This window comes from Pimephales promelas, chromosome 3, assembly GCF_988280905.1.
Source record: "Pimephales promelas chromosome 3, fPimPro1.hap1.1, whole genome shotgun sequence".
NCBI lineage: Eukaryota > Metazoa > Chordata > Actinopteri > Cypriniformes > Leuciscidae > Pimephales > Pimephales promelas.
Window position 1 is genome coordinate 39437605 of NC_142771.1, and position 72089 is coordinate 39509693.

At 37.1% G+C, this 72089-nt stretch overlaps 3 protein-coding genes, 3 pseudogenes and 1 gene segment (V, D, J or C); 5 read left to right on the forward strand and 2 right to left on the reverse strand.

The window, feature by feature from the left end:
• Nucleotides 1-297: 297 nt before the first annotated feature.
• prpsap1 (phosphoribosyl pyrophosphate synthetase-associated protein 1) lies at nt 298-27219 on the reverse strand. Of its 2 annotated transcripts, XM_039665506.2 has the most exons (11): nt 26935-27219; nt 26426-26478; nt 23316-23382; nt 18947-19119; nt 18714-18829; nt 18567-18622; nt 17289-17434; nt 15490-15528; nt 6466-6536; nt 6216-6362; nt 298-2130 (listed from the first exon to the last, which is right to left on the reverse strand). In XM_039665506.2, the coding sequence occupies exons 1-11, from the start codon at nt 27015-27017 to the stop codon at nt 1972-1974; spliced, it is 1110 nt and encodes a 369-aa protein (XP_039521440.1). In that variant the 5' UTR covers nt 27018-27219; the 3' UTR covers nt 298-1971. The 2 variants fall into 2 exon arrangements, with proteins under 2 accessions (XP_039521440.1, XP_039521442.1); XM_039665508.2 differs by lacking the exon at nt 15490-15528 and having other exon boundaries at nt 26935-27218.
• A 3259-nt stretch (nt 27220-30478) lies between these two features.
• On the forward strand, nt 30479-32332 carry LOC120485550 (Ig lambda chain C region pseudogene; annotated as a pseudogene). Its single transcript, XR_016151334.1, has 2 exons — nt 30479-30530; nt 31941-32332. The product of XR_016151334.1 is annotated as an Ig lambda chain C region pseudogene (transcript).
• A 6493-nt stretch (nt 32333-38825) lies between these two features.
• On the forward strand, nt 38826-40561 carry LOC120474891 (Ig lambda chain C region pseudogene; annotated as a pseudogene). The gene is made up of 2 exons (XR_016151350.1): nt 38826-38877; nt 40170-40561. The product of XR_016151350.1 is annotated as an Ig lambda chain C region pseudogene (transcript).
• A 6296-nt stretch (nt 40562-46857) lies between these two features.
• Nucleotides 46858-48792, forward strand: LOC120474892 (Ig lambda chain C region-like). The segment is given in 4 exon segments: nt 46858-46862; nt 46979-46997; nt 47054-47105; nt 48401-48792. Coding segments are annotated over 4 exon segments (399 nt in total).
• A 5058-nt stretch (nt 48793-53850) lies between these two features.
• Nucleotides 53851-55923, forward strand: LOC120474901 (Ig lambda chain C region pseudogene; annotated as a pseudogene). The gene is made up of 3 exons (XR_016151381.1): nt 53851-53877; nt 54103-54154; nt 55461-55923. The product of XR_016151381.1 is annotated as an Ig lambda chain C region pseudogene (transcript).
• Nucleotides 55924-57340: 1417 nt separating this feature from the next.
• Nucleotides 57341-57992, reverse strand: LOC120474886 (Ig kappa chain V region 2717). The gene is made up of 2 exons (XM_039665512.2): nt 57915-57992; nt 57341-57836 (listed from the first exon to the last, which is right to left on the reverse strand). The coding sequence occupies exons 1-2, from the start codon at nt 57961-57963 to the stop codon at nt 57520-57522; spliced, it is 366 nt and encodes a 121-aa protein (XP_039521446.2). The 5' UTR covers nt 57964-57992; the 3' UTR covers nt 57341-57519.
• Nucleotides 57993-70221: 12229 nt separating this feature from the next.
• The window catches only part of LOC120474881 (uncharacterized), a 28130-nt gene continuing 26262 nt past the window's right edge, over nt 70222-72089 (forward strand). The window contains exons 1-2 of the mRNA XM_089128873.1: nt 70222-70650; nt 71711-71794. Of these exons, the coding sequence (XP_088984999.1) occupies nt 70274-70650; nt 71711-71794 (461 nt within the window). The 5' untranslated portion in view covers nt 70222-70273. The remainder of the gene's footprint in view (nt 70651-71710; nt 71795-72089) is intronic.

Sequence of the window (72089 nt, forward strand, 5' to 3'; positions counted from 1 at the left end):
ATAATTTTCTGTGCCATTAAATTTTTAAGCGATATTGAGGCAAAAAGTGACCCAGAAATGTTTTTTTGTTTGGGTCGCTTGACTTGGTCTAAGCTCCTCAGTGTCGTGTGTAAAACCTGAGGAGTTTAGAGCAAGTAAAGGGTCCTTCACGAACTCGTCCTCTGAAGACCACCGATGACATCACATCCCGACAGGAGCTTGACGGACACGTTTGACCCGCTAAATCTCATTCTACCCAAGAAAACTGCATGTGCTTCTCTATGTTTCAGTTCAATAAAGATTCAACAGAGAGCGGCATGGAGCGAATCTGTGTTTATTTACAAAAATAAGATTGCAAAGCAACAGCAGATACAGTATATCGTAGCAAAAAAAAAAAATCATGTTCTCTTTCAGGTCGGACAATATTTGCACAACAGCAAAAAATATAACGGCTTCGAATAAGGTTGCCATAGCAACCACTTTCACTCTCACAGAGTGAGGCACTGGGGAAACAGCTAGTTGACGTACGATTGAGGAACACGGAGATGTGGAAGATAAGGTTAAAAGAAAGAAGTGTTGCTGTGCTTCAAACGCAACGAGAGGAAGAATGGGGACGTGCGGGGCAGTGCTGGTGCATGTGTTCTCCATCCCTCAGTTATCCCGCTCATCTAAGATTTAATCAGGAAGCTAAAGCTAAATGGCATGATCAGTTAACTAGCCAAATGTTCACAGTGTACTGCATTAGTATTGCTAATATGACTTCAAATGCCTTCAAGATGATAAAAGTTGTATCATCATCTACGCCAGATCTTGACATTAGCACACAAATGCAACTGAGATGTAAAATACACTGAAATTGAGGAACAGATTAGACAGAGGCGAGTTTTACGTGCCATTTTCACTCCCTTAGTTGTGTCGTGTAGGAGTACATGGAGAAGTATTCACAGTACTTGCTTCGTTCAGAGCTCTTTTGTTTTGTCTAACTAACTTTATCATGGGGTTTCATTTGTTAACAATACGTAACCACCTTAGTTAATAACTACATTATTAAAATCAAAAGTTGTATCTGGTAACATTAGTTAATCCACTGTGAACAAACATGAACAACTGCATTTTTAACTCCCTGGACCGAATTCTTGTCAATGAAATGAATTAACTATATTTTAGTGTGATAATACTTTTTAAGTAATATTTTGTATTTTAATTTAATTTTTTAAATGCTAAATTATATGTGCGCTGAATTTAGCATCCATTTATCCACTTAATGAGCACAGACCTGAAACTGTGGTAAATCTTGAACGCTTTTGCGCACAGTCTCATAAAGACGACACTTGGCAGATTACTGCTTTTATAAATCATGTTTACTCTAAAACTGCAAGAAAACCTGCAAGAAGTTTGAAATCTAAATCTAAATTTAAATCTGAGTTTTAAATATCCAAAAAGTTAGCTTTCAGTCAGATTGTGTTTGGCTGCAGTACCAAAAATAAAATAAAATGATAAAAATTTGACCTTTTAACCTTTCGAATCATGTCCATTATTTTAAAAACGGAAACTTTTTTTGAAGACCAACAGAGGTAACATTAACAAAGCTTAACACATGCTGTAAAAATATGTTCATGTTAGCCAATGAATTAACTAATGTTAACAAATTAGCCCTAATTGTAATTGCTGATCTGGTAAAAACGGACGTACAGGTAAACACTTGCATAATTTATATTCTTTGCATTCATTTGTGTTTATAAAAAACTAGATGTGTGCGTACATTTACATGTTTGAGTAATTGTTCATTTATTTTGGAATTCATGTCATTTGGCAATGGGAGTGTGTTTAGAAAGTATTGAAGAATAAAAGCGGTTCATTTGAGAAATGAAGGTGATTGTAGTCCTCAGTTGAGCTGGGAATGGGGAACAACATTGGCACACCTCAACTGCATAAGATACTTCCCTAAACTCTACACCTCACCTTCATCTCTAACCCAAACGTGTGTGTCGGCTAGTCGTCTACTGTGATATTGCGGAAGAGGTAGGCCATTGACTCCCCGTTGTGAATGCGTCGGATAGCCTCGGCCAGGATCATACTGACATCCACCGTCTTGATCTTAGGACACTGCAGCTTTTGCACCTCGTGAGGAACAGTGTTGGTCACCACCACCTGAAAGACATCCCAAACATTTGGCCATTCAACATTTTGATTAGTGCTGTCAAACGATTCAAATATTTAATTGCGATTAATCGCATTAATGTCATAGCTAACTCGCGATTAATCACATTAATGTCGTAGTTAACTCGCGATCAATCGCATTAATGTTGTAGTTAACTCGCGATCAATCGCATCCATGTCATAGCTAACTCACGATTAATCACATTAATGTCATAGTTAACTCGTGATTAATCACATTAATGTCGTAGTTAACTCGCGATCAATCGCATTAATGTTGTAGTTAACTCGCGATCAATCGCATCCATGTCATAGCTAACTCGCGATTAATCACATTAATGTCATAGTTAACTCGCGATCAATCGCATTAATGTCGTAGTTAACTCGTGATTAATCACATCCATGTCATAGCTAACTCGCGATTAATCGCATTAATGCCATAGTTAACTTGCGATTAATCGCATTAATGTCATAGTTAGCTCGCGATTAATCGCATTAATGTCGTAGTTAGCTCGTGATTAATCGCATCCATGTCATAGCTAACTTGCGATTAATCACATTGTCATAGTTAATTCACGATTAATCGCATTAATGTCATAGCTAGCTCGCGATTATTCGCATTAATGTCATAGCTAACTCGCAATTATTCGCATTAATGTCATAGCTAACTCGCGATTAATCGCATTAATGCCATAGTTAACTTGCGATTAATCGCATTAATGTCATAGTTAGCTCGCGATTAATCGCATTAATGTCGTAGTTAGCTCGTGATTAATCGCATCCATGTCATAGCTAACTTGCGATTAATCACATTGTCATAGTTAATTCACGATTAATCGCATTAATGTCATAGCTAGCTCGCGATTATTCGCATTAATGTCATAGCTAACTCGCGATTAATCGCATTAATGTCGTGGTTAACTTGTGATTAATCCCATCCATGTCATAGCTAACTCGCGATTAATCACATTGTCATAGTTAATTCACGATTAATCGCATTAATGTCATAGCTAGCTCGCGATTATTCGCATTAATGTCATAGCTAACTCGCAATTAATCGCATTAATGTCGTAGTTAACTCGTGATTAATCGCATCCATGTCATAGCTAACTCGCGATTAATCGCATTAATGTCGTGGTTAACTCGTGATTAATCGCATCCATGTCATAGCTAACTCACGATTAATCACATTAATATCATAGTTAACTCGCGATTAATCACATTAATGTCATAGTTAACTCGCGATTAATCACATTAATGTCATAGTTAGCTCGCGATTAATGGCATTAATGTCGTAGTTAACTCGTTATTAATCACATCCATGGCATAGCTAACTCACGATTAATCACATTAATATCATAGTTAACTCGCGATTAATCACATTAATGTCATAGCTAACTCGCGATTAATCGCATTAATGTCATAGTTAACTCGCTATTAATCACATTAATGTCATAGTTAACTCGCGATTAATCACATTGATATCATAGTTAGCTCGCGATTAATCACATTAATGTCATAGCTAACTCACGATTAATCACATTAATATCATAGCTAACTCGCGATTAATCACATTAATGTCATAGCTAACTCGCGATTAATCGCATTAATGTCATAGCTAACTCGCGATTAATCGCATTAATGTCATAGTTAACTCGCGATTAATCGCATTAATGTCATAGTTAACTCGCGATTAATCACATTAATGTCATAGTTAGCTCGCGATTAATCGCATTAATGTCGGAGTTAACTCGTGATTAATCACATCCATGTCATAGCTAACTCACGATTAATCACATTAATATCATAGTTAACTCGCGATTAATCACATTAATGTCATAGCTAACTCGCGATTAATTGCACATTTTTATCTGTTCTAAATGTCTCTTGATTTCTTTTTCTCACATTATTTTTTCTCATTTTAATGCTTTTATCAACATGGATTCAAGTGCATCGGCTTGCTTTGTGCAAATGTTTTTTATTGAAAACAACATTGGCATATACTGTGTTCAATTTCACACTAACGTTCTCACTTGGAGCAAATAATCTCTCAATGTAGCACTGTCCATCAATAAAAGATGTGTGTGCTTGGCAATCAAGTGGTGTTTCAGACTGGATGTGCTGCGATGATTATAGCTCAGTTCACAATGACAAAACACACAGATCACTTTGGTCTTGTCAATTGAACCATTTGGCAACTTTTTAGTGAAGTAAAGTTTCCATTCAGAATCTTATTGGCATCCATTGGGCGTCTCGCACTCGTCATCCACACAAAACGCGATGTTAACCAACTATTTGGCCGGCTCGCAAGCCCAAACGAGAGTGTGCGGCGTGCCTGTTGTTTTCGATCTAGCTAGATCCGCTTGTGCTTTGGTCGACGTAGCAACAAAACGTCCTCGCACGTTGGGTTTCACGTTGGGCGTAATGAATGGGTTTCCTGTTGCAAAAGCATATGAAAAAATACTACAAAGTTTGCTAGGCCAAAAAGACCGTTAATCGCGCAATAAAAAAAATTGACGCCGTTAAAATGGGTTTGCGTTAACGCCGTTAATAACGCGTTTAACTGACAGCCCTAATTTAATATCTGCTAAAATCAATACTTGTTGAACGTATTAAGCAACCACGTAAATGAAGGTAAGTAACTGCTGATTGACATCTAGCTAATTTTCAAGAAATAGTGCCACTCGTGAACTAAAGTGGCTTTCGCACCGGGGGAACCTTTTCATAGTTCCTAGAACTATTGACGGAAGTACCCGGATTGTGGTGTGTTTGCGCCGCAGACTCCCATGTTACCAGACCACTGAAACCGACAGAATATGAAACAGTCCCACCTAAAATATTTTTCACCAGCTGCCACTGGCGAAAACCCAAGCTGCTGTTTGCGCATACTCCAAGAAATTACACGTTGACATTACACTAAACCACGTTGTTGTTGACTGGTAGACTTTGAATAGGCTAGTATAATGAAATTTAAGACCTTCGTTTCAAAAATTAAGACTTGGACAACGGAATTTAAGACTTTAAGGCCTTAATTTAGGAACATGAAATCGAATACCTTTTTAAGACTTTTAAGACCACGCGGCTACCAAGTAATCATTACTGTCTACTTTCTATGTTTAAAAGTTCTATCTAATAAAAGTATATTAGACAGGACTGTAAGACAGATCGTAAACTAAGCACACTAGGGGAGCCATTAGTTCTTGGGGAACCATCCTATTGGCCACTTCCTAGAACTACCCGGTGCGAAAGCCCCAATGAATTTATTTTATTCCATTTGAAAGAGTTACAGCTGAACTTTTTTCGAAGAAATCACCTTCTTTTCCCAATTCACACCCAACGTACCAGGGCCATATTTTCCATAGACACTGAGGGACGACCATAGACATCAAAAGCAATGGTCAATTACATCTTTAAATAGCAGTTTCTTAAGGTTCCTCCAATCATAAATAGTAATTGCTGGTTAGAGCCTTGCAAAATGTTACTAAAATTACATTACTTGGCAACACTTTACTTGAAGGGGTGTGCATAAGACTAACATGACACCTTCATAATCATGACATGACATATGTTATGAATATGAAGGAAGTTTTAAGCATGGTTATGACAACGGTCATTAAGTGTCATTCGCTCAATTATAACATTTTTAATGCAAATATGACATTGTTTGAGATGTCTTTGTTATAAACCGCCTTGACATAAACCAATACATCTTAACCTATCAGTGTCTTTGTCATGACAACTTGACATTAGTACTAAGACAACACAACCCGTCATAAACATGACATAGTAGATTAATTATCAAACTTAAGAAACCATCTAGCTTTATTGGTTAACATAACATTAAACTGTCAGGTGGTTGGTTTTGACATTGGCTGTCATGAAGCCATTATAACTTTTTAATGACAAATTCAATTAGTACCACTGTAGTTGAGGTCACGAAAAACATTCATGACACAGTTATAATGCCTCAAGACAGCCAATGTCAGGCCAACCACATGACAGTTTAACTTAATTTTATGTCAAGTTGTCATGACAAAGACACTGACAGGATGTTGAAGTAAATGAGCTGAACGACTCACTTCGTCTATAGCGGACTCCTCGATGAGGCGCGGGGCGTCCGCAGACAAGAGCCCGTGGGTGGCCATGATGTAGATCTTATAAGCTCCTCTCTCTTTCAGAATCTCAGCTGCTGCAACAAAGTCCTCCACATCATCGATGATGTCATCCTACAGGACGGAAACCACATGCGTTAGGTCAATAAAAATAAAAAATAAAATAAAAAAATAAATGTCATTACTGTTAACTACTCCAAAAATCGGCATTTCTTACGACAATGATGGCGATGCGGCCTCCAACATCTCCGACAACAGTGATGGGTGGTTTCTCCTTAGCCATCATTACTATGAAGAAAAATATAAACGGGTGTTGCACATCACTTCAGGAAATCGTTTTAATAACCCAATCACGTTCCATCATCAAAGTAGATTGGGTAAGATGGGGTGAGAAGTGTATGAAATGGCCCAACCCTCCCATATAATCAAATGGTAAAACTAAAATTTAAAGAGTCCTGGCAGGACCCTAGCGCATAGCATAGCGTAACATTAGCCTATTTGTTGGAGAATGCTTCCCATTTTACCCCACCTACAACTGAATACAATCCAAATAGCACTGAAAAAACTCATCGCGGCACATGCCATGCAGAAATCAAAATGATCATCTCTTGGTCCCCAATGTACCCAATCATAGAGGCAAATGTCTAGAGGTTTACACTAAGAGTCAGTGCAGGAAACTACACAATCAACGAGTCAGCATGACAGACTCCAGGACATTGCTGCAATTTAGGAGAGGTCAAGAAGGGCTAATGTCATTCATCCAGAGGAAAGACACTGGAACACAGCCAAAAACACACCGACCCAAGTAAACACGAGAGAGGAAGACTGGCGGGTCGATTTTTGAATACATAGGGTTAAAGGAGTAGTTCACTTTTAAAAAAACTTTTGCTGGTAATTTACTCACCCCCATGTCATCCAAGATGTCCACGTCTTTCTTTCTTCAGTCGAAAAGAAATTAACGATTCCAGGATTTTTCTCCATATAATGGACTTCAATGGGAACCAAACGGTTCAAGGTCCAAAAGACAGTTTCAGTGCAAACTGTTCAAAGGGCTTTAAACGATTCCAGACGATGAATAAGGGTCTTATCAAGCGAAACTGTGAAAAAAGTGAATCTTTTTTCGTGTCATTTGGTTCATTCAACGAACGAAATGAACGAATTGACTCAGAAAAAGATTTGTTCATTTTGAAGAACGAGTACGAACAGGAGAATCACAAACGTGCATCACAGAACAGAGCGAGGCGACCATTTGAGCTTATAAAACTTAAACTTTGTTATTTATTTACTAAATGAGCGATCGTTTCGCTTGATAAGACCCTTATTCATCGTCTGGTGTCGTTTAAAGCGCTTTGAACAGTTTGCACTGAAACTGTCTTTTGGACCTTGAACCGTTTGGTTCCCATTGAAGTCCATTATATGGAGAAAAATGCTGGAATGTTTTCATCAAAAACCTTAATTTCTTTTCGACTGAAGAAAGAAAGACATGGACATCTTGGATGACATGGGGGTGAGTAAATTATCAGCAAAAGTTATTTTTTTTTAAAGTGAACTACTCCTTTAAAGGAGTTATGCATGCCTTCAACACATGCCTTTCATCAACAGCAAGACCTAAAAAGCTTTTCGATATTTAAACAGAAATATCTTTATCAGATTTACATGGTTTGCAGACCTTACAGGCTTATAGACCCAATACTGCAAGGATCTGCTATGACGTAAAAATCTAAAATGGCACATTTGAAAGGATAAATTCACAGAGGACGAGATCTTGACTTAAAAGAGCTACAGCTCCAGCTTTTTTTTTCTTCAGCTATTGCAGCAAATGGGAAAGCAAAAGTTATGCGTCATAGTTTCCGTTTCCCACTATAGGTTTCCGCTTCTGAGAACACCAGAAATGTTAATTGGGGCCATTTTTTTATTTTTGTGAGCAACATTTTAATTGTAAATATTCATTGTAGATGTTTTCCTTGTCTGCAATCCGTTTAAGACGGATTATTTAAAAAAAAAAATAACGTTGGTTTAACTTAAAAAAATGAAGTAACCTGGTTGCCTTCAAATTTTTAATTCATTGAAATGGAAAAATTGAGTTAATACAATGAAGGAGATTGGTTTAATCTTCAGAAACACGAAATATTATGTTATCTGAACTACATAAATTATTTAAGTTGATTTGACAAAAGAAAAAATGTTGTGATTACAAATCATGAAAATATTTTTTTTACAGTGTGTGCATTCCTGCAGTGTCATTAGCCAATCAGTGTTGAAATTACGTAATTAATTTCCTGCCTGATATAGTTAGACACTGGATTTGAGTACTAGAAACCAGCAGCACACAGACTAGAGGAGAACTCCAGTGTGAACAGGGCTTTACATGAAACAATGAGTGAAAATAGTAATGCACCGAATCTCTGGCAACAAAAGATATTCGGCCAAACCCGCAGAAATTATTATTATTATTATTATTATTTTTGTCACAGTGTTCATTTTTTCAGCTTTTTATTTAGTCTTAGTCCTGTGTCAAACGTACTTTTTAGTTTATCATCGTGTTTAGTCAAGTTTTAGTCAACTTAATAGCTGGGAATTTTATTCTAGTTTCAGTAAATGAAAATTTTTGTCCTGCTGCATAATGGTTAAATTGATAATCATTGCCTTTCATAGTATTAAAAAAAATATTATGGATGTCAATGGGGTTCATCAACTGCTTGGTTTTTGACATTCTTCAAAATATCATCTTCGTGTTAAGCAGAAGAAAGAAATTCATTCAGTTTGGAAAAACTTGGAAAAATTTTCATTTTTGAGTGAACTATCTCTTTAAGGTTTTTCTATTAAATATGGTTGCCAGATTGCAAGATGAAGTAAAACACTGGGCCAAAAAATTGTCCTTTAAACAGAAAAGCTCTAATTGAATACCTGAATCTGATTGGGGGATTTAAACTCCCAACATCTGGCAACCGCAAACATGAAAGCTTATAGTCAATGTTGCCAAGTTTTTGTAATCCGCAGGTTAAAACAACTCGAATGTGATTTTTACCCCTAAAAACACTAGTTTTGGCCACGATCAGGCTAGTTTTTATTAGCAAATGGCCAGGTATAGTTGTCTAGAAACCCTGCTCGAGGTAGAGTTTGTAAATGTTCTGGTCTCTCTTTTTTTTTAAGTTAAGGTAAAGTTTTTATTTTTTTAACTACATATTAGTCTCAACAATATTGCATATTAATATAGTCACAGTAATTGTTTAATAATGACCTTGTTGTCTTGTAATCAGTCATTTGAAAAAAAAATCGTAATTTTCGTTAACAAAATGAGACACTAAATATAGAAATTATATAAACAACGCAGACGGAATACAAGATAACGTCCTGTGTGAACGACCCCAACAAGTGTGGATAGAAAACGGCAATTTTGAAGTCTGGTAGAAGATATTAACAAGTTTTCTATTGCATAAATTATATTGTCAATGGTTTATCAATGTGTATTTCTACAAGCTTATGAGACCACAAAGCATATGCTGACTTCACATATGCTAGCTTGTTTTTTAATTAGCCCTGTATCAAAAACTCTAACCCTTGACAGGAACTTTCAGCGAACACCTTCCTCTACTTATCAAGGTCATGTGTTTCCAAGACGATGCAAGAGCCTTGGTTACAAGCATCTACAAGTCTACCATTTAAAAACTCCAGTCTAGGGGTTTTCATAAGCAGGCATGGTGTGTTGATTGGCTAGATAAGCCTGGATCACAAATAAAGGCATATCTCTCGGACAAACATTCAATGGTTCCATTTCGATGGAACGAATGATGATAATTACATGGAAATTGAAAAAAAGCACTTCATTTGAGGTTTCTTAGTTCTGTTTGAGTGAAGCACTCTGAAGCTTAAACATCCATTTTTACAATTATTTAGTCAAGGCTGGGCGGTATGGCAGTATCTATGGTGGATGTAATTGAGCAGATTTGTACAACGGCTTCTAATGAGCCATTTCAAATAAAAATATAACAAAAGACGAAGTATCTGTTTTGTAAAACAGTTAAAGGGGTCGTATTATGCCCTTTTACGAAGTCTTGTTTTTGGGGTGTACTAGAATATGCTATCACGCTTGAAAAAAACACACACATTATGTTGCACATTTTTTACATTACAGCACCTCTCTCCATTTTCATTTTCGATGAAGCCCCTCCTTCTGAAATACGAACTGTGCTGTGATTGGTTAGCTGGCCCAGTGCGTTGTGATTGGCACCACTTAGCAGACGTTCGGCCCCTTACCATAACCGCAAGCTCCTCTCAAATGCAAATATTAAGATGGTTTTTCTTATACATTTTAGATACGACGTTATACACAATTGAATCGTAATATTTGTCGGAAAACTGTGGTGATACAAAGAGTAATTAATCACAAAACTATAGTTAATTTTCCTAATGCCTGGTTCAGATTAGACGATTTTTTTGTCTGTTACGATAGTCACCGAGTCAGATTACGCGATTTTGGCTCCTAAAATCTTGTCGTGTCGTGGACAAGAAACATGTCAGTCTACATGTTACTTCCTGACCAGTCATCGCATGGCGTGTTTAAAGGCGCGCGTCATGTCATCGAGAAGGCGAAACTCGTAGCGAGTGACTTCCTGGATTGCAAAGAGAAACTCCAAAGAGAACTTCAGATAAAATATAGGTTTCTTATATATTTTTACTTTTAGTTTTAACGTTAGCACCATCGTCTCTCTTTTGTTTTGACTTTTTTGAAAGTTGTATACGGAAAAACTTCTGTGCTCCTATTGGTCAACCTCATACATGTGATGGAACCGTTGTGGACGACCGTTAAAAAATTAAACATGCTAGTTTTTTTTTTCGTGAAGCATCGCAGACGCAACGTAGGTTGTCGCCCACTATGACACACTATACGAGATGATACGATCGAATCTTGCGTCCGGACGCCCGTTGTCGTTTACGAATCCCAACGACACCCTACCATACGTCAAACGGATCGTGCCAAAATCGGGCTAAAATCGTGTAATCTGAACCAGTCATAAGGGGTGGTAGAAAAAGGCGACATCTAGCAAAAGCTACAGTAGACACTATATAAACACGTGTCGTTTATATATAATGTTGGCTAGCAGTCGAGTGACGCCAGTCAGCTTTGTAGCAACAAGATAAAACGCATAATCGGAACTGTTAATTGAAAACGCAGCTACAAGTAATGAGACATACTAAGAATGTGTGATCCACAAACAACTTATTGTCCCGATAAAGTGGGAACTGCTCTGTTTCAGAAGCTTTTGTGCATTGTACTGTTCGTTTCTGGGAGCCGTTAAGTCAAGCACTCTTAGTTCGTCGACCGCAGGAAGGGCAAACAAATACGTTTTGGAAATGGGGTGGAAAAAACAGCATCTCTTTGACCACGACAACACTGTCTTCTGGCTCAAACAGGCCTCGCACAGTTTTTGCGTATTCTGTGGACTGAGATTATATAAATGGCTCAGATCTAGAAAACGTAAGTTTCTACTTCTTGGAAAGCGGATTCTCTTAAATAAAATGTATTCCCTTTTGGACTTCAGGCATAAAAAATACTGCAAGTTTACAAAGCTCAAACAGCAACATTACACACTGACTAAATTAAAAAAGAAAGCATAAGACCCCCTTACTTAAATGGATCATGCAAAAAGAGTCAGTACGACATGCTTATTAAAATAAACACTTTTATAATTATTAGAATTTATATTGAAAATAACTAAAAGATACATATTCGAGATATATATTGTTTGCATATTTGTATTGTGATATTTTAGATATACCGCCCACCCCTACTCTTCGTAATAGTTTACAACTGCTATTGTTACATTTTTATCTGCTCTTGTGCTCATAATAATGAGGAAAATATAAAGGGTTAGATCACCCAAAAATGAAAATTCTGTCATCATTTACTCACCCTGTATGTAATTTCAAACCGCTACGTTTGAGCCTCAGCGGGAACCAATGAGGTTCATTATTGTTACGCAGCAAGAACCAATGAGGTTCATTCTCGTGTTACGCAGAAATTTTGAGCTTCAGCAAGAACCAATGAGGTTCATTCTCGTGTTATGCAACAAATTTTGACCTTCAGCAAGAACCAATGAGGTTCATTCTCGTGTTACGCAACAAGTTTTGAGCTTCAGCGAGAACCAATGAGGTTCATTCTTGTGTTGCGCAACAAATTTTGAGCTTCAGCGAGAACCAATGAGGTTCATTCTTGTGTTACGCAACAAATTTTGAGCTTCAGCGAGAACCAATGAGGTTCATTCTTGTGTTACGCAACAAATTTTGAGCTTCAGCGAGAACCAATGAGGTTCATTCTTGTGTTACGCAACAAATTTTGAGCTTCAGCGAGAACCAATGAGGTTCATTCTTGTGTTACGCAACAAATTTTGAGATTCAGCGAGAACCAATGAGGTTCATTCTTGTGTTACGCAACAAATTTTGAGCTTCAGCGAGAACCAATGAGGTTCATTCTTGTGTTACGCAACTAATTTTGAGATTCAGCGAGAACCAATGAGGTTCATTCTAGTGTTACGCAACAAATTTTGAGCTTCAGCGAGAACCAATGAGGTTCATTCTTGTGTTACGCAACAAATTTTGAGATTCAGCGAGAACCAATGAGGTTCATTCTTGTGTTACGCAACAAATTTTGAGCTTCAGCAAGAACCAATGAGGTTCATTCTTGTGTTACGCAACAAATTTTGAGATTCAGCGAGAACCAATGAGGTTCATTCTTGTGTTACGCAACAAATTTTGAGATTCATCGAGAACCAATGAGGTTCATTCTTGTGTTACGCAACAAATTTTGAGCTTCAGCGAGAACCAATGAGGTTCATTCTTGTGTTACGCAACAAATTTTGAGATTCAGCGAGAACCAATGAGGTTCATTCTTGTGTTACGCAAAAAATTTTGAGATTCAGCGAGAACCAATGAGGTTCATTCTTGTGTTACGCAAAAAATTTTGAGATTCAGCGAGAACCAATGAGGTTCATTCTTGTGTTACGCAACAAATTTTGAGATTCAGCGAGAACCAATGAGGTTCATTCTTGTGTTACGCAGCACGTTTGAGCTTCAGCAAGAACCAATGAGGTTCATTCTCGTGTTACGCTGCACTTTTGAACTTCGACAAGAACCAATGAGGTTCATTCTTGTGTTACGCAGCACGTTTGAGCTTCGACAAGAACCAATGAGGTTCATTCTTGTGTTACGCAGCACGTTTGAGCTTCAGCAAGAACCAATGAGGTTCATTCTCGTGTTACGCAGCACATTTGAGCTTCGACAAGAACCAATGAGGTTCATTCTCGTGTTACGCAGCACATTTGAGCTTCGACAAGAACCAATGAGGTTCATTCTCGTGTTACGCAGCACTTTTGAGCTTCAGCAAGAACCAATGAGGTTCATTCTCGTGTTACGCAACAAATTTTGAGATTCAGCGAGAACCAATGAGGTTCATTCTTGTGTTACGCAACAAATTTTGAGATTCAGCGAGAACCAATGAGGTTCATTCTTGTGTTACGCAGCACGTTTGAGCTTCAGCAAGAACCAATGAGGTTCATTCTTGTGTTACGCAGCACATTTGAGCTTCGACAAGAACCAATGAGGTTCATTCTTGTGTTACGCAGCACGTTTGAGCTTCGACAAGAACCAATGAGGTTCATTCTTGTGTTACGCTGCACGTTTGAGCTTCTGCAAGAACCAATGAGGTTCATTCTTGTGTTACGCAGCACTTTTGAGATTCAGCAAGAACCAATGAGGTTCATTCTCGTGTTACGCAACAAATTTTGAGATTCAGCGAGAACCAATGAGGTTCATTCTTGTGTTACGCAACAAATTTTGAGATTCAGCGAGAACCAATGAGGTTCATTCTTGTGTTACGCAGCACGTTTGAGCTTCAGCAAGAACCAATGAGGTTCATTCTCGTGTTACGCTGCACTTTTGAACTTCGACAAGAACCAATGAGGTTCATTCTTGTGTTACGCAGCACGTTTGAGCTTCGACAAGAACCAATGAGGTTCATTCTTGTGTTACGCAGCACGTTTGAGCTTCGACAAGAACCAATGAGGTTCATTCTTGTGTTACGCAGCACGTTTGAGCTTCGACAAGAACCAATGAGGTTCATTCTTGTGTTACGCTGCACGTTTGAGCTTCTGCAAGAACCAATGAGGTTCATTTTCGTGTTACGCAGCACGTTTGAGCTTCGACAAGACCCAATGAGGTTCATTCTTGTGTTACGCTGCACGTTTGAGCTTCAGCAAGAACCAATGAGGTTCATTCTTGTGTTACGCAGCACTTTTGAGCTTCGACAAGAACCAATGAGGTTCATTCTTGTGTTACGCTGCACATTTGAGCTTCAGCAAGAACCAATGAGGTTCATTCTCGTGTTACGCAGCACGTTTGAGCTTCGACAAGAACCAATGAGGTTCATTCTTGTGTTACGCAGCACGTTTGAGCTTCGACAAGAACCAATGAGGTTCATTCTTGTGTTACGCTGCACGTTTGAGCTTCTGCAAGAACCAATGAGGTTCATTTTCGTGTTACGCAGCACGTTTGAGCTTCAGCAAGAACCAATGAGGTTCATTCTTGTGTTACGCAGCACTTTTGAGCTTCGACAAGAACCAATGAGGTTCATTCTTGTGTTACGCTGCACATTTGAGCTTCAGCAAGAACCAATGAGGTTCATTCTCGTGTTACGCAGCACATTTGAGCTTCGACAAGAACCAATGAGGTTCATTCTCGTGTTACGCAGCACGTTTGAGCTTCGACAAGAACCAATGAGGTTCATTCTCGTGTTAATCTTGTGTTCACTCATCAATGTTTATATGTGATTAAAAGCCTAAATCAAATCTATTCATCACATAAAGTGATCTAAACTGTTTAGAAAATCTTGATAAACTGCTCGATTCATTTGGATTAGGTTTATGATCCCTTTTTAAAGCGTCGAATTGGTAGCTGCATAGCTGTCAATGGATGAACAAAAATCTCTCATATTTAATTAAAAATATCTTCATTTGTGTTCCAAAGATGAACGGAAATCTTACGGGTTTGGAACGACACAAGGGTGAGTAATAATGAAAACATTTTTGGGTGAATTGATAAAGACCTAACGATGAATAGAGTAAGTACTTCAGAGTGCTGGGATCACAGACACTGAGAGACCTCCTCAGCCACTGCACGCATGCAATAGAAACATTTCAGCGTGTTCACTGTTGTGATCGGTAGCAAATAGAGTTAACCGTCATACTTGGGAGCTCTATGCCTGGGAACGGAACTTGTTGTTTGCCTATTACCAATAAATAAACATCACGTTAAACAAAAATCCACACACAAATGATAGAACATACAAACAAGAAACTAGGACTTCAACAATCCTTATTTTCAAGTAAGCTTTCAAATAAACTTTATACACTTCAAGTTGATTTAATTGCCTTCAAATTGAGAACAAATACAAGAGAGGGGATTTTGAGGATTGGTAAAGTCCACACATAAATGTACATGAAGCTACTTGGAGTGAACTCCTCTCAGGCAATGTGAGTATATAAAGGCCAAGATACATACCACACAAAACCTGCTCATAAATCAATATGCTACATATCACAGTGTGTTTATGAACTTTCTAATTAAGTAAACTGTGTGCTCAAGGTAAGACGCAGGTAAAATCTAAAACAAATAGCACATGGAAATAATAGCTGTCTCTCAAAACCTAGATGACTTGTGTTGATGACTTGCAACATAATTGTAATGGTAACTAACAAACATATTCAAAGAGTTTGTGTAGTCCTTAAATTGTTGGTTTATATATGCACATGCTTCAGAGAGATATATTTTTCAAAGTTTGTTTAAAAATCTCAGGACCATACAGCATTGGGCACTGTTGATTATTGGGATTATCAATTTCCCAACCCACTCTTACCAACTTGACTGCTAGTAGGTCCCACTCAAAATCTTTAGAGTTAAAATGGAGGTCCCCCATTCTGAAATATTTAGTTAGTTTCATTATAATATATAGTATGTCACAATAGGGAAAAACTTTAAATCAACTTCTAAATACATTAATACTAACACATTCCGAGTCAAGAGCTACCAATATACAGTAGCATCAACTGTTTTTCTAGTTAGGTGGCTTGCTAGGTTTTGGAACAGATTGTCTAGGTAGCTCACATACTGACTAGGTCTTGAGACAAAGCCTTAGTAAGCATCTAGAAACAGAGCGAAATGAATGTGGGAGGGTTAAAAAAACCTCTTGATCTATCTTGAACTACTTAACAGAGCTAGGCTAAATGCTGCAATCGACCCTTTTATTAACAGGATCATGGTATAAATCTCACAAAAACATGTCTAGATGCATTTCACCCCAAAATCAAAATGGCATAGCCTAAATAAAATAAATATAATTAGTTCATTTCTTAGTTCAAGTCTTTCTTGCACTGTGGCTTTATGTTAATGACAATTAAACACAATTTCAGTCTGTGTACATTCATTTGTTTTTTTTTTGTTTTTTTGGTTTAATACTGAAAGCAGAAAAATAAATAAAATTTTCAACAAGAATTCGGCTAGTATCACTTTTCTGCTTTCATTATTTCATTATATAACATACATGGACCATTTCCACCCTAATTCTCAAAACCACACTGCTTCTTTATATTCTACTTTTGAGGTTTTTAATAAACTCCCATATTTCTTACTGGTAATTCTTAATACTGTAATACTATTACTGAAATACACTGTTTTTTTACTTAATCACCTTAAAGGCATTACTACACATACTACCATGAGGTACAAATACTTCAGAACCTCAATTTCATATGTTTGTTGTGTTTTTTTAATTACTTTTATTACACTACTAAGAATGAGATTTTTGCCAGAAAATAAAATCTCAATGAAAAATTATAAAAAAAACCATTTCATTCTTTTGATTTTGGGGTCAAATATAAGCAGGACATGTTTTGACAGGTTTTGTGAGAGTCTTGCTGGTCTAGTTAGTGTTTATAACCTGGTTAAGATTGCTGGGGTCATGCAGATTTACAGTGTGGTGGTTCTTACATGGCAACTCCAAGCCGGAGTGTCCAAAGGTGTTGCGGACACATGGAGGAGAATGCCGCCCGTCTGCCATGTCTGACTCCGAACACTGAGCTTCTCCGTGCATGACGGCCAGACCGAGACGCAAACGCTCCGCATACGACTGAGCCCTGAAGAGACAACGACAAGAGAGGGGACACATACAGATAGGTTATGGTTTGCGTGCAGTTGCACAAATTTTCCCGTCAAGTTTGTTTTTAAAAATCACAACTTATGCGTCGGAAATGGTGTACGTACGCCTATTCAGGGCATGTGTTGTGCATACACAACAGTTAGAAATTAGGCCATAGAACTTAGAAGTGGAATCAGAAGCCAGTCTGTTGTGATTGGTCTACTACTCTACTCTGATTGGTCAGATGGTTTAGGTTGTTGTGATTGGTCTACTACTCTGCTCGGATTGGTCAGATGGTTCAGGCTGTTGTGATTGGTCTACTACTCTGCTCTGATTGGTCAGATGGTTCAGGCTGTTGTGATTGGTCTACTACTCTGCTCTGATTGGTCAGATGGTTCAGGCTGTTGTGATTGGTCTACTACTCTGCTCTGATTGGTCAGATGGTTTAGGCTGTTGTGATTGGTGTACTACTCTGCTCTGATTGGTCAGATGGTTCAGGCTGTTGTGATTGGTCTACTCTGCTCTGATTGGTCAGATGGTTCAGGCTGTTGTGATTGGTCTACTACTCTGCTCTGATTGGTCAGATGGTTCAGGCTGTTGTGATTGGTCTACTCTGCTCTGATTGGTCAGACAGTTGGTCGACCGGTTACAGTGCATGCCGGAAACCAAACACGGCCATATCGTTTAGTAACAGGACGTAAAACTGATGACTGGTTTCAGGCAGTTCAGAAGTGGTTCTTTCTTTTGGGAGTCAACAACTCCATCTTCAAAACTTTGAAGAACTTGAACATTCACAAACAGTTATATTATATATTACATGGAAGGAAATATCCGAAAAAAAAGCATAATGGGGCAAATTAAGCAACCTGAAAGTTTGGTTTTGAAATACTGTAAACAAGCAGACCCACATCCACTCTGCACTCCCAAATCTCTGCAAATGTGCATCCATCCACAAAGTGAAATACTTTATCTACCCCAAGCGCCTTATTTAACTGGATAACATTTTCATCTAAAAATGTAGTGTTTTCAGCTCGGTTTAACCCATTTCACAATGTTTAGATACACTCCATCTAGGCCTGCTTTCACCCACAAAACAAACACAAATGGAAATCACACCCAGGAAGAGTTACCGTTTTGCAGCAGATGGGGACTTGGCTACAATGATAGCATTTCTATAATCAGGAACCTATGCAAAACAGAAAAAGGAAGAAGAGAAATGATCAATATTAATTATTAATTGATTATTTATCAAGTTTATGTCAGTGAATGTTGCTGACCTCCTCCTGAATGTACTGCAGCAGGAATGGAGAAGCCCGCAGGTTGTCCACAGGGAATGTAAAGAAGCCTTGGATCTCTTTCTGGTGCAGATCCATTGTGATTATATGAGTCAGCCCTAATTATCAATGCAGGGAGTAAAATATATATAGTTGTCATATAATAACGAGTTTATAATAATAAAGACTGAATATTACTAGTGTGAAAACAGAAGTAGGAACATCATAGACATTACCTGCTTTAGCTAACATGGAAGCGAGCAGTTTGCACACAATAGACCCTCTCTTCCTCATCTTACACTGTTTACTGTAGGGGAAGTACGGGATCACGCCGATGATGTTCTTGGCACAGGACGTCTTCAGTGCGTAGGCCATAATCAGCAGCTCCATAATAGCAGTGTTGACATCTCTGACAGAGGCAGAAAAATATAAATCTAAAGTGCTTCTGGGTTTAAAGGGATACTACACTTTTTTTGGGAAATAGGCTCATTTGACAGAACCTCCAGGATTTCACGATTTTTTTTTTGTGATTTTTGCGATCAAAATGACTGATTTTGTGGTGGTAATTTCCAAAAAATTTTGAAAAAAATTGCGATTTATATTTAACATTTACCATAATAGTATTTAGTCCTTCCAGAAAAACGTGGAGTTTTTTTGTGATTGTCGCGGGCAAAAATTGATTGATTACGCGGCCCGTCTTCTTTAAAAATGCGATGGAATATATATTTATATTTATGCAATTTTATGCGATGAAATTGCAGGAATTTGCAAAAATTGCGGTTTGATGAAAAAGAGAAAAAAAGTGAATCCCCCAACATCCTGTTCTCACTAGGCTAATGTAAGAGTCATTTCTTATTACTTCCTTTGATGAACAAGCATACTACATCATAGAAAGTGCTGGGAATATTTAATTTCTCATTAGGGCTGCAACAACTAATCGATAAAATCGATTATAATCGATTATGAAAATCGTTGTCAACGAATGTCATTATCGATTAGTTGGTCTGATTACGTCACGGGGATTGTTTACATGGAACATGCGCTTCTTACATGCGCTTCATGAGGCGCACACGCAGTCTCTCTCTCCCTCGCCGCTCTTCCCTGTCTCGCGCGCGCAACACGGACGGTTTGGAGCACATTATCTTCTGTCTCGCGCGCGCAACACGGACGGTTTGGATCACATTATCTTCTGTCTCGCATGCGCGCTCTTGATTCCGTGAGTTTGAACTAATTTGCGGGCATCAGGAAACCGCTATCAATATGCAGCATACACGAAAATCGTTCACCTTTCGGTAAATTCGCCGTTTTGAAACCAAAATAGGTGACCTACGTTAATCGTGTATACTTTATGAAGCCATACTATAGTATAATGTGAGATAGAAATGTATATTTAAGTCATTAAATTCAAGTTAACCTAAGCTTTTCCCTCCACTGCGGCTGTCAGTCATTCTCTATTCGGTGTTCAAACAGCCCGTCGCGTTACAACAGTTAACACATGATGATCTCTTTCCAAGATGATTCAATGATATTATTATAATTGATCCGTAGATAAAGGTCTATGATGGTTTTTCTATCTTGCTGGACTTTTATTGCTGTAACTTAATCACTTTCTACTGAGTGTCTGTTAGATCACAACACTATCGACGCAGTATAATTGTTCTTCACGTGCACAGTAGCCTAACTGAAATTTAAAACTGTTAAAAGAAAAGTCTTAATAAACTATTGCATAGATACTGTGTAATACACAGTCAATATGTCTTTCTCTTTCCTTGGTGCTTAATGCGGCGGACACTGAAGAACTGCGCGCCGCCCTGTGACTCCGTGTTCATTCAGCGCTCGCGATGAGCATAAGCACTTTGTGCAGCTCTTTCATGATCATGTCATAATACTTTTGCGCAATGAAAGCTTAATAGCCTTTCTTGTTCTGTCCTATCTATTATATTTTGCTTCCTCACTAAACAGCTGTGCTTTACATTTAAAACAGTTGAACTTGTGCATCTGATTTTTACGATGTTTTTCATGAATGTATAACAACAATACAAAGAGCAATGTGTACGTTTTACCATTGTTAGTGCTACACTTATTGTCTCTTATTTGTTCCCCACTAAGGAATGTTTTTTTTTTCACTAAATGTTCAGATTTTATAAAATTATTGTGCACTTGTGATATTTCTAGGCTAAGTTTTGCTGAGTTATCCACTAATCTAGTTTACAATAGCATTTTTGTCATAGGTTATGGTCATATACAGGGCCTGAAGTTAATTTTTTCGGCCACCGGCCACTGTGGCAGGTGGATTTAAAAATTCACCCGCCACAGAGACTTTTTACCAGCCATTTTTTTTTTTTGCCTCATAAACGTAAAAAAAAAAAAAAAAAAACGGGAATTTCACAATATTGTTCTTTAACTTGTAAGAACACACATTTTAGTGCTGTCAAGTAATAATAACTCTAATAACATACATTTAAAAAAAATTCTTTTTATTCATTGATTTTGACAGACACACACACACACACACACAACATAGTAGCTATATACTCAACAGATAGACCAACCGCAGCTCGTAAACAAATCACACGCGGCTGTGTTGATGGCGGATTTAGTCACGTACAGGTCTTACTCTTAACAGCTTTTAGTTACAGCGTTCAGGAACGGTTAAATATGAACTAAATTAATAATGTTATTACTGATAAAATTACCGGGTACCGGACATTTTCTCACCGGTTCCCAACTCCCAACATGCACAGTTGCACACGCACACACATCTGTGCAACTGTCATTGTACTTTAACCTACAACAGCGACGCATTACATTATCTCATCCCATCTCATCAACAGTTTAATACTCGCACACGTAGTCAGAAAAAGAGCCTCATCTTCTTTCTGATCGCATGAACGTTACGAAACAACAGTCGCTGTCATAAATCAGCCGCTCACGAACCTTGCCATTGCCGCCGATTGTTCACTTTGTATTAAAATGTCTTCTTTACTTTTCTTTTTCTCATCCTCATCTTTTTGTTGGCTGTTTGTTTTGTTTCAGCTGGCCTCTTTACCCCAGTAATGCGCCGCCACATTTTAGCTAAAGTCCACCGCAATAGCGGACTTCGTTGAAATGTAAAAATCCTAATGAATCACTCAATTCTCATTGGCTACCCGCCAATGTGGCAGGTAGATTGACAGTGTTACCCGCCAATAGCAAAATTCACCCGCATTTGGCAGGTGGTCGGGTGTTAATTTCAGGCCCTGGTCATATATATATATTTTATTTGTTGTTTCTCTTTATAATGAAGTTGTCTGTATTAAGTAGATTGTTTAACACACAAAAGAGTGTGGTTTTTAGGGTTTTATTTTGTTATAATAAACAAAAAAATGGAATATAATTTTTTATCCGATTAATCGATTAATCGAAAAAATAATCGTCCGATTAATCGATTATCAAAATAATCGTTAGTTGCAGCCCTATTTCTCATCTTGTTTTATTTCAGACTGTAACGAGTGTAAATAAGGTGTGGCCCCTTTAAGAGCTGCGCGCTCCCTGTTGAACTCTCTGCAGTGTTATATGTGCGCCTCAAACACCCCATGTGTGCGGGTAATTTCTGTTTGATGCTACTTCTTTTATCTTATGTTGTTTATTAAGTAATGATGTGACGGTAGAACGTGTGACAGACAGTTATACGAGTTCGATTTGTTTTTTTTGTGATGTCAATCGCCTCCGTGAGTCTGTCTGGCGTCGCGTAATTGCGTCACTTCATAACGTTCCCATGGAAACAGGGTGAAATGGCTGCTCTTGTGTGAAGCAAATGCAACATTTTTCAACTTTCTGCTAAGATACATGTGACTTTTTTTGCAAAGAAAATGCGAGGATTATGAAATTATGCAAACCCCGCATATTTTGCACGGAAATCGGCAATTTATGCGGCGAAAGTGCGGCGTATTTGAAAAAATGCGGCCCCCGCATAAATATGCGGACCTTGGCTGATTTTGCATTGAATTCAGCGATCGCATAATCGCGTTTTTCTGGAGGGACTGATTTGACAGTTCCCCCAGAGTTAAACAGTTGGGTTTTTACTGTTTTCGAATCCATTCAGCAATTTTCTGATATTTAGAAGAATATCAGTAACCAGACAGTTTCTGGTCTCATTGACTTTGATGGTAGGAAAAAAATATACTATGGAAGTCAATGGGACCAGAAACTGTCTGGTTACTGATATTCTTCTAAAAATCAGAAAATCGTCTGAATGGATTCGAAAACGGTAAAACTCAACTGTTTAACTCTGGGGGAGTGGTAAAATGAGCCTATTTCCCCCCCCCCCCAAAAAAAGTGGAGTATCCCTTTAAAATACCAATGTATGCAGTTCAGAATAAAAGGTAAGATGCCATGTAAATAAACAAGCTAAAAAGCATGGCTTTTCACCTTTTGCTTCAATGCAAAAAAGTGGGTGAGTAAATTATTTTGGTGTGAACCAACCCTTTAACTGGCAACCACATCTCACATTAAAAATACCAACTTGTGTACAATGATCCCATTATATATGATATAGATTGCAAAAAGCAGACACAAATAAGTTTAAACGTCCTGAATTTACTTAATAAGAGTGCACACTCTTACCTGGGAATGGTTTGGATGATGAAGATTGTTTGTCCTCTCACAGACTCTTTGATCTCAACTCTTGTTTCTGTAAGATAAGAGCAAATACATCAAAAAAGCAACATTATTAAGTTGCTACTAACTGTTTATTGGGTGAAATGTACAAACAATAATAAGAAATTTACTTTGCAACCATTAAAATAAATCGAACGTGTGTTTAGTATGAATGAGATTTGGACACACTGCAACATCATGTGACTTAAGTAATCGCTGGAGCTTCTCGTGTGGCCTTATGGGATAGTAAAGTGTCCATCAGGTACGCATTTCATCCGTGGATACACAATCTGGCCGTGTAAAGAAGGTCACCCGTGTAACGTTTCACCTACTGGTTTATGAATGCTATGAATTCGGACATACTGCATTTTCCTCAGTGTTTTACATGTTCTACATACTGTAGTTGGCTTATCAAACACATGATAGGTCTCATTCACTAACACACAAATGTTATCAAGAACAAATCAAGATTCACCAACTTTTGTACTAAAAGTTGTTACAAAATGAAAAAGGTTAATAAAAGTGAAACCAGATATTTCTTCATCATAAAGTCACCATGAAATCAAAATTGACAAATCTTATTTATTATAAATAATTGCCCCATGCACATATTTTTCTTTTAATTAATGCATCTTGTAGTCTTCACTCATAACATCTTCTCTGATGATGCGTTCACTGGCGTGAGGGCGGAGCAACCTGTCACTCACGCGAGATCCACCAATAGCAAACCATCCAACCAATTCCGTACGGACAAAAACGAGTCTCGTCCTACATTTTTTTAGCTGTTTTCAACTTATGTCACAAAGAAGAAAAGACTATTGCAGCTTCTATTTCATGATGACTTCATATACAGTGAAATACTCACATAATAGCAGTGTTACGGCTCATCTGCAATAACAACACAGATATGCATGTGTACCGCTGGCTAATAAGTGGTCAAATCTGTGGAGTTTATTGTGTTCAAGTTGGTTATTGAGCATACATTTGCTCTCAGAATCGTCTTTAGAGAAGGTCACATGTTTGCTGAGCGTGACGAAAGGCTGTCAAGGAAGGGTCGCACAGAAAGCCCTTATTTGGAGATTCTTTAGGCGTGTTTTATGCAAACGACCATAACCTCGGACACACGGTCGCTCATTTAGAATACTCAAGATTCATTAACATTAGAACGAGATTAAGAACTAATTCATGCATTGAGAATTGGGTCGAATTTGTTTTATGTGAAGTTTAGGGATGGGCAATGATTAATCGCGATTAATCGCATCCAAAATAAAAGTTTGTGTTTACATAATATATGTGTGTGTAGTGTGTATAATTAATTTGTATATATAAATACCCACACATGCATGTATATATTTAAGAAATATGTGCATGTATATATTTTATATATATTTATTCACAATTAATATTATATATAAATAGAAATATTTGATATATTAATAACACATTTTTCTTAACCCTTGTGCTGCATTAGATTTTTAACACCGTTGAGTGCATTAAGGACCAAAAATGGCCACATATTAAACATTGCCTAAAATATTATATATTATTATTATTTTCCACTTTTACCAAGTTAAATCTTTTAACCAGCATCAGTCCTCATCATAACTACCAAAAATGTATTCAATTTCAGGATTTTAGCCCTTTAATTACCAGTTTTGTTTGCGAAACCATCGATTTGTATAAGAGGAAAAAACACAAAAATTCAATAATTTTTAATAAACTAAATGCAAAGAGAAAACTTTAGATTTGGATTATCACAGTCCCACTTTGCAAAAAATCCCACTTAGCGCGTTAGAGACCAAAAATGGCCACCTATTAAACATTGCCTATTGCCTAAAATAAGGTGCATTTCCACCCATAGGGAATAAATATGTAGTGACGTCATCTGGTGGAATACACTATATAATGCAAATATAATGCTTTTGCTTCAAAATGAAAGGATGTTTGTGCAAAAATCATGTTTCATGTATTACTGACAGCCTCAGATTTAAACAACGTTTTAATGGGTTTCAATGGGCCATCTTTGGTCTTTATGGTGCTGAGTGTTACTATTTGATCTACACAGTGTGTGTTATACATATTTTGCAAAATGGGATCACATTTTTTACATGTATCCAAAAAGTCACAATTTTGCCAAATTTCATACCATTTGCATTAAAACAGCCAAAATGGTCAAAGAAATTAAACTGCAAAAGACCAAAAATGTCCCTAATGCAGCATAAGGGTTAAATATATACATGCATGTGTGGGTATTTACATATACAAATTAATTATACACACTACACACACATATATTATGTAAACACAAACTTTTATTTTGGATGCGATTAATTGCGATTAATCGTTGCCCATGAAGTTTTTCTGAGTGTACAGATCTGAAATAATCATTTGAGTTTTGTGTGATGTAGGAACAGTATTGTCATAAATAGCGCAGACTTTGAGAGATACAGATGAAGCTTGAAACTGCAAAAATGCAGTGATGGCCTAGTAATTACAAACAAATCAGTGATGTAATGCAATCACGTTTTTTTAGATATTGTAGTACAATTAATTACAAACCAAGACAACTATAGTAAGTACATGTAGTTACTTAATATTACTCTGTACTTAAATATTTAATTACAGTGTAACAAAGACAATTATATATTTATAAGTACTGGGTACTTTTAATTAACAACATGTACGTACTCTAGGGTTAGGGTAGGATATGGTTGATGGTTAGTTGTATGTAATTATGCCCAATTGACTGTTATTACTATGGTAAGTAACAAAGACACTGTAAAATAAAGTGTTACCAAATAAAGTGTAGCACTTCATTTCAAGGAGTCCTTTAATTAGGTACCAAGAGATATCAATTAACCACATGTACTTAGTATATAATTAGGATTAGACGTTTGCAATTACGAATGGCTTACTGTTATTATTACTTGAGTATGCGTACAAACGCACTTAACCCATTTATTTACTAGGATTAGCATAAAGCTGACTTTTTAAAAACAAATGATAGTAAACTTTAGTTCAGTCCATGTTATGGTGTCAAAGGTCAAAGTGTGTTTGAACAAGGCATTATTGATCACCTCTGTTTGACTCCTGGTAAACAACTGATTTCCCCAGCTCGACTCCAAGACGCCTGCGCAAACACAAGCAGAACATCAACACAGGTTTGCAAAGTTTCTTATCATGAGAGTAACTTTGAAGCAGAGTTAATTCAGTGAATGCAGGATATTCCCAGTCACATGTACAGCTTATGTGATGAATAGCCCACTGTTTCTGATCTATTCACGTGCACGAGATAAACATTACATTTACTTCCCACGGTGTCCTAAAGTAAGTACACTTATTACAGGTCCACTTCTCTGGTGTTCAAAAGCACAATGGTCATGATTTATTGATCAGTTATCGATCCCAAAATTTTACAACTAGTCTATAACGTCATCAAAGTGACGATGTGGTGAAGAAACGGGCCAGCTTCTGTTGATCTACAGGCCACTATCACAATAACATCACATTTATACATCAAGAACAGCTTCTATAATCACGACCCATGTCAAATATCGAGCAGTTATTCGTAGGATACGTTACTTACTCAGTAATCCTCTTAGAGAGCTCAATGCAGGCGGGTGTAGAGTTAGCCGAGAAAACACGATAACCACTTTTAGCCACGTTCATGATCAACTACACAATGACCAACAACAAAAACTGAGTCGTTTAAAGGTCTACTGCTGCAGAGCCTTGTGGGTTTATCTTCGTATTTACAAAGGAAAACCTGTGCGTGGATGTTGTAATAGCTACTGAAGAAGACCAACGTTTACTGCGGTTTCCAAACAACCATACTGATTTCTTCTGCGCGAGCTCCGCTGCTGTCTATGAACGCACGGCACGTCACTGCTGACACCTAGTGGCGGGCGCGTGTGGATGAATCACTGCTTCGTGAAGCTTCGAATCCTTTGAGAATCATTTGGTTTGAACCAGTGATTCGGAGCAGGTGTCGTGTGTCAAACTGCTAAAGTCACGTTATTTCAATAAACGAGACTTGCTTAAACTGTTTTCAAACGTTCCCGAAATGTTTAGTTTATGAACCTGTGTCTTTATGGTTTTTACCTGATTTCTGTAATCTGTATTAAGGGAGAGTAGTCTTGGCATGATTCAAAACAATATTTTAATCCTATAATTTAACAAAATAACACATTTTACAGACTACACTTCGTTTAATGGTATAATTTTTAATGGCATACACTTTCTTTAAAACATTTGCGTATTGCGCACTGTGTTTTTGTGTATGTTTATGCATGACCAGCAGGGGTCACCAGCGTATCGCGTTTTGGGGGCTTCGAAACAACAAATCATTTTGCGAATCAATTGTTTCAATTGATTCAAAGTTTCAACCAAAAAAATAAAAACTTCCCCCAATGAAATTCTTCTGGGCTTTTTTCCCCTTACTCAGGACACATTGTGGATACAAAATTATTTGAGTTTTCTTCTGTTGCAATGTGTTCTAGGTTGACCCCCATTTTGGCTTAAAATGACTGGACTATTAAAAGTGAGCGCAGCTCGTCCACTGTATCAGGGGAGAGACCCTGCCCCGATCCAAATTCTTCAGCAGGTCGACTCGGTATGCCTGTAACACTGACAGAGTGTGTGAGGAAGCCCCAGTCTGACCTCCTGCCGTGATTGCCCTGCTGTTCAAGCGAGATGTCATCTTGAGTGGCTTAGATAGCAGGGCCAGAGCTTTTAGTGCCGATGCGTCTCCAACACGAGATAGTTTGTGAACGTCAAGTCGATTGGGGGCATCGACACATAGCCTACCCATGTTAACGCATCCCCTCGACATCAGTGTGGTTTGCTCGTTGCTGACGATGGATGTTTGCAGAATATAGGTCCTTCCATGACTTCTTGATCTCAGTATGCAGATCAGGAAGGACTGGAAGGCTCATGGGAGCTGGGAATTATGGCCAGAAAGGAACCGCTAATCCAGCCTGCCGCGAACCGCTCCTTCCTTCACGCACTCCCACAGCAGCTGAAGCAACGTCCCAAGATGTCAGTTATATGACTTTTTGGGATGAGACTGTGTTGCTCGGGCTGGGTGTCAGCAGAGCTCTCGCTGCAGGATTAGAGGATGTAAGAGATAACACATCCTCGTCCAGCAACTCACCCTCGCGAGCTTCTGACACCGTGAGAGAGAAACACCTCCCTCAAACTCGTCATCGAGCTCCATCTGGGAACCCCATGATCCGAGTCTCCGCAGTGCCTCAGCACGAGCCGGACCCGAACCACTGGGCCCAGATGCCTGATCCTCTTCAGAGGTTACTATAACCTAAACGTTTTAAAGCAGCATTATCTTACTAAATTTTGATATTGGGGTCCCCCTACAGTTGGGAAACAGTATTGTCTTGAACTACTGTTGTAAAATCTGTCATGGTTACACTAGGAAATACACACGTGCATTTGTTGACAAGCGATACCCCCGAACTCTGCAGAAGGAAGGAGTTCTCACATCTTACGTCCAGCCTTTTATTTTGCCCCTCTTCCTTTTTCTCTTTCTACTGTCCTCCAACAAAAGGAGGACAGTAGAAGGAGGACTTTTGGCATCTTGGTTTTACTTGCTGCTTCAGCCATAACAACATACAGAGGTAAAAAAACGCTTGTTGGGCTCTCGCGTCGGTATTTGAGGAAGTGGGGGAAGTGATTTATGCCGTAAAGCAGTCGAATTTTGTAGTTCTTTTTGTGCTCGGGTTCCTATCCGCTCCACGAAGTTACAGAGTGCAAAAGCGATACAGACCACGTCAGGCTATGGCAAACCTGTCATTTAACCTATTGTAAGTCGATGTACCATCTCAAGAGTTTTGGAAAAATATTATAAAGGTTGAAAAAGTTACATAGTGCTGCTTTACGAGGCTAATTATGTTGTGTAGCTTGATTATGAAAAGCAAGAATATATACGCTTGCATTGCAAAATTCTAAACATTGTTTAGTTGCCTTGACAGTAAGTTTTATTTTAGCTAAACTTATTTATTTAATTTTTTTACAGTGAACGTTTTGTAAATCTTTTCCCAGATTTTGTTTTTTCTGAACATTAAAAACCGGCTCTTAGTGTATTATGTGTGCGGTGTGTGTCTAAATCAGCAGTTCCTCTTTCACTGAAGGGGTTTTTGTACGGCTGTGTATCACTGTGTTAATGGATAGTCATAATGCTGCTGACAGTAATAATCTCCTGCATCTTCAGGCTGGACATTTCTAATATTGAGCATGAAGTTTGTTCCTGATCTCCCATCAGTGAATCTCTCAGAAACTCCAGACACTTTGTTACCAACACTATAAAACAGAAGTTTGGGTGTTTGTCCGGGTTTCTGGTGATACCAGGCTAAACTGGATTGAAACCTAGAACTGCTGGACCCGCAGTTGAGAGTGACGCTGCTTCCCACAGACGCCAGATTCGCGGATGGACTCTGAGTCAGAATGATCTCAGCAAAACAACCTGCCATCACAGCACATCAGTCAGTGTTACAGTCAAACACACAATACATGAGAAGAATGACACAACATTTATAAAGCACTTCTGAAAAAGCTCTGAATGTTCAACACTAATCTCACCAGCGAGAGAAAGCAGTAGAGAGCAGATAATCAGAGCGTTTGCAGTCATCTTTGCTGAGAATGAGTGAGAACAGACGAGACCTGCTGTTTACAGTCCTGACCGGCCGACAGTCCGTCTTAAACAAAGGGGTGTTGCACATATTCAAAGCTGCTTCCTTTCACGAGGAAATCCGACACACTGATTTAAATAAAAAATAATATTCAGTTTCAAATTTAGTCATCAAATGTAATTTCTACACTTACTGTAATATTTAATATCAGTATCAACTATATTTCTCAAGAGTTTTCCAAGGATATGCTGATGATAAAATAATCATTCAGTAGTTGACCTTCAGTGAATCAAATGTAGTTTAGATTGTGTTTAATTAATCATGGAATGATATATTACAACATTTTTCCTTTTTTAAATGAAATATATTTTTTATTGACCTGTGATTGACACTAAACACTAAATGAACAGAAAGATGTTGTTTTGGAGATGCAGTGAACAGTGCAGCTACTGAAGCGTTCAGCAGGTTTTTGTACGTCTGCTCTATTAGTGTGGATCACTGTGGTTCACTTTCGGCGGCGGCACCAGACTGGATGTTGGCAGTAAGTAAATATTTAAATCATTTTAATTCAGTACAGTGTTGTCATATTTAGTTATATATTTTATGACATTATGAATGTTTTTCTTTGTCTTGTGGAACAAAAATAATCTATTTGATATGCTTACAGTAAATATAGTGTAGGTTTATATGTGAGAGATGATAATACAGACATACAACAAAACTCATAACTACAAAAAAAAAAAAAAAAAGATTTGAATATTTTCACCATTATTGACACTGGCTGCGTTTCCAAAAGCTTCGTAAGCTTAAGTTGATCGTGGAACAATAATTGCCACCAATGGTCTCTAAGATCAACTGAGTCTTATACGATGCTTTTGGGAAATGCAGACCTGTAAAAGAGATACATTTGCTAATATTGACATGCTATAAGAGCAAGAGAAGAATATGTTTTTGAAATGTGACATACTACATAGAATAAATATATTAATTATATAAATAATTGAAAATAAAATATATAAATTAACAAAATAAATCCAAGCACACTGTTCATAGATAAATACCCAACTTTTCTGTATTCAAAATGTACTATACGCTATTATAGATTTTCAACCTACTTTTAAATAAAACAGTTGTAAAACTCATTCATGAAATATAAATGTGTGTTTTGAAAAACAGATATTGTAATACATTTTATAGAATTTCTATTTTCAAGATTTATTTTAAAATAATTTAGAATGTATAGTTATAATATAAAATGCAATTTAGAATATGTTTTACACCTCTCTTCTGGAAAAAAGTGCAATTTAGGATACTTTTACTTATTACAAAATAATAATATGCTTTAACATTTTACTTCAGTGTGAACCAAAATGTGTTTTCAGACACTTAATAGCATGTAATTGAAAAGAAAATATATGTTGGCTTAAGTTTACATGAAATGCAATTATCTAAACTTTAGAGTGCTTTTTAACCTACTTAAGCTAGCCTTAATTACATCTGTATATGTAATTTCATAATTCATTATTGTCTTTGAAATATGGTTAAAATGAAATTTTTTGTACACTAAAAGATACTTTAATGTAATTTCTATTGAAACGTGCCCATCATGTATATAAGTTTGTGATTACACATTTGTAAAGATGAAGCTGCAATTTAGTACATTTAAAATATATTAACTTGTAATATCAAATAACACACAAGAGTTAAAACTGTAATGAAGTAGTCTACAGAGTGCTTTACGCTTTTCAATACATCAAAATAAGTGCACTTCTTTAAAGCGTACTTAAGTGTGTTAAGAAACATAGTCATGAAAGTATCTTTAATTACACTTAAGTGGCCTTTTATTATATTAGTTTGTCTGTTTAAGTTGAAGGTAAGAATGTTTTCTGTGACTTTAATCTCTAATAACTGAAGCTGTTTGTTGAGTGAGTTGTTTGTCTTGTTCTCTCAGGCAACACTCCTCCTAAAGTGACCATCCTGCCCCCGTCCAGTGCAGAGATCTCCTCTCTGAACACAGCGACACTGCTGTGTGTGGCCAGCGAGGGCTTGCCGTCAGACTGGAGCCTGAGCTGGAAGGTGGACGGCAGCAGCAGGGCTCAGGAGAGCAGCGCTGGGCTCCTGCAGAAGGACAATGCTCTGTACAGCTGGAGCAGCAGCCTGACTCTCTCTGAGCAGGAGTGGATGAAGAGCGTCTCAGTGAGCTGTGAGGCCACACGGAGCGGCCAGCCTGCAGTCACTGCACACCTGAGGAGAGATCAGTGTTCAGATCAGTAGATCCGCTCAGTCTCTCCTCTGGCTTCTGCTTCATCCTTCTGGCGGACGACGTGTCTCTTCTGCTTCTCTGACTTCATTCACACAAGAGCATTTATGATGTTCTGTTATAACTGAAATAAAATCAATAATATTGTGTCTGACTTTCAGTCCGTTTGTGTGATTTGAAGAAAAAATTGTTTTTAACCATTTACTGTTTTATATCCTGCCGTTATCAGTGTTTAGAAGTACAAATATTCCTATAAATATTCTTGTAATATAATGTATCCTCTCTAATCTAATTGGGTGGTCTGCATCAAGAAATTAATATTAAATATTAGATGGAGTTACATTGCAAGACATGTTGACTTCCCTATAAAGTATTTCATCTCAAAACCCCAAATAGATGTCACTCAGTGAAGCATGAAAACACCTGCACAGTAAATTATGAGACAAGAAAGTCATCTTGAAACAGCATTTGCAAGTGTTTCTATTGTTAACAAAAACTCTAAATAAAAAAATATATATATATATTAAAACCCAAGTTTCCAAAAAAAATTTCTCGCAGTGAATCCACGGGGTTTTTGTTTCCCAAAGAACCTTTCAAGATTCAACAAGAAATTTTTATCTGGGTATACCCAAAGTTTGGACATGTTGTGTTATTTATGTAAATTAGTACATACGTAATTAGTTAAGTGATTAATGAAGTGATTGTTGAGTATTAGTGATGAGCACCTGCTGTTAACAAGCAGAATCACTGAGGAAAGAGAAACACAAGAACTGCAACTGACTTCCAACCACAACATTAGATGAAATCAACTGAAGATAAAATATGTTTAAATCTATCAAGATCTCAGCAGAGGAGGATTGAACAACTCCACAAACAGCATTACCAGCTTCACTTTTTACTAGCCAGTTTGACTTTTATCATGCGTCTACAGAAGTTGTTGTTGTGAATGAACAGAGGTTTAGATGAAGATGATTTATTGAGTTTCATTCAAAGACTCCATGATAGTGGTCAGTGTTTGCTTTAGTTGGGCTCTTGACCCCTGACTTTATAAAACCAGTTTTTCTTCTGGCTGCTGTAACTGAGTGTTTATATAACACATTTGTTTTGGCACATAAGCCAAAAGAAAATGAGCATATGGTTATTTTTTGATAATGATTTATGAAATGATAATTTATCATTTGGTGTATTGATTCTCTTATATTTCCTAGAGTAAAATCTCTGATTAAACAGGACTTTTTCATTATAAAAGAACTGTGATTCTGCTGTAAGGCCCCGTGTTGTTAGAATCAGATTTTAAAAACCTCAATGGCATCATGCCGACTTACACAGACAACAAGAATCAGCATATGAATCTCAACAATGGTGATCATTAAAAAAGCCCTGGATAAAGGTTGTATTATGGTAATAGCCAGCATGCATTTTAGTATGAATAATTTTTTAATGGTCACCATTGTTGAGATTCATATGCTGATTCTTGAAATCTGTGTTAGTTTTGGTAATGAATTACATTTTCTGTAAAATCCTTCATTCTATCTGATTGTCATAGTTCTTATGTTGTAGAATCTAGTTTCAAAAACATCTATTAAAAAAATCAGAGATTAGACTCTGAATGAGATCAGTGAATCAAGTCATTAAGTGATGATTGTCATCATCAAACCTTGACCAGCATTACCCAATCATACTTTTCCTTGATTTTTGCGCCATTACAAATATTTCATAAACACTCATTTACAGCAGCCAAAGAAAAACTTGTACTCACACGTCAACGGTCAAGAGCCCAACTAAAGCAAACGCTGATCTCTATCATGGTGACCTTAAACCTTGTATTTCTTGTGTTTCTCTTTCCATCAGTGATTCTGCTTGTTTACAGCAGGTGTTCATCTCTAATGAGCAATCATCACTTAATTTGATGATTTATTAACTTAACTATACAATCATAACTCAATTATCATTTTGGGATCTAGAAATGTTCTATAAATCATTCAGTTTGAGTTCTGTTTCAGTCATTCAAGCCACTTCAAGTTTCAGTTTTATTTAAGTGCAGTAAACTCAATTTAATTGAGTGAATATTACCGTTTGGTTTTACAGTATAGGCTTATGAATAGGGTTAATTTAAGTCTTTTTCTAAACGTTCCCATAATGGAATTCTTCTGGGCTTTTTTTCCCCTTACTCAGGACACATTGTGGATACAAAATCAGTTGAGTTTGCTTCTGTTGCAATTTGTTCTAGGATGAACCCCATTTTGGCTTAAAATGACTGGACTATTAAAAGGGAGCGCAGCTCGTCCACTGTATCAGGGGAGAGACCCTCCCCCGATCCAAATTTTTCAGCAGGTCGACTTGGTATGCCTGTAACACTGACATAGTGTGTAAGGAAGCCCCAGTCTGACCTCCTACCCTGTATGTCCTGCTGTTCGAGCAATCTTGAGTGGCTTAGATAGCAGGGCCGGAGCTGTTAGTGCCGATGTGTCTCCAGCAGAGAGATAGTTTGTGAACGTCTAGTCGATTGGGGGCATCGACACATACCCATGTTAACGCATCCCCTCGACATCAGTGTAGTTTGCTCGCTGCTGACGATGGATGTTTGCAGAATATAGGTCCTTCCATGACTTCTTGATCTCAGTATGCAGATCAGGAAGGGCTAGAAGGCTCAATGGGAGCTGGGAATTATGGCCAGAAAGGAACCGCTAATCCAGCCTGCCGCGAACATCTCCTTCCTTCACGCACTCCCACAGCAGCTGAAGCATCACTGAAGCGTGCTCCATAACACCCAACTGCTCATCATTCTCGGGTCAGGGAGGCTGTGAGGGTTCAGGTTGTATCTCTTCTTCATCAGCCATCTCCTGCTCTCTCGGGCTAGGTGCCAGCAGAGCTCTCGCTGCAGGATTAGAGGATGTAAGAGATAACATATCCTCGTCCAGCAACTCACCCTCGCGAGCTTCTTACACCGTGAGAGAGAAACACCTCCCTCAAACTCGCCATCGAGCTCTATCTGGGAACCCCATGATCAGAGTGCCTCAGCACGAGCCGGACCCGAACCACTGGGCCCAGATGCCTGTTCCTCTTCCCTCGAGAAGAGGGCCAGATGAGAGCAGAGTTTTCTAATACCCTTTTTCCACCAAGGCAGAGCTGGCGCTGGTTCGGAGCCAGAGCCTAGTTTCAAATCGGTTCTTTGTTTTTCGACCACCAAAGCACCAGCTCCGAACCAATAACATTGCTGGTCTAGAAGTAAGAACCGCTTTCGTCAGCGGCTGGGGGCAGGGTTACCGTGACCAACAAGACAAACAGAAACTTGTGACTGCCATTTTTTTAAATAGCAGCTAATCATGCTATTGGCAGCTCGTTTGTAATCTCCATAACAGAGAACTGCACGAACGTGCTGGATTCGCTGTGTTTGGATACCCATGTAGGTTTACAAAACCATGAGCATAAATAGTAATGCAACAACCACCATTGTTGATGGAAGGCTTGTTCGAGATGCATCAGAGTGGCGTGGACTGATCAGAGCTGCTGGAGTGTTTGGCTTCTGCCGAGATAGTTCGGCACTGCAAATCTTGAACTGCGAGAGCGATCCAAAAGCTTAAACTTTTGGATTAAAAATCGGTAGATGAGGTTATGGGATCCTAACTCTACCCCAGACCTAAACCTAACCCTAAACCTAACCCGTCACCTAACTGACGTTAAAGGTAAAGCGTCAGTTGTATGACGGCCCGGGATCGCCATCTAACGACGTTTAAGGGGGCCCTAAAAAGGCGAATATTGACGTATGGTCAAAAGACGTCCCAAAAAGTCAGTTATATGACTTTTTGGGATGAGAATGTGTTGCTAATGAAGAATAAAACAATTAATTAACGATTACTGCATCAGCAACTAACAAAGAGTCTATATGATTAATAGATTAAGTAATACATGAATTGCCATTGTGTCATTGTGGATTAATTCCTTAATAACATATTTTATTAACTAATAGTGTAAATTAATGTGTTAATTACCACAATTAGTCAAAGCTATGCACTTCAACTTCCAGTTGTCTGCTTTAATTAATCATTAGCTAATGATTTGCAAAGGCATCATTATGTTATGACTTTACTTGTTGAGGCACATCATTATTAACTAGTCATTTAGTAATTGTAGTAATTTTCACATGAATTTGCACTAACAATTAAGTAAGTAATCATGTATTAATGCATATTAGTGTACCTGTCATATTATCTGGAAGTTGAAACACAAGGCTTTGGCTCATTCTGGTAATTAACATATTAATTAATACTATTAGTTAAAAAATTAGTTATTATGGAATTAATCCACAATTACATATTTAATTAAAACAATTAATGTTTGAACTAATACATTAACCTCACATACTCTTAATCAGTTCCTAATGTGATAATCATTAATGAATAGCTTAGATAATCATTACTTACACATTAATTCAGTATTATCTGTGCATTAGTTAAGCATGAGTTAATGCTTATTAGTGCACCCGTATTGTAAAGTGTTACCGAAAACTCTCATTCTGTACAATCAGATCCCTCAAGCAGATCGTGCGTGTTCAAAGTTCAAAAGACTACCTGCTACTCATTAGATGAACAAAACAATTTAAGTACATTTTAACTGAAGGTGATTAGTTGAGTAGTTAAAGTCCCTGTAAAGTCAAAATTAAGTATGTGTTCTGAGTTTGTCACACCACAGAAAAATGTGTTATTAGCCACCCAGCCAAATTTGAATGATAAAAAAGCCGGCAAGTACATAAAATAAGCTATTAAAATCTTGAAAAAATGAGCAGTTTTCTCTGCTCCTAAATGCTGGGGGCGTGTCCGCTGGCTGCGCTGAAACCACGCCCACTAGCAGGAAAGCTGTCAACGGTGATATTAAGTAATACTGCTTTCGGGACGGGAGATGAAGGCTGAGGCGGAAGATAGTCGTTTGGCCCCCGTTCACCAGTAACAGCATATCAGTATTCACCAGTATCAGTGAATGCCAGTTGTCTCTGACAAAAGTTTATGAAACGATCCCATGTAATATGATCACAACAGAGGCGGGTGTTGGCGGTGATCCTCAGCTCTTCATCAAGGTTGGCTCTACACAAAATGAATCCACCTCTTCTTGATGTGATCGTTTTTAGGAAATTTAACTGAAGACACCGATCTGTTTTGTACATGATCACATCAAGGTAGTAGCCTGTGCATTTCCTTGTCAAAGGCAGCTAGCTAGAAAACTGTATAGGGTGTGGTAACTAATAGTATTGACAGTAACTCGTGATTGAGCGGTCTAACTCTGCATTTCAGTACTTCACAGTTCACAGTCTTTGTAATGTGTTTTAGCAATAAATTTGTAACATTTATAATGTGTTTAGATTTTTTTTTTGTTGCAGAATTGCCTTTACAGGGACTTTAACTTAAAAAGTTTAATGTGAAAGGTTGCCTTATTTTTTTAAGTTAACTCAACTTTTTTTTTTTTAACAGTGAATGTTTTGTGAATCCAGCGGCAGATTTTTTTTTTTTTTTTTTAGTTCAGAACATTAAAAACCGGCTCTTAGTGTATTATGTGTGCGGTGTGTGTCTAAATCAGCAGTTCCTCTTTCACTGAAGGGGTTTTTGTACGGCTCTGTATCACTGTGTTAATGGTAATTCGTTATGCTGCTGACAGTAATAATCTCCTGCATCTTCAGGCTGGACATTTCTAATATTGAGCATGTAGTTTGTTCCTGATCTCCCATCAGTGAATCTCTCAGAAATTCCAGACACTTTGTTACCAACACCATAAAACAGGAGTTTGTGTGTTTGTCCGGATTTCTGGTGATACCAGGCTAAATCTGTTGATACAGAACTGCTGGACCTGCAGTTGAGAGTGACGCTGCTTCCCACAGACGCCAGATTCACGGATGGACTCTGAGTCAGAATGATCTCAGCAAAACAACCTGCCATCACAGCACATCAGTCAGTGTTACAGTCAAACACACAATACATGAGAAGAATGACACAACATTTATAAAGCACTTCTGAAAAAGCTCTGAATGTTCAACACTAATCTCACCAGCGAGAGAAAGCAGTAGAGAGCAGATAATCAGAGCGTTTGCAGTCATCTTTGCTGAGAATGAGTGAGAACAGACGAGACCTGCTGTTTACAGTCCTGACCGGCCGACAGTCCGTCTTAAGCAAAGGGGTGTTGCACATATTCAAAGCTGCTTCCTTTCACGAGGAAATCTGACACACTCATTTAAATAAAAAATAATAATTCACTTTCAAATTTAGGTACCAAATGTAATTTCTACACTTACTGTAATATTTTATATCAGTATCAACTATATTTCTCAAGAGTTTCCAAGGAGGTGCTGATGATAAAATAATCATTCAGTAGTTGACCTTCAGTGAATCAAATGTAGTTTAGATTGTGTTTAATTAATCATGGAATGATTATTACAACATTTTTCCTTTTTTAAATGAAATGTATATTTTTAATTGACCTGTGATTGACACTAAACACTAAATGAACAGAAAGATGTTGTTTTGGAGATGCAGTGAACAGTGCAGCCACTGAAGCGTTCAGCAGGTTTTTGTACGTCTGCTCTATTAGTGTGGATCACTGTGGTTCACTTTCGGCGGCGGCACCAGACTGGATGTTGGCAGTAAGTAAATATTTAAATCATTTTAATTCAGTACAGTGTTGTCATATTTAGTTATATATTTTATGACATTATGAATGTTTTACTTTGTCTTGTGGAACAAGAGTAATCTATATGAGATGCTCACAGTAAATATAGTGTAGGTTTATATGTGAGAGATGATAATACAGACATAAAAAAAAGTCATAACTACAAAAAAAAAAGAAAAGATTTGAATATTTTCACCATTATTGACACTGGCTGCGTTTCCAAAAGCTTCGTAAGCTGATGATCGTGGAACAATTGCCACCAATGGTCTTGGAGTCTTACGATGCTTTTGGGAAATGCAGACCAGTAAAAGAGATGTATTTGTTAATATTGACATGCCATAAGAGCATGAGAAGAATATGTTTTTGAAATGTGACATACTACTTAGAATAAATATATAAATTATATAAATATAGTAAATAAAATATATAAATTAACAAAATAAATCCAAGCACACTGTTCATAGATAAATACCCAACTTTTCTGTATTCAAAATGTACTATACGCTATTATAGATTTTCAACCTACTTTTAAATAAAACAATTGTAAAACTCATTCATGAAATATAAATGTGTTGTTTTGAAAAACAGATATTGTAATACATTTTATAGAATTTCTATTTTCAAGATTTATTTTAAAATAATTTAGAATGTATAGTTATAATATAAAATGCAATTTAGAATATGTTTTACACCCCTCTTCTGGAAAAAGTGTAATTTAGGATACTTTTAAGAGTACTTATTACAAAATAATAATATGCTTTAACATTTTACTTTAGAGTGCTTTTTAACCTAAGCTAGCCTTAATTACATCTGTATATGTAATTTCATAATTCATTACTGTCTTTGAAATATGGTTAAAATGAACTTTTTTGTACACTAAAAGATACTTTAATGTAATTTCTATTGAAACGTGCCCATCGTGTATATAAATTTGTGATTACACATTTGTAAAGATGAAGCTGCAATTTAGTACATTTAAAATATATTTACTTGTAATATCAAATAACACACGAGAGTTAAAACTATAATGAAGTAGTCTACAGAGTGCTTTACGCTTTTCAATACATCAAAATAAGTGCACTTCTTTAAAGCGTACTTAAGTGTGTTAGGAAACATAGTCATGAAAGTACCTTTAATTACACATAAGTGGCATTTTATTAGTTATTAGTTTGTCTGTTTAAGCTGAAGGTTAGAACGTTGTCTGTCACTTTAATCTGTAATAACTGAATCTGTTTGTTAAGCGAGTTGTTTGTCTTGTTCTCTCAGGCAACACTCCTCCTAAAGTGACCATCCTGCCCCCGTCCAGTGCAGAGATCTCCTCTCTGAACACAGCGACACTGCTGTGTGTGGCCAGCGAGGGCTTGCCGTCAGACTGGAGCCTGAGCTGGAAGGTGGACGGCAGCAGCAGGGCTCAGGAGAGCAGCGCTGGGCTCCTGCAGAAGGACAATGCTCTGTACAGCTGGAGCAGCAGCCTGACTCTCTCTGAGCAGGAGTGGATGAAGAGCGTCTCAGTGAGCTGTGAGGCCACACGGAGCGGCCAGCCTGCAGTCACTGCACACCTGAGGAGAGATCAGTGTTCAGATCAGTAGATCCGCTCAGTCTCTCCTCTGGCTTCTGCTTCATCCTTCTGGCGGACGACGTGTCTCTTCTGCTTCTCTGACTTCATTCACACAAGAGCATTTATGATGTTCTGTTATAACTGAAATAAAATCAATAATATTGTGTCTGACTTTCAGTCCGTTTGTGTGATTTGAAGAAAAAATTGTTTTTAACCATTTACTGTTTTATATCCTGCCGTTATCAGTGTTTAGAAGTACAAATATTCCTATAAATATTCTTGTAATATAATGTATCCTCTCTAATCTAATTGGGTGGTCTGCATCAAGAAATTAATATTAAATATTAGATGGAGTTACATTGCAAGACATGTTGACTTCCCTATAAAGTATTTCATCTCAAAACCCCAAATAGATGTCACTCAGTGAAGCATGAAAACACCTGCACAGTAAATTATGAGACAAGAAAGTCATCTTGAAACAGCATTTGCAAGTGTTTCTATTGTTAACAAAAACTCTAAATAAAAAAATATATATATATATTAAAACCCAAGTTTCCAAAAAAAATTTCTCGCAGTGAATCCACGGGGTTTTTGTTTCCCAAAGAACCTTTCAAGATTCAACAAGAAATTTTTATCTGGGTATACCCAAAGTTTGGACATGTTGTGTTATTTATGTAAATTAGTACATACGTAATTAGTTAAGTGATTAATGAAGTGATTGTTGAGTATTAGTGATGAGCACCTGCTGTTAACAAGCAGAATCACTGAGGAAAGAGAAACACAAGAACTGCAACTGACTTCCAACCACAACATTAGATGAAATCAACTGAAGATAAAATATGTTTAAATCTATCAAGATCTCAGCAGAGGAGGATTGAACAACTCCACAAACAGCATTACCAGCTTCACTTTTTACTAGCCAGTTTGACTTTTATCATGCGTCTACAGAAGTTGTTGTTGTGAATGAACAGAGGTTTAGATGAAGATGATTTATTGAGTTTCATTCAAAGACTCCATGATAGTGGTCAGTGTTTGCTTTAGTTGGGCTCTTGACCCCTGACTTTATAAAACCAGTTTTTCTTCTGGCTGCTGTAACTGAGTGTTTATATAACACATTTGTTTTGGCACATAAGCCAAAAGAAAATGAGCATATGGTTATTTTTTGATAATGATTTATGAAATGATAATTTATCATTTGGTGTATTGATTCTCTTATATTTCCTAGAGTAAAATCTCTGATTAAACAGGACTTTTTCATTATAAAAGAACTGTGATTCTGCTGTAAGGCCCCGTGTTGTTAGAATCAGATTTTAAAAACCTCAATGGCATCATGCCGACTTACACAGACAACAAGAATCAGCATATGAATCTCAACAATGGTGATCATTAAAAAAGCCCTGGATAAAGGTTGTATTATGGTAATAGCCAGCATGCATTTTAGTATGAATAATTTTTTAATGGTCACCATTGTTGAGATTCATATGCTGATTCTTGAAATCTGTGTTAGTTTTGGTAATGAATTACATTTTCTGTAAAATCCTTCATTCTATCTGATTGTCATAGTTCTTATGTTGTAGAATCTAGTTTCAAAAACATCTATTAAAAAAATCAGAGATTAGACTCTGAATGAGATCAGTGAATCAAGTCATTAAGTGATGATTGTCATCATCAAACCTTGACCAGCATTACCCAATCATACTTTTCCTTGATTTTTGCGCCATTACAAATATTTCATAAACACTCATTTACAGCAGCCAAAGAAAAACTTGTACTCACACGTCAACGGTCAAGAGCCCAACTAAAGCAAACGCTGATCTCTATCATGGTGACCTTAAACCTTGTATTTCTTGTGTTTCTCTTTCCATCAGTGATTCTGCTTGTTTACAGCAGGTGTTCATCTCTAATGAGCAATCATCACTTAATTTGATGATTTATTAACTTAACTATACAATCATAACTCAATTATCATTTTGGGATCTAGAAATGTTCTATAAATCATTCAGTTTGAGTTCTGTTTCAGTCATTCAAGCCACTTCAAGTTTCAGTTTTATTTAAGTGCAGTAAACTCAATTTAATTGAGTGAATATTACCGTTTGGTTTTACAGTATAGGCTTATGAATAGGGTTAATTTAAGTCTTTTTCTAAACGTTCCCATAATGGAATTCTTCTGGGCTTTTTTTCCCCTTACTCAGGACACATTGTGGATACAAAATCAGTTGAGTTTGCTTCTGTTGCAATTTGTTCTAGGATGAACCCCATTTTGGCTTAAAATGACTGGACTATTAAAAGGGAGCGCAGCTCGTCCACTGTATCAGGGGAGAGACCCTCCCCCGATCCAAATTTTTCAGCAGGTCGACTTGGTATGCCTGTAACACTGACATAGTGTGTAAGGAAGCCCCAGTCTGACCTCCTACCCTGTATGTCCTGCTGTTCGAGCAATCTTGAGTGGCTTAGATAGCAGGGCCGGAGCTGTTAGTGCCGATGTGTCTCCAGCAGAGAGATAGTTTGTGAACGTCTAGTCGATTGGGGGCATCGACACATACCCATGTTAACGCATCCCCTCGACATCAGTGTAGTTTGCTCGCTGCTGACGATGGATGTTTGCAGAATATAGGTCCTTCCATGACTTCTTGATCTCAGTATGCAGATCAGGAAGGGCTAGAAGGCTCAATGGGAGCTGGGAATTATGGCCAGAAAGGAACCGCTAATCCAGCCTGCCGCGAACATCTCCTTCCTTCACGCACTCCCACAGCAGCTGAAGCATCACTGAAGCGTGCTCCATAACACCCAACTGCTCATCATTCTCGGGTCAGGGAGGCTGTGAGGGTTCAGGTTGTATCTCTTCTTCATCAGCCATCTCCTGCTCTCTCGGGCTAGGTGCCAGCAGAGCTCTCGCTGCAGGATTAGAGGATGTAAGAGATAACATATCCTCGTCCAGCAACTCACCCTCGCGAGCTTCTTACACCGTGAGAGAGAAACACCTCCCTCAAACTCGCCATCGAGCTCTATCTGGGAACCCCATGATCAGAGTGCCTCAGCACGAGCCGGACCCGAACCACTGGGCCCAGATGCCTGTTCCTCTTCCCTCGAGAAGAGGGCCAGATGAGAGCAGAGTTTTCTAATACCCTTTTTCCACCAAGGCAGAGCTGGCGCTGGTTCGGAGCCAGAGCCTAGTTTCAAATCGGTTCTTTGTTTTTCGACCACCAAAGCACCAGCTCCGAACCAATAACATTGCTGGTCTAGAAGTAAGAACCGCTTTCGTCAGCGGCTGGGGGCAGGGTTACCGTGACCAACAAGACAAACAGAAACTTGTGACTGCCATTTTTTTAAATAGCAGCTAATCATGCTATTGGCAGCTCGTTTGTAATCTCCATAACAGAGAACTGCACGAACGTGCTGGATTCGCTGTGTTTGGATACCCATGTAGGTTTACAAAACCATGAGCATAAATAGTAATGCAACAACCACCATTGTTGATGGAAGGCTTGTTCGAGATGCATCAGAGTGGCGTGGACTGATCAGAGCTGCTGGAGTGTTTGGCTTCTGCCGAGATAGTTCGGCACTGCAAATCTTGAACTGCGAGAGCGATCCAAAAGCTTAAACTTTTGGATTAAAAATCGGTAGATGAGGTTATGGGATCCTAACTCTACCCCAGACCTAAACCTAACCCTAAACCTAACCCGTCACCTAACTGACGTTAAAGGTAAAGCGTCAGTTGTATGACGGCCCGGGATCGCCATCTAACGACGTTTAAGGGGGCCCTAAAAAGGCGAATATTGACGTATGGTCAAAAGACGTCCCAAAAAGTCAGTTATATGACTTTTTGGGATGAGAATGTGTTGCTAATGAAGAATAAAACAATTAATTAACGATTACTGCATCAGCAACTAACAAAGAGTCTATATGATTAATAGATTAAGTAATACATGAATTGCCATTGTGTCATTGTGGATTAATTCCTTAATAACATATTTTATTAACTAATAGTGTAAATTAATGTGTTAATTACCACAATTAGTCAAAGCTATGCACTTCAACTTCCAGTTGTCTGCTTTAATTAATCATTAGCTAATGATTTGCAAAGGCATCATTATGTTATGACTTTACTTGTTGAGGCACATCATTATTAACTAGTCATTTAGTAATTGTAGTAATTTTCACATGAATTTGCACTAACAATTAAGTAAGTAATCATGTATTAATGCATATTAGTGTACCTGTCATATTATCTGGAAGTTGAAACACAAGGCTTTGGCTCATTCTGGTAATTAACATATTAATTAATACTATTAGTTAAAAAATTAGTTATTATGGAATTAATCCACAATTACATATTTAATTAAAACAATTAATGTTTGAACTAATACATTAACCTCACATACTCTTAATCAGTTCCTAATGTGATAATCATTAATGAATAGCTTAGATAATCATTACTTACACATTAATTCAGTATTATCTGTGCATTAGTTAAGCATGAGTTAATGCTTATTAGTGCACCCGTATTGTAAAGTGTTACCGAAAACTCTCATTCTGTACAATCAGATCCCTCAAGCAGATCGTGCGTGTTCAAAGTTCAAAAGACTACCTGCTACTCATTAGATGAACAAAACAATTTAAGTACATTTTAACTGAAGGTGATTAGTTGAGTAGTTAAAGTCCCTGTAAAGTCAAAATTAAGTATGTGTTCTGAGTTTGTCACACCACAGAAAAATGTGTTATTAGCCACCCAGCCAAATTTGAATGATAAAAAAGCCGGCAAGTACATAAAATAAGCTATTAAAATCTTGAAAAAATGAGCAGTTTTCTCTGCTCCTAAATGCTGGGGGCGTGTCCGCTGGCTGCGCTGAAACCACGCCCACTAGCAGGAAAGCTGTCAACGGTGATATTAAGTAATACTGCTTTCGGGACGGGAGATGAAGGCTGAGGCGGAAGATAGTCGTTTGGCCCCCGTTCACCAGTAACAGCGTATCAGTATTCACCAGTATCAGTGAATGCCAGTTGTCTCTGACAAAAGTTTATGAAACGATCCCATGTAATATGATCACAACAGAGGCGGGTGTTGGCGGTGATCCTCAGCTCTTCATCAAGGTTGGCTCTACACAAAATGAATCCACCTCTTCTTGATGTGATCGTTTTTAGGAAATTTAACTGAAGACACCGATCTGTTTTGTACATGATCACATCAAGGTAGTAGCCTGTGCATTTCCTTGTCAAAGGCAGCTAGCTAGAAAACTGTATAGGGTGTGGTAACTAATAGTATTGACAGTAACTCGTGATTGAGCGGTCTAACTCTGCATTTCAGTACTTCACAGTTCACAGTCTTTGTAATGTGTTTTAGCAATAAATTTGTAACATTTATAATGTGTTTAGATTTTTTTTTTGTTGCAGAATTGCCTTTACAGGGACTTTAACTTAAAAAGTTTAATGTGAAAGGTTGCCTTATTTTTTTAAGTTAACTCAACTTTTTTTTTTTTAACAGTGAATGTTTTGTGAATCCAGCGGCAGATTTTTTTTTTTTTTTTTTAGTTCAGAACATTAAAAACCGGCTCTTAGTGTATTATGTGTGCGGTGTGTGTCTAAATCAGCAGTTCCTCTTTCACTGAAGGGGTTTTTGTACGGCTCTGTATCACTGTGTTAATGGTAATTCGTTATGCTGCTGACAGTAATAATCTCCTGCATCTTCAGGCTGGACATTTCTAATATTGAGCATGAAGTTTGTTCCTGATCTCCCATCAGTGAATCTCTCAGAAACTCCAGACACTTTGCTACCAACATCAGTGAACAGGAGTTTGTGTGTTTGTCCGGGTTTATGGTGATACCAGGCTAATTCTGTTGATACAGAACTGCTGGACCTGCAGTTGAGAGTGACGCTGCTTCCCACAGACGCCAGATTCACGGATGGACTCTGAGTCAGAATGATCTCAGCAAAACAACCTGCCATCACAGCACATCAGTCAGTGTTACAGTCAAACACACAATACATGAGAAGAATGACACAACATTTATAAAGCACTTCTGAAAAAGCTCTGAATGTTCAACACTAATCTCACCAGCGAGAGAAAGCAGTAGAGAGCAGATAATCAGAGCGTTTGCAGTCATCTTTGCTGAGAATGAGTGAGAACAGACGAGACCTGCTGTTTACAGTCCTGACCGGCGGACAGTCCGTCTTAAACAAAGGGGTGTTGCACATATTCAAAGCTGCTTCCTTTCACGAGGAAATCCGACACACTGATTTAAATAAATAATAATATTCAGTTTCAAATTTAGTCATCAAATGTAATTTCTACACTTACTGTAATATTTAATATCAGTATCAACTATATTTCTCAAGAGTTTTCCAAGGATATGCTGATGATAAAATAATCATTCAGTAGTTGACCGTCAGTGAATCAAATGGGGTTTAGATTGTGTTTAATTAATCATGGAATGATATATTACAACATTTTTCCTTTTTTAAATGAAATATATTTTTTATTGACCTGTGATTGACACTAAACACTAAATGAACAGAAAGATGTTGTTTTGGAGATGCAGTGAACAGTGCAGCTACTGAAGCGTTCAGCAGGTTTTTGTACGTCTGCTCTATTAGTGTGGATCACTGTGGTTCACTTTCGGCGGCGGCACCAGACTGGATGTTGGCAGTAAGTAAATAATTAAATCATTTTAATTCAGGACAGTGTTGTCATATTTAGTTATATATTTTATGACATTATGAATGTTTTACTTTGTCTTGTGGAACAAGAATAATCTATATGAGATGCTTACAGTAAATATAGTGTAGGTTTATATGTGAGAGATGATAATACAGACATAAAAAAAAGTCATAACTACAAAAAAAAAATAGAAAAGATTTGAATATTTTCACCATTATTGACACTGGCTGCGTTTCCAAAAGCTTCGTAAGCTTAAGTTGATCGTGGAACAATTGCCACCAATGGTCTTGGAGTCTTACGATGCTTTTGGGAAATGCAGACCAGTAAAAGAGATGTATTTGTTAATATTGACATGCCATAAGAGCATGAGAAGAATATGTTTTTGAAATGTGACATACTACTTAGAATAAATATATAAATTATATAAATATAGTAAATAAAATATATAAATTAACAAAATAAATCCAAGCACACTGTTCATAGATAAATACCCAACTTTTCTGTATTCAAAATGTACTATACGCTATTATAGATTTTCAACCTACTTTTAAATAAAACAGTTGTAAAACTCATTCATGAAATATAAATGTGTTGTTTTGAAAAACAGATATTGTAATACATTTTATATAATTTCTGTTTTCAAGATTTATTTTAAAATAATTTAGAATGTATAGTTATAATATAAAATGCAATTTAGAATATGTTTTACACCCCTCTTCTGGAAAAAGTGTAATTTAGGATACTTTTAAGAGTACTTATTACAAAATAATAATATGCTTTAACATTTTACTTTAGAGTGCTTTTTAACCTAAGCTAGCCTTAATTACATCTGTATATGTAATTTCATAATTCATTACTGTCTTTGAAATATGGTTAAAATGAACTTTTTTGTACACTAAAAGATACTTTAATGTAATTTCTATTGAAACGTGCCCATCGTGTATATAAATTTGTGATTACACATTTGTAAAGATGAAGCTGCAATTTAGTACATTTAAAATATATTAACTTGTAATATCAAATAACACACGAGAGTTAAAACTATAATGAAGTAGTCTACAGAGTGCTGTACGCTTTTCAATACATCAAAATAAGTGCACTTCTTTAAAGCGTACTTAAGTGTGTTAGGAAACATAGTCATGAAAGTATCTTTAATTACACTTAAGTGGCCTTTTATTATATTAGTTTGTCTGTTTAAGTTGAAGGTAAGAATGTTGTCTGTCACTTTAATCTCTAATAACTGAAGCTGTTTGTTGAGTGAGTTGTTTGTCTTGTTCTCTCAGGCAACACTCCTCCTAAAGTGACCATCCTGCCCCCGTCCAGTGCAGAGATCTCCTCTCTGAACACAGCGACACTGCTGTGTGTGGCCAGCGAGGGCTTGCCGTCAGACTGGAGCCTGAGCTGGAAGGTGGACGGCAGCAGCAGGGCTCAGGAGAGCAGCGCTGGGCTCCTGCAGAAGGACAATGCTCTGTACAGCTGGAGCAGCAGCCTGACTCTCTCTGAGCAGGAGTGGATGAAGAGCGTCTCAGTGAGCTGTGAGGCCACACGGAGCGGCCAGCCTGCAGTCACTGCACACCTGAGGAGAGATCAGTGTTCAGATCAGTAGATCCGCTCAGTCTCTCCTCTGGCTTCTGCTTCATCCTTCTGGCGGACGACGTGTCTCTTCTGCTTCTCTGACTTCATTCACACAAGAGCATTTATGATGTTCTGTTATAACTGAAATAAAATCAATAATATTGTGTCTGCCTTTCAGTCTGTGCTTTGAAGAAAAAAATATTTTTAACCATTTACTGTTTTATATCCTGCCGTTATCAGTGTTTAGAAGTACAAATATTCCTATAAATATTCTTGTAATATAATGTATCCTCTCTAATCTAATTGGGTCGTCTGCATCAAGAAATTAATATTAAATATTAGATGGAGTTACATTGCAAGACATGTTGACTTCCCTATAAAGTATTTCATCTCAAAACCCCAAATAAATGTCACTCAGTGAAGCATGAAAACACCTGCACAGTAAATTATGAGACAAGAAAGTCATCTTGAAACAGCATTTGCAAGTGTTTCTATTGTTTACAAAAACTCTAAATAATATATATATATATATATATATATATATATATATTAAAACCCAAGTTTCCAAAAAACATTTCTCGCAGTGAATCCACGGGGTTTTTGTTTCCCAAAGAACCTTTCAAGATTCAACAAGAAATTTTTATCTGGGTATACCCAAATTTGGACATGTTGTGTTATTTATGTAAATTAGTACATACGTAATTAGTTAATGCACCGTTTGCCCATGTTTACAAACAATTTAAAAAAATCTGTAATACATTTTTTGTTTGTCTTGATGTAAGTAATCAACTCATTAATTTTCATGGTGATATCTAAAGACTAAAATGTTTACTGAACTTATTTTAATCGAGTTCACTAAAACAATAATATTTCTTAAAACACAATTAAACATTACACTGCATTAACTATAGCTGAAACTTCGCTTTATTGAGCAAACACAATGAAATGAGAAACTTTAAATGAACTCAGAGCACTTGCAGTTACTGATAGCTCACACTATCACACACAAAGTCAAATCCAATGACTTAAACTAACTAGTTTCATTTGAGGAAACTGATTGCCTCAATTCATTTAAGTTTATATAAAACAATATTTATGAGTAGTCTGAAATTATTTCAGTTGAGTTCACTAAAATTAGATATTGCAGTCAAGAAAGTAAGTGATCGATTAAGTGATTAATGAAGTGATTGTTGAGTATTAGTGATGAACACCTGCTGTTAACAAGCAGAATCACTGAGGAAAGAGAAACACAAGAACTGCAACTGACTTCCAACCACAACATTAGATGAAATCAACTGAAGATAAAATATGTTTAAATCTATCAAGATCTCAGCAGAGGAGGATTTAACAACTTCACAAACAGCATTACCAGCTTCACTTTTTACTGGCCAGTTTGACTTTTATCATGCGTCTACAGAAGTTGTTGTTGTTAATGAACAGAGGTTTAGATGAAGATGATTTATTGTTTCATTCAAAGACTCCATGATAGTGGTCAGTGTTTGCTTTAGTTGGGCTCTTGACCCCTGACTTTATAAAACTAGTTTTTCTTCTGGCTGCTGTAACTGAGTGTTTATATAACACATTTGTTATGGCACATAAGCCAAAAGAAAAGGAGCATATGGTTATTTTTTGATAATGATTTATGAAATGATAATTTATCATTTGGTGTATTGATTCTCTTATATTTCCTAGAGTAAAATCTCTGATTAAACAGGACTTTTTCATTATAAAAGAACTGTGATTCTGCTGTAAGGCCCCGTGTTGTTAGAATCAGATTTTAAAAACCTCAATGGCATCATGCCGACTTACACAGACAACAAGAATCAGCATATGAATCTCAACAATGGTGATCATTAAAAAAGCCCTGGATAAAGGTTGTATTATGGTAATAGCCAGCATGCATTTTAGTATGAATAATTTTTTAATGGTCACCATTGTTGAGATTCATATGCTGATTCTTGAAATTTGTGTTAGTTTTGGTAATGAATTACATTTTCTGTAAAATCCTTCATTCTATCTGATTGTCATAGTTGTTGTAGAATCTAGTTTCAAAAACATCTAATAAAAAAATCAGAGATTAGACTCTGAATGAGATCAGTGAATCAAGTCATTAAGTGATGATTGTCATCATCAAACCTTGACCAGCATTACCCGATCATACTTTTCCTTGATTTTTGCGCCATTACAAATATTTCATAAACACTCATTTACAGCAGCCAAAGAAAAACTTGTACTCACACGTCAACGGTCAAGAGCCCAACTAAAGCAAATGCTGATCTCCATCATGGTGACCTTAAACCTTGTATTTCTTGTGTTTCTCTTTCCATCAGTGATTCTGCTTGTTTACAGCAGGTGTTCATCTCTAATGAGCAATCATCACTTAATTTGATGATTTATTAACTTAACTATACAATCATAACTCAATTATCATTTTGGGATCTAGAAATGTTCTATAACTCATTCAGTTTGAGTTCTGTTTCAGTCATTCAAGCCACTTCAAGTTTCAGTTTTATTTAAGTGCAGTAAACTCAATTTAATTGAGTGAATATTACCGTTTGGTTTTACAGTATAGGCTTATGAATAGGGTTAATTTGGGTCTTTTTCTAAACGTTCCCATAATGGAATTCTTCTGGGCTTTTTTCCCTTACTCAGGACACATTGTGGATACAAAATCAGTTGAGTTTGCTTCTGTTGCAATTTGTTCTAGGATGAACCCCATTTTGGCTTAAAATGACTGGACTATTAAAAGGGAGCGCAGCTCGTCCACTGTATCAGGGGAGAGACCCTGCCCCGATCCAAATTTTTCAGCAGGTCGACTTGGTATGCCTGTAACACTGACATAGTGTGTAAGGAAGCCCCAGTCTGACCTCCTACCCTGTATGTCCTGCTGTTCGAGCAATCTTGAGTGGCTTAGATAGCAGGGCCGGAGCTGTTAGTGCCGATGTGTCTCCAGCAGAGATAGTTTGTGAATTGCCCAATCTAGTCGATTGGGGGCATCGACACATACCCATGTTAACGCATCCCCTCGACATCAGTGTGGTTTGCTCGCTGCTGACGATGGATGTTTGCAGAATATAGGTCCTTCCATGACTTCTTGATCTCAGTATGCAGATCAGGAAGGGCTGGAAGGCTCAATGGGAGCTGGGAATTATGGCCAGAAAGGAACCGCTAATCCAGCCTGCCGCGAACATCTCCTTCCTTCACGCACTCCCACAGCAGCTGAAGCATCACTGAAGCGCGCTCCATAACACCCAACAGCTCATCATATGTGGGTCAGGGAGGCTGTGAGGGTTCAGGTTGTACCTCTTCTTCATCAGCCATCTCCTGCTCTCTCGGGCTGGGTGTCAGCAGAGCTCTCGCTGCAGGATTAGAGGATGTAAGAGATAACACATCCTCGTCCAGCAACTCACCCTCGCGATCTTCTGACACCGTGAGAGAGAAACACCTCCCTCAAACTCGTCATCGAGCTCCATCTGGGAACCCCATGATCCGAGTCTCCGCAGTGCCTCAGCACGAGCCGGACCCGAACCACTGGGCCCAGATGCCTGATCCTCTTCAGAGGTCACTATAACCTAAACGTTTTAAAGCAGCATTATCTTACTAAATTTTGATATCGGGGTCGCCCTACAGTTGGGAAACAGTATTGTCTTGTACTACTGTCGTAAAATCTGTCATGGTTACACTAGGAAATACACACGTGCATTTGTTGACAAGCGATATCCCCCGAACTCTGCAGAAGGAAGGAGTTCTCACATCTTACGTCCAGCCTTTTATTTTGCCCCTCTTCCTTTTTCTCTTTCTACTGTCCTCCAACAAAAGGAGGACAGTAGAAGGAGGACTTTTGGCATCTTGGTTTTACTTGCTGCTTCAGCCATAACAACATACAGAGGTAAAAAAAAAAAAGGAAAAAAAAAACGCTTGTTGGGCTCTCGCGTCGGTATTTGAGGAAGTGGGGGAAGTGATTTATGCCGTAAAGCAGTCGAATTTTGTAGTTCTTTTTGTGCTCGGGTTCCTATCCGCTCCACGAAGTTACAGAGTGCAAAAGCGATACAGACCACGTCAGGCTATGGCAAACCTGTCATTTAACCTATTGTAAGTCGATGTACCATCTCAAGAGTTTTGGAAAAATATTCTAAAGGTTGAAAAAGTTACATAGTGCTGCTTTACGAGGCTAATTTTGTTGTGTAGCTTGATTATGAAAAGCAAGAATATATACGCTTGCATTGCACAATTCTAAACATTGTTTAGTTGCCTTGACAGTAAGTTTTAATTTAGCTCAACTTATTTATTTATTTTTTTACAGTGAACGTTTTGTAAATCTTTTCCCAGATTTTGTTTTTCTGAACTTTAAGAAACCGGCTCCAATCATAGTGTATTATGTGTGCGGTGTGTGTCTAAATCAGCAGTTCCTCTTTCACTGAAGGGGTTTTTGTACGGCTGTGTATCACTGTGTTAATGGATAGTTATAATGCTGCTGACAGTAATAATCTCCTGCATCTTCAGGCTGGACATTTCTAATATTGAGCATGTAGTTTGTTCCTGATCTCCCATCAGTGAATCTCTCAGAAACTCCAGACACTTTGCTACCAACATAATAAAACAGAAGTTTGGGTGTTTGTCCAGGTTTCTGGTGATACCAGGCTAAACTGGTTGATACAGTCCTGCTGGACCCGCAGTTGAGAGTGACGCTGCTTCCCACAGACGCCAGATTCACGGATGGACTCTGAGTCAGAATGATCTCAGCAAAACAACCTGCCATCACAGCACATCAGTCAGTGTTACAGTCAAACACACAATACATGAGAAGAATGACACAACATTTATAAAGCACTTCTGAAAAAGCTCTGAATGTTCAACACTAATCTCACCAGCGAGAGAAAGCAGTAGAGAGCAGATAATCAGAGCGTTTGCAGTCATCTTTGCTGAGAATGAGTGAGAACAGACGAGACCTGCTGTTTACAGTCCTGACCGGCCGACAGTCCGTCTTAAACAAAGGGGTGTTGCACATATTCAAAGCTGCTTCCTTCCACGAGGAAATATGACACACTGATTTAAATAAAAAATAATATTCAGTTTTAAAAGATATTTAATTTAATTTCTCTACTTATTAATAATTTATATCAATATCAACTGATATTTCTCAAGAGTTTCCAAGGATATGATAAAGATATCTAATAATCATTCAGTAGTTGACCATCAGTGAATCAAATGGAGTTTTGCAATGTTTAAATGTAGAATCAATCATATATTATAAAAAATGTTCTTTTAAAAAAATGAAAAGTATATATTATTTAATTGACCTGTGATTGTCACTAAACACTAAATGAACAGAAAGATGTTGTTTTGGAGATGCAGTGAACAGTGCAGCTACTGAAGCGTTCAGCAGGTTTTTGTACGTCTGCTCTATTAGTGTGGATCACTGTGGTTCACTTTCGGCGGCGGCACCAGACTGGATGTTGGCAGTGAGTAAATAATCAAATAACTTTCAAATACAATGTTGTCATTTAGTCATGTAACTATATTTTATGACATTATGAATGTTTTTCTTTGTCTTGTGGAACAAAAATAATCTATTTGATATGCTTACAGTAAATATAGTGTAGGTTTATATGTGAGAGATGATAATACAGACATCTAACAAAACTTATAACTACAAAAAAAAAAAAAAGATTTGAATATTTTCACCATTATTGACACTGGCTGCGTTTCCAAAAGCTTCGTAAGCTTAATTTGATCGTGGAACAATTGCCACCAATTGTCTCTAAGATCAACTGAGTCTTACGATGCTTTTGGGAAATGCAGACCTGTAAAAGAGATACATTTGCTAATATTGACATGCTATAAGAGCATGAGAAGAATATGTTTTTGAAATGTGACATACTACATAGAATTAATATATAAATTATATAAATATAGTAAATAAAATATATAAATTAACAAAATAAATCCAAGCACACTGTTCATAGATAAGTACCCAACTTTTCTGTATTCAAAATGTACTATACGCTATTATAGATTTTCAACCTACTTTTAAATAAAACAATTGTAAAACTCATTCATGAAATATAAATGTGTTGTTTTGAAAAACAGATATTGTAATACATTTTATAGAATTTCTATTTTCAAGATTTATTTTAAAATAATTTAGAATGTATAGTTATAATATAAAATGCAATTTAGAATATGTTTTACACCCCTCTTCTGGAAAAAGTGTAATTTAGGATACTTTTAAGAGTACTTATTACAAAATAATAATATGCTTTAACATTTTACTTTAGAGTGCTTTTTAACCTAAGCTAGCCTTAATTACATCTGTATATGTAATTTCATAATTCATTACTGTCTTTGAAATATGGTTAAAATGAACTTTTTTGTACACTAAAAGATACTTTAATGTAATTTCTATTGAAACGTGCCCATCGTGTATATAAATTTGTGATTACACATTTGTAAAGATGAAGCTGCAATTTAGTACATTTAAAATATATTAACTTGTAATATCAAATAACACACGAGAGTTAAAACTATAATGAAGTAGTCTACAGAGTGCTTTACGCTTTTCAATACATCAAAATAAGTGCACTTCTTTAAAGCGTACTTAAGTGTGTTAGGAAACATAGTCATGAAAGTACCTTTAATTACACATAAGTGGCATTTTATTAGTTATTAGTTTGTCTGTTTAAGCTGAAGGTAAGAATGTTGTCTGTCACTTTAATCTGTAATAACTGAAGCTGTTTGTTAAGCGAGTTGTTTGTCTTGTTCTCTCAGGCAACACTCCTCCTAAAGTGACCATCCTGCCCCCGTCCAGTGCAGAGATCTCCTCTCTGAACACAGCGACACTGCTGTGTGTGGCCAGCGAGGGCTTGCCGTCAGACTGGAGCCTGAGCTGGAAGGTGGACGGCAGCAGCAGGGCTCAGGAGAGCAGCGCTGGGCTCCTGCAGAAGGACAATGCTCTGTACAGCTGGAGCAGCAGCCTGACTCTCTCTGAGCAGGAGTGGATGAAGAGCGTCTCAGTGAGCTGTGAGGCCACACGGAGCGGCCAGCCTGCAGTCACTGCACACCTGAGGAGAGATCAGTGTTCAGATCAGTAGATCCGCTCAGTCTCTCCTCTGGCTTCTGCTTCATCCTTCTGGCTGACGACGTGTCTCTTCTGCTTCTCTGACTTCATTCACACAAGAGCATATATGATGTTCTGTTATAACTGAAATAAAATCAATAATATTGTGTCTGACTTTCAGTCTTTTTGTGTGATTTGAGAAAAAAGACAATTGATAGTTAGAGACACTAAAAAGGGGGTCCAAAATAGTTTTGGCTAAATGAAAGAAATCTAAAATAAAGTCCTGGTTTCGCAGACAGGTCTTAGACTAAGCCAGGATTAGGCCTTAGTTCAATCAGGAAGTTCAAGTAGCTTTTATAAACGTGCCTTAGAAAAAAACTTTATGTGCATCTTGAGAAAAAACAATGGCTCTGAAAGTTGGTCCGTGAAAGTTGCGTCCAGTTAAAACAGCTCAAACATGCATTTCTAACATAGTCTCATCCCAAGTCATCATATAACTGACATCTTTTCGACCATACGTCAACATCCGCCGTTTTAGGGTACCCTTTAACGTTAGTTACATGACGATCCCGGGCCGTCATACAACTGACGCTTTACCCTTAACGTCAGTTAGGTGACGGGGTAGGTTTAGGTCTGGGGGTAGGGTTAGGATCCGCAGCCCATTCTCACTCCCAAGGCGTCACCTAACTGACGCCTTGGGAAGCATTTGACCATGCTTCAATATCTGACGCTTTAGGCGCCCTTTAGCGTCAGTAAGATGACGCCCTAGGATCGCGTGTACCCTACCCCCACCCCACACCTAAACCTAACCGCGTCCTCTAACTGACGCTTTCCTTTAGCGTCAGTTAGATGACGCCGTAGGATCGCATCATGTAAGTGACGCTAAAGGGCGCCTAAAATGTCAAATATTGAAGCATGGTCAAAGATAACGTCAACTAACCGACGTTTAAGGGTACCCTAAAGCGGCGGATGTTGACGTATGGTCAAAACACGTCCCAAGACGTCAGTTATATGACGTCTGGCATTTCAGTCTGGAACTAGTTTAAACCTTGTTTGTGACACCGGGGAAAGTATAAATATTAGTTGCTTACATGACAATTAGAAATGTTGCCTTCACCGCTTACTGAAGTAGTTGAAGTATTAAACAAGATGAAGAAGAATGAGGATTATTATTTATTAAAACTACACTCTTAAAAATGCTGGGTTGTAAACCCAATTTTGGGCAAATATGGACAAACCCAGCCAGTGAGTTACATTTTTAAATGACATTTTTAACCCAATGTTTGAGTTTGTCCATATTTGACCCAAAATTGGGTTAAAACAACGCAGCATTTTTTAGAGCGTACAACTGAAATAAAAAAAAATAAAACTATCTAGAATTTCTTTCTTATTAATAATTAAAAAAAAAAATACTAATTTATACTTAACATAACTAAAATTGATATTATTTATAATAAGAAATATGAAAATAAAAGCTAATTCAAACAATTAACAAACACTATAATCGAACATAACATTAAAAATATAAAGAATATAATAGGGTTAGGTCATTTTACTTGTGCAAAAAAATGGTTTGCAAGCTTGTTTAAGAGTGATTTTTTTTACCAATAAGTCAGACTTAAATACAACTTTATATGTATTTTCATAATTCTGTAGCCTTTGAATTATCAAACTGCTGTTTTAATTTGTAGGTGACTGTAGTTTTGTGATGTGTGTGAGTCGCTCAGCTGTATCAGTGTAGCGTGACGGAGGTTTTTGTACGGCTCTTTATCACTGTGTGATTATTGCACCGGTGTGGTCGCTCTGACAGAAGTAATGTCCTGCGTCTTCAGACTGGACTCCACTGATGGTCAGGGTGAAGTCTGCTCCATGTCCACTCCCTGTGAATCTAGATGAAGCTCCAGTGAAGCGATGTGTGGCACCAAATACGAGTAGTTTAGGAGCTTCTCCAAATCTCCCGAAGTACCAAGCCATGTAGTCATTATTATGCACCGGCCTATTGGCTTTGCAGTTTATTCTCACGTCTGTTCCTGGTTGGGCTGATGTTATTGCCGGCGTCTGAGTGATGGTGACCTGTCCTCTGCACTCTAAAAGAGTCACATATACCATGAGATACCAAAGAATGACACATGCTAGCATTACAGATCTAGTCTAGTTATACAAACCCTGATAAAATGCTGCAAGTATTGAGATAAAAATGATGATGAGAGCCATTGTTGTTCTGTAATGGTGAAGAAAACTCTTTCAAAGCACTCTTTAAAAGCGCTGAAGCATGTGCTGCTATATATGTACATTCTCATGATATGTAAAGCAGCATTTACTCTTTCCATTCTTTCACCCAGAAACAGTTCAACCATACTAACATAACTAAAAATTTGCTATCACTCTTGGAAAAAAGGGTTCATTGGGGTTCTGAAGCATGGACTGTAAAAAAAAAAATCTGTTAAATTTACGGGAAAACTCCGGCAGCTTTGGTTACCAGAGTTTTCCTGTTAAAAGTACGGTAGGAACATTTTAGGTTTTACAGACTTTGACCGTATTTAATTTTACAGCAATAAACCGTATTTCATTATTTGATATAATGTTAATTTACTGACATTTTGAAGTATTAATATCTGTTTTGTTCAATTGCAATACACCGACAGCCATCAAACACAACAATAATGAGACGAGAGTCAAATGATCAATCAAAGCTCATCATTATCAGCTCTTCCACAAGAAAGTTCATATTACTATATAGAAGCTGAACAGTCTCATTCACACAAACATTAAACACCATCATGGTAATATGCTGAAATTTTAAAAATGAAATAAGAATTAATTTAACAACGTTAAATGTAACATAAAACCATAATGAACATAACTGATAAAAAAAAAACTAAGAAAATTATGAGTAAACAGTTAAAATACATTAAATGTGAAGTGTCACACAGGGAATTGTGGGAAAGTCAATTTACATTTTTTTCACTGGAAATTATACAATGACTTCTTCTTTTTCACTTCCAAAAACTGTAAATTTAACAGTATTTTACAGTAAAACTACATTAAATGTCCCATTATATATATCACAGTTATTTACCGTATATAGTAAGGAAACTTTCTGTTAACCAATTAACAGTTTTTCATTGTAGCATTTTTACAGTCTTTTACTGTTAAAATCACGATCATTTTTTACAGTGTGGGGTTCTTTACTCAACTCCAAAGAACCTTTTATGCTAAATAAAGCTTCTGACAAGAAAGAACCCTTTTGGCACAAAGGTTCTTTATAGGCTATTAATCATTCATATATAACATTATTCTGCAACATTTTGCAGTTATAATTAAATTATTGTTGATTAAACTGTTGTTGTAACTTAATATCACAATTGAATCATGCTGATTTTTGGAGGAGAAAAACTGAAATGGCACTCTTCGTATGATATTGATTAACTACATAAAATGATATAAATATATCAACCCGATCTCACGACCAAGTCGTACGAATTCGACGAATGGTTAAAAAGTGGCTAATTCGTAACAATTCATACGACCTCACTCGTACGAATTAATACGATTTTGCTAAATCGTACATATTTTACGAATTGGCCAATTCGTATTTCGTACGAATGACCTACGCCTTACCCCGCCCCTAAACCTAACCATCACGTGGGTTTAGACAAATCGTACGAATCAGAGCCATACATGGCTCTGGTACGAATTAGTACGAGTGAGGTCGTACAAATTAGTACGAATTAGCCACTTTTTAATCATGCGTCGAATTCGTACGAATTGGTCGTGAGATAGTGTACATTTTCGAACCCCCATATCTTGAATTTTGTGACCGTTCATGCATTCATAAATACATTTTAGGGCCTTGATGTTTGTCAAAAATATGAAATACTTAATCCGGATAGGACAAAACAAATAATAATGAATGAACCCAAACGGTTCTATTATATTGAACCCTTAAAAAAGGGTTCTGTATAGAACCTTTTAGGGGTTCCAAATACGTAGCGCTGATAGAACCTTTGAAGTTTCAATACAGAACCTTTTCTTCTCCATGATGGCATGTTTTATATTTTCTTTAGGATTATTGCAGAAAATAAGCTCTGTGACCAACAAAAGTTTATATTTCTAGAATGCAATAATCCACTTCTATCGGGTATCCATCGAGGGAACCGCAAAATTTCTTTTAAAATGCGTCAGTGATGTAAAATAATTTACAATTGTAAATAGGCCTACATAATTGTTCACACCGATTCACATTGAGGTCCTATAGAGAGCCCAAGTCCCGCCCCTCCGCTTCCGGCTCTTGGGACCTTATTTCAGGAAAAATATGAATGGTAGTCAATGGCGAGAGACAACTTATCTTTTTATTGCGTCTGAACTGTGCCCTGAATTACACATATGATGCTTGTCAATTTAAAAGATAATTCTGAAAGTCAAAAACGTCGCAGTTTGTCATACAACAGAAGAGTAACATTTAGTTTTATGTGAAAATCGCTCCGTGAACTACATCTCCCGGGAAGCGAAACGAGATCCGCTGCTCGTGTGTGTGTGCAGTCTTGTACAAAACACTCAGGTACGACGGCGTAACGTTACGATTATAACGTAAGACTATAGAAACAATGACAGACATTAGCCTCAGTAGTTAGCTTCATTCATTGAGAGAAAATGTGCGCCTTTGGGGTTTGTAGTCTTTGTAATTACGTATTTATTTTTCACAGTCTTATACTTCAACGGTTTTACATCAAACTGCGACTTTCTTTACTTTAAAATGTATCTTTTAAATTGACAAACATCATATGTGTAATTCAGGGCACAATTCAAACGAGATCAAAATATTTGTTGTCTCTCGCCATTGACTACCATTCAATATTTTTCCGAAATAAGGTCCCATGGTGGTCGAGCGGAAGGGGAGGGACTTAGGCTCTCTATGTGAGAACACAGGCAATATAGTGAGGCAAAACTATAGGAAAAGTCCAAATAAGCTCAAATAGAAACGCAACACCGAAGTGTTTTAAACCAAAAGAAGTGGGTCCAATAGTGCTTGCTGAAACCCGGAATAAAGCAGAAGAACATATATTATCAGTCGAAAGCCTTAATCCCAACAGAGCAAATGCCTGATAACGTTTGAACAGTTACAGTGGTTTCAGTTGTAAATCTGTATTTCTTGTAAACAAAGCTCTTGGGGTTTGATGGTCACTGGAGACTCTATTCTGAGACTCTCGCAAATGCAAATGAGTTTCAGGCCACACTTCTAGTTTCACTGAGGGTTATTTGATTCAGTGCTTATAAAGAATTCAGCTTTGCGCAGGGTACACTGTAAAAAATGATTTTTTGGTAAAGTAAATACTAGTGAAAAAACCCAATGTAATTTACTTGAAAAAGTTAGTTCAGGCAAGAATTTAAAAAACTAAGTAAATTCCATATCAGTACTTAATTCAAGCGAGTAGAAATGAAAGTGTAAATATCAACTCAATAAAATTAAGTAAAAATTACTCAACTTTTCTGATACTCGGGTTCCCATCATGCACTGGACCTTGAATAATTAATGAGGCTCATTTTTCACTAGTTTCCAGCTGTATTTACACTGTTTTATCATTGATTTTTGTTGTCAGTATTAGTAAATTGGCATTTTGTGACATTTCTAGTAAATATTTTGCTCAAAACGACACATTCAAACACAAAAACGATCCATCAAATGTTACCGCCATTGTGTATTGTCTACCAAGTATCGAGGTGTTTGCATTCACATAAGGCTTAATGTCTGACATGATGTATATTACTTAGATGTTCTAAGTAAAGCACATACTATAAATGACTAATAAAATTCAAAATTATTGTTTTAGTGAAATGTAATACAAAGGCAAAGGAAATCGGTATTAATCAACCTTTTACAAGCCGAGTTAAAATTGCTTATTTTTTGTAAAGTTTACTTAATTCCATATTCCAAGTAAATTTAACTTAAAGGTTTCTAATTAAAGCTAGTGATAAATATGTTTAGGTTTTTACTTGGCAAATCTTTGTAAATTTACTAGCATTTTCTGAGTGAGATCGTTTAGCAAGGTTTTTTCAAGTAAATCCTACTCCAAATTTTTTACAGTGTACACAAATTGACGTTTTTAGTATTTTGGGGTCTTATTTTTAAGAAACACACAGAAAAAAAATGTTCAATAAACATCCTTCCATGTCTTTGGGTAAATGAAATTTTAAATAATAATCTCCCATCCAGGTCCTGACGCGGCTCAACCCTGCTTAGCTTCATTGGTATGGCTGCTGTTGATTATGATTATGCTGCAAGTGAGATTATTCCACTATTGTGTGGTTGCATGGTCTCATTAAAACTGATGTCGCTGAAGTTTCTGAGTTTGCAGTGAGCCGTGAAGATTTTCTCGCACACACACAGGATGCAGCTGCTGCTTCACACTATACACATTTATCTATGTAAATGATGAGCTTTTTCTGCACTCTCTCTTATATACATTTCATACATATAATTTAATATAACTCTATAAATATATTGCTAAATTCGAAAGTTGGTGAATTTCGCAAACAATCCCGAAACCAAGTGAAAAATAAGAAATTATCATTTTGTTTGCTAATATTGTGAAATATTATCAACATTTTAAGAGTGACCTCTGACCCGACACATGACACAGGATGTAGGAGTAGCGCAAGCTTAGCGGCACATTCAAGCTCAAACCGATGGGCAACGTTTTGCTACGGTTTCCGGTGTTCTGACGATTCATGCTACCCATCGAGATTTGCTACTTACTGGTTATGCGCATGTGCAGACTCGCAGTTTTAGTTACCATATGAATATTTGTACGGTCAGCCAGCCAGCTGTTTCAGTTACTATGAGGAAAGGTGTACTTTCACAAGTCAAAGATGAATATTTTATGATAATTTTTACTTTTCACACCGTTTTAAGAATAAAAACAGTAGTCTACAGTATACAGTAGCTACTCATAACTTAGAATTGTATTATAATTGTATTTAATACGACTTTAATCGGCATTCTGTGATCAATTCGCGTTACGGTAGCATTTTTCGACAAGGCAGCAAAAATCGACAGAACGACATGTTTCCTGGAAACGCTGTGGAACAGGGTTTGAGATACATGCACGTTTTGTCTTGTTTGGTGGATGTGTCAAAAATGTCAGCCCGATCAGCAGCAACATACAAACCACGCGGTGTTAAAGTGAACTCACACAATGGGTATACGCAACAGTTGAAGATATTTGAAGACAGGATTGTCTTTTCATCCGGAAATGTGACGTAAATGTTGGATCACAATAATTAGGAACCACAGTTTCCACAAATCATTTCACTCAATGGGGATGTTCTCTTTTAATATTAATGGCAAGTGCAGGGACTGTAACATTGAGCGTATTTTGCAGTATTAAAGACGTTTCTGTCAGGACCACTGTCGTCAAATATGATTGACAGTTAGCATACAGTTTGCATTGGCGGTATGGTTCTGTTCTGTGAAAACTTCCTGCGCATCAACGCAGCCTAGCATGGATAAAAGCAGTAATAACCCCCTTATGGTAAACAGGACAGAATTTATGTACATACATAAATGTGTGCAAATATTCGAGATTTTAAAGTGCAACATAATTTGAGAATTTATTCACCTTCAAGGTGAATCAGAATGCCAAATCCTGACTGACGAGAGGTGGAGCTGGGGATGGAGGAGGGTGATTAGCTCCTGAGAAACATGATAGCTGCTGATAATACAACCCGGTCTCATCCCAAGACGTCATATAACCGACGTTTTGGGACGTCTTTTGACCATACGTCAATATTCGCCTTTTTAGGGCCCCCTTAAACGTCGGTAGATGAGGTTATGGGATCCTAACTCTACCCCAGACCTAAACCTAACCCTAAAGCTAACCCGTCACCTAACTGACGTTAAAGGTAGAGCGTCAGTTGTATGACGGCCCGGGATCGCCATCTACCGACGTTTAAGGGGGCCCTAAAAAGGCGAATATTGACGTACGGTCAAAATACGCCCCAAGACGTCAGTAATATGACTTTTTGGGATGAGACTGTGTTAGATAATACTGAAGGAGCTTATATATGTAGAGTATAAAGTGATAGGTTTCGTATTCTTATAGGTAGACGTGGATGAGCTGAGAGTCAGCTGACGCGAGCTTGACTAACGTGACCAGCCAGAACTGACACTACGCTTGATATTTATACCGATTTCATCAGGCTCTGAAAATTCTTCAAGAAGGAAACCAAGAATGGCCTTCTCAGCTGCCATAGATGCAACTCCTGTGACATCAGAACAAGGGTGTTCAACGCACCCCCGTTTCTGCTTAAAAAACGTTTCGCAACTTTTTTTCTAAGGCAGCCCAGGTGAGAGTAAACGCCTCACACACTACAAACAACAAACTCCTCCGACATTTCGCTTTTAAAATTCTTGTTTTTCTAATTCATGACTGGTGTTTTGTTTTGCTCGATCCTGTGCGCTTCAGCGTTCATCAACACGTCATGCGTCGGGTCAGAGGTCACTCATTCACCAGCACTTGACTCTCGCAAATCGCTGTTACAGGAAGCCATTGATTATAGTTTATAAAGTTAAAAAATATAGATATTTTTCTTCCAAAAACACATTGCTTGGCTTCATAAGGCCTTTATAAACCCCCTGGAGCAGTATGGATTTATTTTATGAAGGATGGATGCGCTTTTTCTGGCTTCAAAACCTTGAGCCCTATTCACTCCTATTATAAAGCTTGGAAGAGCCATGATATTTTTTAATATAACTCTGAATGTGTTTGGCTGAGAGACAGAAGTCAAATAGGATGGCAAGTGTGAGTGAATAATCAGATAATTTTTATTTTGGGGTGAACTAACCAAGAACGTTTTTTAAGATAATTTTCAAATTGCATTTGGCAAACCTTGCTGGAAAAATATATATAAAAATAAATAATAAAAAAACACCTCAGTCCATGTCATGTATTACAAGTTGTTGTGTAGGTAAGCCAGCCAAACAAAGATGATAGATGCGATAGAATTTATTAATAAAATACAGGAATAAACAGAGGATAAAGCATAACCCAGCCTGGTCTCATTGTTAATACGTAGGTATTTTACGTTTTTTGCAAAGATAGAAAACGTACTTTTCAGTACGTTTGGATAGGTGCTGAAACGTATAATATAGACGTATCTGCAACATTTAAACGTAACATTATTACGTTTTTACAGCTACAAAACGTAAACTATTTACGTATATTCTATATCATAAAGATATCTGTATAATTTCCCTTTTTATCATTTTATACATAAATGTAAGATCCCGTAACCCTAATCCCAAACCTAAACATACCCATTTTATACTTAATATAAAAAAGGATAAAACGTAACGGACAGGTGTTGGGAAAGGGTAGTTTTATTAACAATATAACATTAAAATATATTTTGAGCCACCAATTCTACCCCTAAACCTAACGTTACCCATAACAATTCCTTAAAACTACGTAACAAACTACAATTATTAAGAAAAACATAACTAACAGACAAGTATAATCACAATAATTTATTTATTGCAAAAATGTCGAAAACCGATACCAAAAGCCGTTCACGTGATGAAGCGTTGCAGTCGCAGTCTTCTCTCTGTCTCTGGCAGTATTGTAATAGTTTTGTATAAAGTACAGAGCAGAAATTAAATAATGAAAATGTTAATCCGGCTTCGGTTCGCGCTTCTCCATTTCAAAATTCAAATGAACTAAACTAACCAACCGGCACATTCCTTCATGTCGCAAACTGTGACGAAGCAGGGAAGAGCCAATGAACGTTTGATATCACTGCCGTAAAACATGACGTATCGCTTCTCAAGGGCGCAATTTTTGAATTTGAATTCATCAGCGCGGGGTTTGACATGTACGGTCGCTGCTGAGAATGGAGAGATCACGACTGGATAAGAGGCTGAATTAGGAGTTGTTTCTTACAAACAACTATGGATTCTAAAGATTTGAATTACATCAAACTAATCAAATTGATGTCTTTTGTGATTTTTTTGTTGTGTTTTATAGGAGAAAACGCTTTATGTGTCTCAAGGTAAATAAACTATTACAAAATGGTTGAACGAGTAGCTAACGTTAAAGACTGTATTTTTAAGGTTTTATAGTGTGTTTAGCAACATGCAGGCGAAACGAGCAAAATGTTCATATTTATGAGTATTATATCAATAAATGCGACTGAAAACTTCATTAATAAGACAGTGGAATGCAACAGAGTCAAAACATAATGCTGCTACGATATTAATATGCATAAATTGTGATACGTACAATGTGTACGTCGGTGGATTTGTTCATACGTAAATAAATTACGTTTTTGTGCTGTCAATACGTAAATATTTTACGTTTTAGTACTGTAAATACGTCAGTATTATACGTTTCTGCGCATATAAAACGTAATTATATATACGTATGATAGAACGACACTTTACGTATAAATACATACGTATTCTCATGAGATCACGTTGCATAACCACAAGCGCTAACATAAACAATAACCGAAACACAGGCCTATAAATACACAAAAGCCAACAAAGCTAGTTTGATAAACACAGGTGAAGCAAACAAACGAACTAATGAGTAACCATAGTAACAAACAAGAGGGTAATGAGTAATCTAGGAGACAAATAAGAACACAGGCAAACGGGAACTAAGCAGACAGAGAGAAGACAACCGCAAAAAATACATGTGACACCCATCCTGTGAAAACCGTTTTGAAATCGGACATTGCATTACCATGGCAACGGTTCTTCAAACCCTTTAGGGCTCCTCTGCCTAGTGGGCGGTGTCATGTTTCAATTTACAACATTTATTTCAAATATTTTAAAATACAATTATAATCTTGACAAAGCACATCTTGTTGGAAAGATCTGAGACTCACTGTTTCATATTTGGTGACTGTTTTGTGATAGAAGGGATATTATGACAGAAATCTATTAATTTGTTACAGAAGAACGCATCAACGGAATGTGTGTGTCACCTGGTGGCCATTTTTGGTACAGCGCCTAAACAAGATCTCACAGGAAGTTACATTTTGATATATCATATTCAATTTCAAAAACATATGGCTTTGATATTATAGCAACTTTCGAGTAAAATTATTTTGTAAAATATATTCTTACTGTACAGTATATTTGTTAATACAGTTAACGTAAACTTATATAACTTTATTACATTTTCATTTTTCTAAGTGCTTCTAATAAACTTTGTGTCTTCTTTAAAAGAAACCAAGCTTAGGGTTTGAGCCATTTAAGTTTAGATACATTTTCACATCTGCACTCAAAATGCAGAGTGACCTTTAAGGGGTTAATCTGAAGCTATATTCATAAATGTGGTATTGAATATTGTCCAAAAAAAAAGTTTTTTAAAGTTTGAAACTTTGAAAGAGAGGAAATGATTGTTTTGTGGGCCTTAAGTTTCAGCAGTAAAAAGAAAGAGACAAAACAATGAATTAAGATTAGAAATATTTAGTCACAGCTGCTCAACTTTTCATACATCAGGAATAATGATTTTGGAATCATTCAATCTGCTACATTGTTGTTTTCTTTTATATTCCGGGGTTAGGCTGACACTTGACGCACTGACGCTTTTACAACAAACTGTGTTGATGCTTCCAAGCTTTTCACACAGAGATCGACTTCTCTATCTGGTGTCAATAAAAACTCCTACACTGACTGTGTCATTCAGGGTTTGTTCATCGGGAGGTTTATTAATAAGCACAGATACACTACCAGTCAAAAGGTTTGGATCTGTAAAATGTTTTTTTTTTTTTAAAAAAATCTCTTCTGCTCATCAAGGCTGCATTTATTTGATAAAACAAAAAACAAAAAAACAAATCAAAAACAGTAATATTGTGAAATATTATTACATTTTAAAACAGCTTTTCTATGTGAATATATAGTAAAATGTAATTATTCCTGTGATTAAAGCTGAATTTTCAGCACCATTACTCCAGTCTTCAGTGTCACATGATCCTTCAGAAATCATTCTAATATGAGGATTTGATGATATAGAAAGATTTCTCATTATTATCAGTGTTGAAAAAAGTTATTTACAGTTTTATTTCAATATTATTTGACAAATAGAAAAAAATAAAACAAATATTTTACAAGATATTCTATTTTAAATAAATGCTGTTTTTTTTTTACTTTCTATTCATCAAAGAATTCCTGATATTTTTTTTTACTCTGTTTTAAGCAGTGACAATAATACTTAATGTTTTTTGAGCATCAAAACATCATATTATAGCCTACTGATTTGTGAAGGATCATGTGACAATGAAGACTGAGTAATGATGCTGGAAATACAGCTTTAATCACAGGAATAAATTACACTTTAGTATATTAAAATAAAATAAACAATTATATAGTTATATCATTGTCATAATATTAGACAATATTACTGTTTTTTGTTGTTGTATTTTCAATCAAATAAATGCAGCCTTGATTGGTGAGAAGTAACAAAAATTTTTTTTTTTAAATTACAAATCTTACCGATCCAAAACATTTGAACTATTATTTAAAAATAAATTTTTAATCAGGCCACATTATATTGTATATAAATACATCTCAAGAACACTATTTTATGTTTGTTTATTTATTTATTTTACTTGAGATTCCTGCACTTTAGGATCTATCCCACTCAGTGACATCAGGGTTATGAACACATGTGATTGAGAACACTTTACAATACAGTAATAGGCCTATAATATTAACACACGTGCTTGAGCAGCTGTGTAAGAATTTTATAGCTTAGGGATTCCACACTGTCCAAATGGCCATTTATCTTTCATTTTAAAAACTGATTTAGGCTATTCATTTAGATTTTTGCTTAGCCCTTAATAAGCACGGATTTTATTATGTCACTTTTAAATGGCACCCCTATTTCAGTTACCTGTGCAGGAGAGAACTACAGAGAGCACGTAGATCAACGTCATCACGCAGCGGAACTCTGTCAACAGAAACCGAGAGCGTTCGGATGACCAAACATCAGATTTCGGCTCAAAATCTAACAATATCTTCACGTGTGGCGGTAAGTTCATTCAAATGTTTCACAGTTATAATATCAATGAGTAAAATCATTTGTTTCGAAGCCTTAGCCTTTTGTGACTAGACATTTTAAACACCTAAAACTTTTTCTCTCCTGACAGACAGCGGACTATCACGGAAGAAACTATAATGGCGGCACACCTGGTGAGAGGTGGCGTTTAGGACGAACTCACGGATAGGCTACAGCACACGACTGCGACAAAAAAAAAAGCAGTAGGCAAATATAATCCTGTAGGGAAAAGTTTACTTATAATTACGAAGGGGTAAACGAGTTTATTAAAATAAACTCGAATTAAAAGCGAAAGCAAAAACAAACCTCGGTCCACTGAAAATGCCTGTACACACTCGTCTCAAGGTGACGTCGGTATAATAACGATCTTGGCCAGATTTTGTATTTAAATGGCAAATGATCTCAAGATTATGAGCACATGAGCTCAAAAACTATGTGCCAAAAACTGTGTAAGCTTATTTTGTGTACATGGCAATGAGTGAGGCTAGCTAAAATTCACCCAAAAATTAAAATTAGCCCATTATTTACTAACCCTGAAGCCATCCTAGGTGTAGGCCTATATGACATTCTTCTTTCAGACTCATTCAATTGAGTTATAAACAATATGCCCCTGGCTCTTCCAAACTTGATAATGGTTTTCTGCAGTGAAGTGATGCGTTCGTATAAGAAAAAATATCCATATTTAAAACTTTATCGACTAAAATAACTAGCTTCTGATAATTAGGGTTACCCACTTCCCGTTGGATGGGACTGCCAGTAACCGCATCTGGGGGAAAAAACCCAAAAAATAGATAGTTTAAGTTGGTCTGCAGTATCATTTAGAATGTGGATGATAATAATTCAACTTCATAATAATAAAATGTTTTTGTAAAGCACAAATGAGATCCGCCACACCACTAGTCAAATATCCTAAAGGAATATGCTAAGAAATTAATATTATAAAATAGATAGTTCTGGTCCTTGGTGATGATTGAATGAGCTGTTTACAAAGAATTGTGAAATGTTCTATAAACACACACCTGTGAGCTCATTATCCCAGTATTATTGCGCAGACAGTGTGTGTTGCTGTTTTTGTGTTTTGTGTCCTCATAAAAACGGCCCTTAAAGGTGCTCTAAGCGATGTCACACGTTTTTTAGGCCCAAACTGCTTTGTCACATACAGCAAACTCTCAGCAATCTCCTCACTATCCGCTAGCTGCCTGTCCCCTAAACACACTGTAAAAAACCGCGGTCTATGCAGACAACCCAGGCTCCACAAATGGCAAAAAAACAAACTGCGGCAACCCGTCAACAAGAGGTCACGTCACCTGACATCGCTTATAGCATCTTTAACTGGCCTAAAATCAATCAATCAATCAATTTTGTCAAAATTCAGTCAGTGTATGGTCTGTGTTTCCACATACAGGCCTGAAACAATGTCTCTTATCTTGGAAGAAGTGAAGTAGAAGTCTGCCTGTAAAATGAGTGTGTATGAGGAGAAAGAGGAGGAAGCGTCTGTTCACACTCAGAGAGCAACATCTCCAGGATCCAGCTGTGTGTCCATGAAGAGTAACATCTCCATGTTTGAGCCCCCTAATCTCAGTGATGGACAATCTCCAGTATTCAGCTGTGTGTCCATGAAGAGCAACATCTCCATGTTTGAGCCCCCTAATCTCAGTGATGGACAATCTCCAGGATTCAGCTGTGTGTCCATGAAGAGCAACATCTCCATGTTTGAGCCCCCTAATCTCAGTGATGGACAATCTCCAGGATTCAGCTGTGTGTCCATGAAGAGCAACATCTCCATGTTTGAGCCCCCTAATCTCAGTGATGGACCTGCTGGAACCTCTGGCCCTGTGTGAGTATCATGTTGCCCTTTTACATAATTCACTCACTGATGTTCTTTTCTATGAATATTAATATGTTAATAATAGGGCTGTCAACTTGGTTGAGAAATTACCCCTAAAGATTGTTTAAAGTATTTTAAAAACAGGTGACAAGCAATTGCACTCCACGTGTGACTCCCTGATGAATGTTCATTAGCCGCAACGGGCTGGTGTGCCATTATAATATTGATCTTTCAAACTGACATTTAGTAAAAACAGACAAAGTTGTGTTATTTTTATTTTATATGTACACATAGTAAAGAGAATGTAGGCAACATTTATGATAAAATAAATATCTGACATATGTTATGTTTTTAATTTATAAAACAAAATGTCACAACCCTTTTTGTTAAATGTCAGTTTTAATGATCAATAATAACCATTATAAAAGTATAAGTAGCCTAAAAGGTTTAAGAAGCTAAAAAAGAAATAAAGCAAACGATTCAGTCAAACATAAGTCAGTTCTCTGTGCTACAACGTTGAAGTTAAATAGACCAAATATATAAAGTTAAGAACGTAAAGTTATACAGGAGATCATGTTGTTTCTCCATGTTTACATTTTGAAAGTTTCACTTGTGCTGAAAGTTCATGTTCCTGCTTTACCCAGATAATCACCTTGTGAACTCACTAGAACAGCCTTACAGATCAATCAGGCAGACGCGGATAACAGTAATCTGTGTCTGCTTTATTAAATCAACATGTATTAGTTTATACATACTATATAATATTTGAAAGAGAAAACTGAGGTTTCATTAACAGTATGGCATTAAAAGCAATTAGGATAACTTGATCAACTGGGTATTTTTTTTCTGCTGAGGTATTTTCTTCTACTCAGTTTATAATGGACATGCACACTGGCTCAGTTTAGCTTTCATGTGTATTTGTTTGAAGTGTTTCTTACTGTTGACAAAACCTCTGTTTTCTTTACATGTAATACCAGTACTGCTCTATAAACCAGTATTGGTGTTAATTTATTGAAGCAGACAGATAATCTGCAAATAAACGATCTGAAATATTCTCTCTTGCTCTCAGTATCTTCAGCAGGAAGAGAAAGAGAGCAGCATCTCCTCTACAGCCTCCTGATCTCAGTGATGAAGCAGCGCCCTTTCACCGTCTGTGAGTATATTCATGTAGAGCCAAACATTCAACACAACAACACACAGTGTACACACAAACAACAAGAGGGACGTTATTACATTTTTATGTTATTTCAGCAATAAAGTCATGTAAAGAAAGAGCTAGGGACTTTATTAAATAGCTTCTCTTCTATTTGTCTTTTATATGTCTAAATGACATATGACATATATGGACAGTAACCATAGGGGTGTGCGATATGACGATTTTTAATCGTGGACGATTAAAATGTCTCCACGATCTGCTTTTGAAGAAATATCGTAGTATCGTGTTACAG

Bases quoted from the DNA above. Each gene is read 5' to 3' on its own strand.
- LOC120474886 (XM_039665512.2), bottom strand. From the start codon at position 57,963: ATGGCTCTCATCATCATTTTTATCTCAATACTTGCAGCATTTTATCAG. The intron at 57,837-57,914 runs GTTTGTATAACT...TGACTCTTTTAG, and splicing joins ACTTGCAGCATTTTATCAGG to AGTGCAGAGGACAGGTCACC.
- prpsap1 (XM_039665506.2), bottom strand. From the start codon at position 27,017: ATGAACGTGGCTAAAAGTGGTTATCGTGTTTTCTCGGCTAACTCTACA. The intron at 26,479-26,934 runs GTAAGTAACGTA...GTGTTTGCGCAG, and splicing joins CTCTCTAAGAGGATTACTGA to GCGTCTTGGAGTCGAGCTGG. The intron at 18,830-18,946 runs GTAATGTCTATG...ATTGATAATTAG, and splicing joins TTCCATGTTAGCTAAAGCAG to GGCTGACTCATATAATCACA.